Source organism: Oryzias latipes, chromosome 18 (assembly GCF_002234675.1).
Source record: "Oryzias latipes chromosome 18, ASM223467v1".
In the NCBI taxonomy this organism is placed as follows: domain Eukaryota; kingdom Metazoa; phylum Chordata; class Actinopteri; order Beloniformes; family Adrianichthyidae; genus Oryzias; species Oryzias latipes.
In genome coordinates, this window is record NC_019876.2 from 7,853,331 (window position 1) to 7,925,419 (window position 72,089).

Consider the following 72,089-nt stretch of genomic DNA (forward strand, 5'->3'; position numbering starts at 1 on the left):
TACTGTATGAGGCATTCCAACGTCCTGAACTTCAGTTGTGACACCATGAACTTCATTGAATTATTCAGTTGTGACAATTCTGGCATGATGCAGTGGAGCATTATGATCCATGAACAGACTGTTGGATGTGTGCCGTGGGGGATGTCTGAATGCATACCGAGTGAACTGAGAGTACTGGTCATCGTTGCGGTCTGTCACTGGCGAGGCTCCTCTCCTGGGTTCGTCACAAACTATGTCAGTAGTTCTGTGTCTTGACGCAAGTCTGCTGGTTGTGTAGGACCCATAAATACAGGAGACTGGGCTTGGTGGTGTCGAAGTAGCGTTGCAGGTTGCAGGGACAACGCCTGAACACCTGTTTGTTTGTGTCTTTTCTCCCAGCCCAGTAGCAGTTTATAACTGCCGGAATTCTTCACATTCTTTTCCTTTTTTTTTTAACTTGTTCTGTCCAACAACTATACTACTACAACAACTACAGATGAGAGCTGAAGGCCTTTTGTGTCAGACAGGTTTTACTATCACAAAAAGAGGTTATGAATCTTCTGACAACCAGAGTGTAAATTTGTACGATCCCCCTTTTTTTAATTATTATTATTTTTAATTTATTTGATACATTTTGTGTTTTAATTATGTATACTTATTCTTTTTCTTAAAGGGGAGGGAGAGGGGAAAAGTGTGTGTGTGTGTGGGAGGGAGGGGGGTAGAAGAAAAAGAAATAAAGAGGGAGGGGGAGTAAGTAGGGACACAAGTGCTGAGTTGCTAATTTGAATAGGTTATTATTTTAAACTGTGAAACAAGATCTGCACAAAGACAAATATTACATCCAAACGTGAAATTCTGACACTAAGATGAGCAGAAGACATCTGTCCATCAACACACTGTGGGTTAGGAGGAGGGATGAAGCAGAAAGGGAGCAGTGTGGCACGTGCCAGCCAGAAGGATGGAGATGCATGCACTCTGCCAAAGTGAACCGTGTGATCATAAGGGGAACCAGATCCTCCCTAGCCCGACCAGCCAGACCAGGAGAGACAGGGAGACCCCTGAACCAGGAGCACCCCCCGCAACGGGACCCATGCAGCCCAAGCAGGGGGCGGTGGGGTTCACATTCTAACATACGTGTCCAACCTGCACTACTTCTACTTCTGCCATCCACTCTGTGTGCCAAGGACCACTGTCGCTCCCTAGTGAGAAGCAGACACAAATATTAAAACACTATTTTGGTATGTTGGCTACCTGGTTTCCCTGCTGCACTAGCTGATCGAAAGGATTGGAAGGTTTAGGCTCCTTTAAACCTTTTTTGGTATCATAAATAAATCTTTTCTCATATTTCTAAAATATGTAATTGACTAGTTCCCTGACGCATGGCACTTATTTCTTAGTAGTGACACACATGGCATCTGTGTTCCATTGTTTATGTTATTTACTGTCAATTGAAATTCTTTTAGTTTTTTTCATCCAACAACAAACTAACAATATTACCAAAATAAAAGTTTAACTTTTTACCTTATCTATCTAACATCATTGTATCTTTCACTGGTTTTATACATCAACATTTAAAGATATAGCTCTTCATGTTTAAAAGACCCACTCATATCATATGATAATAGCACATCTATAATAGCACATTTGTTATTTGTTCATTTTCAAATTATCAAATGTACTTGTTTTGAGAATTCATCTTTGTGCTTACGGAACATAAGATCTCTGTAGGGTAGCTTTCGTCTGCTCTCTAGTGCTGATGACAGGACACTTGCCGTCAACATTTTGCGGCAGCGGTTTAGGAGGTTGAGCAGGTCGTCCAATGATCAAAGTGTCGGTGGTTCGATCCCCGCTCCCCCCAGTAAACTGTTTTTGTGACCTTGGGCAAGACACTTCACCCTCTTTGGCTCCAGTGCGGCTCCACTGGTGTGTGAATGTCCCGGTGATGGTCAGAGGGGCTGTAGGTGCAAACTAGCTGCCACGCCTCTACCATCACCAAGTATACATGAGGAGTGAATGAATAATAGACACATTTTAAGCGCTTTGAGCGTCTGGAAAAGCGCAGATAAATCTAATCCATTATTGTTATGATCATTATTCGCAAATTACATAAAACACATCAATGAATTTGAGATCATAAGTGAGTTTGATATTTACAACAATCTAAAATTCCTCATCCATGCTTTAACTTTAACAAAATTAGTTGATCGCAACTTACTGCTTAGTTGTTGAGGTAATTTTCAGGTTTGTTGAAGTCCCTGTAGTTGATTGATGACCATGACAAATCAATATTTGTCATGGTCAGAGGTTGGAAAATGACACGATGGTGAGAACAAAATACGGTATTTTGTAATAGGGATTACCCTGCGACAGACTGGCGACCCGTCCAGGGCATCCCCTGCCTTTGCCCACAAGTGGTCGGGATAGGCTCCGACAGCCCTGTGACCCTGAAAGGGACAAACAGTATAGAAAATGAATGAATGAATGTAATAGGGAACATTGTGAATGAGCAGGTAGTGGGTTTTCCAGCAGAGCAGGTAGGAGAGTCCAGGGCAGACTGAAGATTAGGGGACAAAAATAGGAAATTAGACATGGGAAAACAGAACAGAGCTCAGCAAAATTCAGAGATAGGTTCAGGTGGAGAAGGTGGAGGAACCGATCTTTAATAATGGAGGAATGATGAGTGGCAGGGGTGTCTAATTCATTGACTGTATATGAGAACTGGACCGAGTGAGTGTGACGTCACCCATAGGAAGTGGCATGAACAAATTAAAGCCAATTGAGATGAAACATTTTTTATGACACCGTCACATTGGAGCCAGACAACGCCAGAAAGCAGTGATTGGTCTGAGTCTGCATGGCAATATTGTGTCATGTAGTAAAAATTGCTTTAATCAATCTCTTTTTCACAGCATTGGTAAACTTCTGTGTTTCTTTTTTCCCCACAATCCTCTTTGCATGTTCACTCCAGATTACTGTCAAATTATAATTTAATCCAAATAATCTTAAACTTTCACTTCTTGTTTGAAACATTTCCGTTTAAATTCAAACTAAACTGATCTCTCTGTATTTTACTGTTGAAAACCTGTATTTGCCCCTCTAATGTTGCATTCGTGGTTTTCTGAAATGTTATTTCCTTTTTAGAATAATAATAATTGAAACTACTTTACAAAAATCACTATCAAGGTGTAGTTCAGTTCAAGTAAGCAACATGTCAAATTAAACTTGCTTTCAGTGCTAATTCAAAATCTAATTAATTAAAATGAACTCAAACAACATTATTTAAATTAATCTTTATTTATATAGGACTTTTCATACATAACGCAATCCAACGCTTTGATCTTATAGTTTACAAGCATAGGGACGTATTTATAAAAGAAAATTGTAATTTATTTAGAGCATAAAGAAATGTAACTAATAATGCACAATCTTCAGAAAAGCATGACATTCCCATTCATAAACAGACCCTTCAAAAACAGCCCTTCTGTTGTTCATGAAACGCCTCATTCCGTCATGCCATCATCTCCTTTGGAGGGCATTTAATTCACTCTTCCAACATAAATGATATTAATATTAAATTAAGTGCATGAATCCGCATTTAAAGGGATTTCATTTTGTTTATTTAAAGAAAGGAACCACCTTAACAAAGGAAAACTGGCGTATTCGAGGAACACGTGAAAGTAGCCTTTTCACGCGAGCACCTGAACGCAGCGCGGGAGCATCACAGCGGGAAAGGAGGAGGAGGAGGAAGAGGAGGAGGAAGAAGCTCGCCGTGGAGAGGCATGAAGAGCATCCGCGGAATCTAAGCCATCAGACGGGGACTGCAGCTCGTCTTCCCGCCTTTGTGACAGCATGGAGGAGAAGCAGCGGTTCCTCTGCGGGGTGGTGGAAGGTGAGAGCGGCCGACTCCATCATTTCATCATTGTTCTATTAAAGAAAACACCTCACCGTTGGCTTTAAAGGCGTCACTCATATTTGAAACCGTAGCAGCTGTTATTAATATATTAATGAAGGAAGGGGAGGCTGCGTTAAAGCGCTGCTTAGCTGGAATTCAACCATAAGGAGGAGATGAAATAACTGACATCTAATAACTATCTGCTTGTTTCATGGAACAATTATACTAGCGACGCAAATGACGGATTGTTGGGGCTTTACAGTAACAATGATAATGCAAAAAAAAAAAAAAAAACTCGAGGCTTTAAATATGATCCATTCTTGGACATGAACAATAGAACATTTTATTAATGACCGACAAAACGTTTTACAAACCGGTATGTTTTTCTGGGTCCTTTGAAGCCACCAATGGGTTAAAATCTTTCCCAAATTCATGAATGGGCATTCAAGAACTAAAAGGAAAATAACATATTTTAGGACTTTAGCATCAGCTTTAATGCTTTATAGTGCATCTGCCAGATTTTGTTTTTCTCTAATTCATTATAACTACTCTGCTGAAAAAAATAAACAAATTGTTGGATAAAAACTTGGTTTGAATGAGAAAAAAAGAGTTACCAAGTCTTCATTTAACAACATCTTGCACAGTCAAACGGTAAACCCCATTTTGAACATATTTAAAAGTCATTAGGTATTTTATTTACCCAAGGCAATAAGCAATAATGTATTTTATTTATTCTTGGTTGCTAAATATTATGGTATATTATATATCGTGGTTTGTACAAAATTTCTCCATAAAGGATGTTGACAGCATAGAATGGTTGATCATTTACCAAACGGAGAGCATGTGTAGCTGTCACTGTCTGCCATATTATTGGCAGATTAAAGAGTATACCGAATGAAAACACGCCACACAAATGGTGCCAAAGAAAGCAGTGTGGCTTGTTGGCCGTCTGCTGCTCTTGTTTGTCAAGATGAGTCGAGAGCTAAAAACCCATTTTGTGCAAATAGCTTCCATTTCTACTTTGTGTAAAAATAGTGCTTCTCTGTTTGGCCAAAGATTAGAATCCTCACATATCCCACAAAAATGTGCATAATTTCCTTTTCCTGGTCTCCTATGTCTCCCTTAAACCCAAGAGTTTTATAACGTCATGGGGTTGGCATCCAGCTTGGGCAGTAATTGCGTTTGTCTCAGCGGGGGGGGGGGGCTCTCCATAGGAGCAGCAGGCAGGTCAAACACCTTCATATGTGCCAAAATATTCAAAGAGGATCGGCGAGAAAACGCAATCGGTGTTGAATATGGTCCTCACTGACCCACTTAGAGCACACGCTCGGTGCAGACTTATTCACAGACACAAAGGACCGAAGAGGGACATCAGAGTTGCTCCCGTTTCTAAGAATAGAAATTGGGATGAAGAGTGTGCTGTAGTCGCAGCTGAATTATGCTTCTGCCAAGTGCAGCAGGGATGTGGCCAAAGATGTTGCATCGTTTTGTGTGAGCAAAAGCACTGACGGTTAATAAAGCTGATATGTGCAGCTTAATCAGTCCATATATTTCAAACTTTCTTGTCAATTTTAAGCATTTATTTACAATTATAATTTTTTTAAGCAAAAGGCTTATATCGCATGTTTGAATTGACCTCATCTCTAGTGTGGATGCACACCTTTAAGCCTTTGTCGCAACTGAGCTTCTGGGCAAAAAATAGGCAAACCTGTACGGGGCACAGAGGTGACTAAGACGTAACGTGTAGGTCTTAGATAGGGTATACTTGTTCATGTACATTTTTTCTCTATGAACACTGTGAGCGACAGGTCGTAGCGAACACTTCAACACCAAGCAAGGGTAAGTAGGACGGAAGTAGAGGAGACGCAGACGTATCGTACAGATTTTTGATTCCCTCCCCAATCCTGCGTTCTATTCAAGGAGTCTGTTGATGCCTTTCATGTGATACTGTAAGTGTGCACTCCTTGCGTGGAGTCTGACTGTTAGAAATGAAGACATTAGACAATCAGAGCGTGCTTTATGTGGGAATGCTAGGGGCACTTACATATCACCTGCACACTCCATGTGTGCACATTCACGCATAGTCAGTATTGGTAACTTACTAACAACTGGAGTGTGTGCACAATATGACAGCATCACGTGTGTGTCAGAAGTGTGTGCAGCTTACCATAGCTTTACAATACAGTTACCACATGCATGGCATCTGTACACTCCATTTTCATGATATTCCTTAAGGTGGCCATATGAGCCTTAAGGGCTCCTTCCCCTTAAGGTGCAGCTGCTCCTCTCTACCACCCTCCAGGGTGGTAACCAACAGAACCTATATGGGTCAACTTCCAGTACAGGAGCATGCTACTGAGGCTTTAAATTCTGCATTTGTACTAAGAACAACGTTTTTCTGCAGGATTTTATGGAAGGCCATGGTCCATTGATCAGAGGAAGGTTCTTTTTCAATGGTAAGTCCGCCTATATTTCCTACAAACCAAAGACTCCTAACATGTAAGCTTTTGTTGTTGTTGGGTTCATATTCTCACCTGTGAGTATATGTTGGGCTGAGGCCAGGTCTGTAAACAAAGTCAGTTCAGGATGTACTGACAATAAGCCCTGTGGGCTAAACCCACATACAAGTTTTTTATCTGAGTGACAAAGAAAACAAAATCCTGGATGCAGACTTACTTCTTAAGCAGGGAGGCCTCAATCTCGGAGCGAAAACTCAGCCATGGATGACCACTTGAAGGGAGGCAAACTTTATTTTTGGCAGGTCAAAGGATAAATAGTGGGGGGACTCAAGTGGAATTTGATTTAGGGTCTAAGAAAATATGGACATTCCAAAAGCAGTGTACGTACATTATCATATTACAGTTATGTTTAAAGAAAATGTGTATTCCTCTTTTGACTTTTAGTTACAAGTTTCCTGTAGACTGTAGGCTGCTAGTTTAAAGACCACTTTTGGTTATTCATCCAAACTTTTGAAACAATGATAAATCGGCACCAACTTCTTCTCTGAAGGACCTAACGGCATTATTTAGACTTCTAAACTGTAGCAGCATGTAAATGTGTGGGCTCCTGCTAAACAAGTTTTTATGAGACTTCAGTGTGGGTTGTGAGTAGAATTCATATGCTAAGTGTTGCATAAGTTTGGCAGCTGTGATTTTGTTTTTTAAGGTGGGTTGAAGCTTTGTGGAGGCAACTGACACTCCTTCTGTCCAGGAAATGAAACAATGACAGAAAAGGTTGCTTTCTGCAGAAGACAAGAAGAAACCCGATCAGAATCCAAAGGCGGAAGCCCGTTCATGGTTGTAGACTTGTTCATGAATGGCCTCCGATGCAGATCCGGTTTCTCTCTGACTACTATGCTGTATTTATAATTCAGGAGTGCATTTCCTGTAACTGAGGGGGCTTTGGATTCTTAGAATCAATACTGTGGATTTATTTTCTTTCAGCTTGTTGTGCTTCTGATCCCTCGTTTCATCCGTTCTGGTTCGTCTTTTCACTCTTCTAGCCTTAATTTGACGAGTACTAAAGTCTGGTCTTCAACACACATTTAAGAATAATGAGCTTATGTTTAATTCAGGCCTAAAAGCACCAATTGTCTCATTAGTAGGTTAATCATGTTCCATCGAGTAATGCCTGGGCCTTTTTTAACCATTTGCATTTGGCAGCTTCACATCTTTAGCTTTGGGCAAAAATTGACTTGGACCTTGACTCTTGTAAGTTGTCTTGTATTTGACCAACTGCCATCATGTTTCATTTCTGTTAGGATGCAGCTCTGGGGACTAAACACCTACCTGTATGGGCCAAAAGATGACCTGAAACATCGACTGCTGTGGAGAGAAGTCTATTCTCCAGAAGAGGAAGGTTGTCATTTTTTTTTAACCCTTCAAACCATTATTGTATGTACACACATGTTAACTTGTTGAAGCACAAAATGCAAACTAGTGCATGTTAAATCCATTGGAAAACTTTCCAACAGTTTCAGTGCAGCAACCTATCACCTACTGTATAACCTATAATACCTATGTCAGTTTAAAGGCTGCCTTTGCTTAGAAATAGCTGAAATGCCAGTCTGTCAGGACGATGGATGGATGGATGGATGGATGGATGGATGGATGGATGGATGGATGGATGGATGGATGGATGGATGGATGGATGGATGGATGGATGGATGGATGGATGGATGGATGGAGTGTTTAAAGATACGTAGACAAAGTTAAAGAACTATTGATTTGGCTCTTTAATAAGTTTATAACTGATATTGTTTTTAACTTCAACAGCAATTTAACCCTCATAATGTGTTTGGGTTTTCACATTTTAACCCTTCAAAAGAAGGGTTAAACACATAATTGAGTTTGGGCAGAGCCGGTTAGGTTGATATTTCAGAAAAATTGTGCATTTTGTGGCACAAGCACCATATTTGGCATGGATTTACCTTAGGATGCCCTGTTACATAAAAGCATTTTTTCTGTGAGAATAATCCAAAAGGGCCACCATTTTTAAAGATGGTAGCCATACACTACATTTTTTACAATTTTTTAACTTTTACAATAATATTTAGTGTCTATTTACCCCAGTCTCAACAATATTGGCTGTTCATGCACAAACTGCAGTCTTTAACCTTGAGGGGTACCTACAGACTACTATTATATGTATATTACCATATATAATATTAAAACATTTTTTTTAAATCTTGGATTTTCGTGTTGATAATGTGCTTTTCCTAAGGGATCCTAAGGTATTGTACATCCATGGCAAATTTGGTGCTTGTACCACAAAATGCACAATTATTTTAATAACTGGCTCCACTATTGTTCAATTCCTATACTGGTCACTGTTTTTTAAACTACACCACTAGTAAACTAAAAAATAATGACAAGCTGATATGTAGAAGTAAGTTAACATGAACATTTAGTCAAAAAGAAAAGACATATTAATTCTAAGGTTTTAGAAAAACTCAACAGTATTCACCAATATTCTCCATCTGGCCTTTTCTCCTTTTCCTGCAGGTCAGTTGCGTACTCTCATCGTTGAGGCCCAGTCCAGAGGCCTGCAGTTTGTTTATGCACTCTCCCCCGGTCAGGACATTGTCTTTTCCTCGTCCTGTGACTTAGCTTTACTCAAACGCAAGCTAAGACAGGTGTGGTATTGTCTATATACTTATCACTCACCACTTTGTTCAGCCCCACTTAAGGGAATCTCTTCCTTATCTTAGGTAGCAGACCTGGGCTGCCAGGCGTTTGCAATCCTCTTTGACGACATTGATGCCTCCATGTGTCAGGCTGACAGCGAGGCCTTTGCCTCTTCTGCCCATGCTCAGGTCACTGTTACCAACGAGGTTTATCGGTTCTTAGGGGAACCACCGGTCTTCCTTTTCTGTCCCACAGGTAAGCCTTGAGTCAAAGTGTTGCATGATTCAGTCAGGCTGGTTTTACTGCATGCAACAGTATTTTCTGCTTCTCTGTCTCTGTAGAGTACTGCAGTTCTCTGTGCTCCCCCAGCGTGTCTAAGTCCCCCTACCTACAAACAGTTGGAGAAGACCTGCTGCCGGATATTAGCGTAATATGGACTGGTAAATGTCAAAACACACGAAGAACATACATGTCCCTCTGACGACCTGGTGTCCACATGCATGGACATCCCATCTTGGGTTCTATGACCACAGTAGTTATTTCTGCTTAACGGTGACTATCTGGGTAGAGGGTTAACCCAAATATTAGCTCAGGTCTTAAGAGGTCAGGAAGTGATTTTCTTTTGGGTCATTTTTAGAGCAGCGATTTTGGGTTGGTCAGGACAGTCCCATGCACAATTACACACATGCTAAAATAAAATAAGCCTTCAGAGAAATTCTCACTAACACCTCCACAAACCCAAAATGACTTATGTGAACATCCACCCACGTGCCAATAGAGAAAAGCAGATCCCATTGCTCACGTCCTTTTAGTTAATGCCTACTAATGTGTGCCTTTTTTCTGTATTTCTGCATCAGAAGCTTCAGTTGTTTTGTGTTCTGCTTTCTGGGGCTCCATGATTTTTAGTGTTTCTAAGCTGAGAAATCCAAGTGTCTGATATGTGAAATGATAACTGAACCAAACTGAGATGCTAGATTTGTTTTAACTTTTTCTAACTATAACTATAAAACTATTTCTGTTGCAGATTTCAGTTTGGATTCTCCAACTGTGAGGCTTTCCCATTCTCATTCCACAGGTAGCAAGGTCATCTCCAGGAAACTGTCAGTTGACGGCCTCGCTGAGGTGAAGTCTGTCCTCCAGCGACCCCCACTCATCTGGGACAACCTGCACGCTAACGACTATGACTCCAGGCGCCTCTTCTTGGGCCCTTTTAAGGGCCGGGAGCCTGGACTTAGAAGCAACTTGAGAGGCCTGCTTCTCAATCCAAACTGCGAGTTTGAAGCCAATTACATCCCACTCCACACTCTGGGAAGCTGGCTCAGAGCAGGGAAGGAGGAAACGAAAGGTGAGGGGTTTGGATTGGACATCTCCTTTGTCTTATACTAATATAACAGGTCGCCAGAGCATGAGGACAGTCCAATGTGGCTATGAACAAACATCACGCTACATGACTTCTGCAAAACATCTCTATATATTTGGATTTTCTAAAAAATAAAAAGGATAAGCCAAGCATTAAAGCTCTGGTTAAGGTTTATGAAATAAATTCAAGAAAAATATTCCTTGAAGGCTATGTCCAACAACCCTTTGAATTGTTGTCTGTTGTTTAGACCAGTGTTTTTCAACCAGTTTGCCGCGGCACACTAGTGTTCCGTGGGAGATGGTCAAGTGTGCCGTGGGAAATTGCCCTCATTAACTGATCTAAAAACATTTTCCATCTCCAGGAAATCAGCTCTGTGTTCATCCAAACAGGTCCTGATAAAACACAGAGTAGTTAGGAATATGAAAGATCATAAAATACTTTTTTCTTTGTGTTTAGTTTATTTTATTAAAGACACGTTGGTAAGAATGAGGGTACCGCGATTTAGCCGCAGCTTCAGCTGTTTTTTGGAAAAGTCCCTTCCCTTTAACTGTCTCCACCAATCATTCTTGGAGGCTTAATCATACGTCATCAGTCTGACCAATCAGAAGTGGTTCAAGTCTTCACTTCCATGTTCCAATTTAGCTCATAAAGTCTCTTAGTTCCAACAAAAATACCAGCTAAAGCTCGTCTTTAGTGGTGTAACTTTCCACAGAATCCGGTATCAGACTGTGGTTCAAGTGAACAAAACAATGAAGCTCAGAGAAGCGATCTCCGGCCGTTTGCGCACCACATCTCCCATGATGCATTGGGTTAAAGTTATAGCGTCTCAGCGCACAATGAGGTCTGTTGTTAAACATCTTGAAACCACAACGAAAACACATCAAACAGTTTTTAAATCTTCTAAGTTAACTTTTATTACTACTTTTAGAAAAAACAGCAGCAGCTTCCAGCTTTTTCTGACACAATTATCACAAAAATGCATGTGAGATTGCGTATGGACTAGATCAGGGGTGGGCAATTCCAGGCCTCGAGGGCCGGTGTGTCTGCATGATTTCCAGATAGTCTTGCCCTACTCATGGCTGATTACCTGGTTCAGGTGTGTCCAGCCAATAATCTTGCCCTACTCATGGCTGATTACCCGGTTCAGGTGTGTCCAGCCAATTAGAACATGCCAGAGCAGGGTATGCTGGAAAACATGCAGGAATGCGGCCCTCAGTGCCCACCTCTGGACTAGATCAATACAGACTATGCGTTTCTCCTTTTTCTTTTTAATTTTTGGATGCTGGTGTGCTGCGGGATTTTTTTCAAGGTTAAAGTGTGCCATGGCTCAAAAAAGGTTGAAAAACACTGATTTAGACTTGTTACAGAACTGTTTTAGTCTTTTTTAAGATGCTCTGTCATTTTTCCTTGTGATGCAGACGAGGAGTTTGACTACTGTCCTGACAGAGCTCTAACCGCTGCTCTGCACGACTGGATGGAAGAACTTAACCAACCTCTACAAGCAGGTACTGCATGGAGACATCGTCAAATATGGGGACTTGTAACTTTTGCATATCAAGAAGCTCTCTAGCTTTTGTTAACACTAAGACATCTTGATTAAAGGTCGTCATACCATACGGACGGACCCACATGGTTATGTCCAAACATCACGCTGCAAAACTTCTGACTGGTCCGACCGTCCTTCCACCTTCAGGGGGACCTCTGCTCTGGCAAAACTTCCAGTCTTCCCTCTGAATTCCAGCTCTCCTCCCTCCTCACCCACTTTAGAGGACAGGGAAAAACAAATGGGGGAGAAGAAGGGATCGAGCTATTCAAGTCAAAAGTCTCCTGGATCTAGACCGGGACCAGTCCCAAGTGGAGGCCAGGGGGAGAAGGTTCAGGGCCGGGGAATGTGTGGTGGGAAGGGTTTGCTCAGTGAATCACAGGTGCGGCTGATGGTTGGTCTTCACTACCTTCCCCATGAGCATGGCCCATCGGCTCAGAAACTTCTGCAGGATCTGACTTGGCTGAAGACAAACTGCCACCTGGTCAGCACCAACGGCAAGAAGGCGCAGCCTCAGAAGGTCAGGGAAACATTTGCATTCAGCTAACGAAATGTAAACGACAAAGTTTGGACTCACAATGCTCTGTGACATTGTCAGGCTGAAGAGTGGCATGGACGAGCCTCGAGGTTCCTGTCTCTGTGTGAAGACATAGCACAGCTCCACTGCAGCGTGGTGGGCGGGGCAAACAGGGCTGTGCTCTATGATCTTTATCCTTACGTGTGGGACCTCAGAAACACTGCTCTGGTGGCAAAGGCCTTTGTATGCTGGCTGGGTAAGAACACAGTAAGCTCATTACACAAAACTGCATACTTTTTTTTGTGTGGACTAATTGTAATTTACTAAGCTGAAAAAGAGCCAGTGACAGCATCATCGATCACACAGTTAAATGGTGGCCATTTCTTACAAAATAACAGCTGTTGGATGCAACGTGATGCCCAAACTGGCTTTCTGTATTCTTAATGCAGTGTATGTAAAAAGTGATTAGCGAAAATTCCGACCCACCTATCATTCTAGAAATACTTTCAACAACAGACATTGTCTTGAAGTTGAGTCATGGTTACTGGACTTAAAATCTTTTTCCTTGAAATATTTTGCCACTCATCCAAGTGTCTTGTAAACTGATGAATGGATTAAGTATGACACATTATTTCAATGATTCTTTTTTACCATGTTAGATATGTTTTCTGTGGTTTTGTTCTTGGAATTGATTTGATTAGCTTATAGCCACTCTTGTGTAACATTCTGATCCAAGTTATGAGCAGTAAGTTGGGCAATGATAAGCCCTTGATGACTGAAGTGAAATAGCCTTGATCCAAACTAAAGTAGACAGTGCCTAATAAAAGAAATGTATTCAGTTCTACATGTCTTTGACAAAGGCTTTTATTGACCTTCCTCAGATGGACGAGTGCAGAGTGACAGCTCTGCTCTTGGCTCCTGGAGGAACTGCTTTCACTGTGAGTGAGCATCAACTTTACTCTCAAATAACTGTATCTAAGACTTGCAGCCATTATATAACAGATTCCCAAAACTGTGTTGAAGGCTTTTGCCAGCAGTGCTTGGAATATTTAGGACATTTGCATGAAATGTGAAAGCACTGGTAAAAATGTTTCGCTACCTCCTTTGTTTGGTTTTCTGCAATCTTAGGTTGTTGCTAAATTTTGACTGTGCAGTATTCTTGTCTTGTAGGGTGTGGGAAAACCACAGGAGCAGACATGATGGGCGTAGACTCTGAGCCATGGGTGTTTAAAGGGGGCTTGTCCGGGGATGTGCAGGTATTAAACATGCTCATTTTCAATTTTCAAATCTGTTTTTCTGCAGTCGAATGTCTCCTTGTTGGTGACATTTGATTTATTTTTTTACAAAAATCAAAAGCTCTGTATTTCGTCTGTGTTTTACAGATGCTTCTCCCAATTGGCAGTTGCAGCGAACTCTTTACTCACCCTCCGCCTCTCTTCCCTACCTCTCGTCTTTACAATGTCAGGCCATACCACAACAAAGACAAGGTAAAACAAAAAACCTATCCCTGAACACTAGCAAAGTATTTGTAAAGATAGTCATGTGGTAAAAATTTGCACTGGGCAGCTTAACCATTAAATGCATACATGCATAAAACATAATTATGTATCAAAGTTTGTTGTTCTGCTATTCACCGTATGGGGAACTGATCTTCTTCTAGCAAAAAAGAGCTCAAATCACAAACAGCAATTGATGGTTCAACTCCCAAGTCTTTGCTTTTGACTGAAGTCCAAAGACTTTGGTCAAATGTTCATGCCAATCCCAAGTTTTTGGTTCCAAGTGTGACTATCATATAAATGTCCAGCCACAGAAATGTGCTTCTTAGTCAGATTCAATATTTTAATCCAAGTTTCATTGTTCACTTGTCAACTTTCTTCTCATCATTTTGCAATATTTTAGAAGGTCTTCATCTAAAGTTTTGTTAATAAGTACCGGTGGTTTCTAGTAACCTGATTGATACAACTTACCTTTTTGGTTTGTAATTCTGCAATGAGAAGACAAAAAGCTAAATGTTTGAATCCACAGGTGGAGTTATACCGTATGGTCCGTCAGTTACATTTAAGAACTCAGGGGGGCCAAGAGTCCAACATAGCTCACCCAGATGTCATAGGAGACAGGTTTGTCAGCGTGTTCATTTGTGGGGGAAAAAAGATCTCTGTATACTGCTCTTCATTTGAAAAGGATTAAAGACACGTATTCGTTTCTTCTCCTAGATGTCTTGGCCCATGCTTGGCGTTAAGCCCAGAGTACAGCTTCATCCTTGAAGACGAGTTAGGTGTTTGCGGCTGTGTTTTGGGCATTTTAGATGTCCCAAGCTTTGCCAAGAGGTGCCAGGCCAGTTGGATACCCGCAATGAGGGACAAATATCCTCCCAAAGGGAACAGCACACACCCAAACACACAGGTGAGTAAAATGGTAAATTGGAATCAAACCCTCAACCAAATCTCTTTGAAATGACTACTTTGGTATTATCCAGAGCAGAAGCAGAAACACATTCAAGATGGCTTAAATCTGACAATCATTGACATGCCACCACCTGCTCTTGGACCATCAAGGGTTTTCTGTAGAAGATTCCCAATAAGACGGTCCAAATAAAAGCACAGTGCTCAAACATGGATGGAAACACTCTTGAAGTAAATGTTGCTCAGAATTTATACATATGCAGTGCATCAAAAACATATTTAAATGTCATATTCATGCTTGTGCTGAGCAGCAACTAACTGCTCTTTAAGGTACAGAGAAGCCTATTCCTGGTCCTCAAGATCCTCTACCCACCTGTAAGACGTCAGAACTAACAAGAAAGACATTCAAACTCTCTCAAGTTGAAAGCATGTAGAGCCAATGCACTTCACTATGTAACGATTACATGGCGTTTTACAAAATCAAACGTGTCATTTTCAATTAAAAATTTGGAACTTGACAACAAAAATTACACATTTACCATTTGACTCTAACTGGGGTTTTTCTTGGCGCTTTGAAGATAATTTTACTGGGATAATTTCTCCTCAGGGACCAGTGGGCAGCATTTGAGCAGATATTTACCACTTGACTAGAAACGAGAGTTAATCAACCAACATCTAAGCCCGTCTGTAGAAATCTAGAGGTTCCATTGTAACACCCACTGCTGATGAAGTGTTTATAACTCATTGTGACAAACTCTTCAGCTGCAAGAGACAGAAAGCTATGAGTAAGCAATGGGTACAGTCAGATGCTAACAGTCATTCTTTGGATGACTACCAGTCCTTGTCAAGCCACAAATGGTAAACAAGTTTCCATGCTGTTACAAATTAATATTGAAAAGCCACTTGTTCTGCTTTATCGCACTCCATCAAATTTTAGTGGAAATTTTAAACTATGCTTTTGCTTTACTGATTTAGTAAGATGATAACTTGACAATGAGGTTGGACAAGTAGCCAGTACCAGTTTACACTATACAGGTACAATCCAGGAGGAAATGCTGCCATCTTTTCAACTATTAGTCAAGCAAACCATTAATGGAGATTGGTTTTACATTCATATGCATTATTGGCAATTTACAGTTCTTTATTTTGCCTTTATCAGTGGAATTTAGTTGCTGTGGACACTGTATTTACATGTACCCCAGGTAGAGAAATAACCTGTAGTTCAGAGGTAGAGCAGTCAACCTATCATTGGAAGGTCGCAGGTTTGGTTCCCGCCTTGCCTTCCCATGTTCAAGTGTCCTCGGACAAAAAACTGAACCCCACATTACTCCTGGTGGTTATAGGTTGGCGCTGTGGTTTCGCAGGTGTTTCTGGTCCCTGTAACTAAGGGGGGAATACTTTATCCCATTTACCATTCATAAAGGGCTTTGGAGAATCATCACAAATGCTGATATTTTTTTCTATGGTAACCCCCCCTGCCCAAAAGGTCATCAAGAACCTGTTTTTTAAATGTTTTTCATGCATTAAAATGCACTATTTTTTTATATTAATCTAAGTCAAAGTAAGAAAAAATGCATCAAATTAGAAAATGGAATGTCTATTTATAGCATCTGGAAATCTTTTTTCCTTGCTCCTTTTAAAAGGACTTAATCCGGTTAATTGAAGAGGACCAGGGTGAGTACCCAGACTCGCTCCTCCATCACTTCCCCTCGCAGGTGCGTTTGGATGCTCTTCCAGAGCTGGTGGACATCAGTGTCAGCCGAACCCTGCTCACCGCCCTCCTCGCTGCATTGAAAGCTAACGGTAAGGGTGTTTTACTGTGTTCAGGTTAGGAAAGGCTGGGCTGTTGTTACCTTCAATGAAAATGCTGGTATGGTCTGTGATAAGTGGTTTGGGAAAGTGATAAGGCCTACTAAAATAAAGGAAAAAAACGTAATCAATACTTGAGATAAACTTGGGCAAAACATATTTTCCAACCCACTATGAGGGCTACAGAGTTAATCACTCAGCCACCAGTTTAAAAAAAAATTACATGGCTGGATGTTGACACAAAAACCATGTGAAATCCTGCGGATTTTCAAAATAAAAGACTACAGCTGGATTTTCTCTTTGTGCTGAAAAAGTACAAAATTGAGTTAAGAAACAAAAATTGTCAACAAGTCACTAAAGTAATTGTATTATTACTATTATCTTGTAAAATTACCCTTATCACAGAATGTAAGACCAAGGATTCCATATAGTTTAATCCAGACCAATGTTTACACAAATATTACACTTAAAATATGAAAGCTTGTGTGACTTTTAAATATGTCTCAGGTGAAGTATAATTCTTCAGTCTTAAACTTGCACATTACTGACCCACTGCGTTGGAGAGGAAAATGCTGGTATATTTCAGTTTGTGCTCTCCACGTTTGTCTTTGTGCAGGTTCTCAGGGTGTCTTCTGCGAGGTGCAGCCCACAGACCGTCAGAGGCTGGAGTTCCTGACAAAACTGGGCTTCCTGGAGATCCTCAGAGGAGAGGCCAGGAGCAGAGAGGGGGTGGTGCTAGGGAGGCTGCTATGAAAACCACAGAGACATTAGAGCACTCGCACAAATACACACTTACGCCCTTTTCACACAAGATATGTAATGCTTTCATCAGTCTGTTACCGGGACAACATTCGGTCATTCAGATCATCGTCAGGTCATTTCAGCAATGTTGATCATGTGATTGTTGCCACACATCCTTCTTTTACAGTCATGTTAAATGAAATTTTAATTTAAAACCAGGTAAATTCTACCTCAGACATTTTAGTTGTTAAACCATGTCACATTTACAGCTCCAAAGCAAGCTCCAAACAGGTACAACTTTTAGCGCTATTACCAGATTATCTTAACAGAAATCCTTAGAAATAGTGAACATGTCTGATAAAACAGATTCACCAATAATCATTTGGTAATAATGTTCTAGTTATTTTCTCCAAAGGTTAAATATGGTAGAAAAACAGGAATCCAGGTAAAAAACAAGGCATGCATCACAAATTCTTCTGTTAACAAAAAGTATGCTATTAAGGTTATGTTTAAGTAAAACATACTTGAAACATACCTTAATTGTGGCAGCAAACAAATCAAATGTAGGTGTGGGACTAAAATGTTGATGTAATTGAGACAATAAACCATTCGTCGCTAATTTACAAGGTACCATTAAATTAATTAAGCATCACGTTGAGAGAAAAAACCCACTGAATAATATTTTCATATAATTGGAAATAAATTCAGGTATGAAGGGGTTTAACAAGTGATTTTATTTTTTTGCCACGCCTGTTATATGCTGTTGGACAACTGTTTAGCACGGTGGTGGAGGCTTTACAATATGGGCTTTGTTATACTTTTGTTTGACTTGTGCAAACAAAGAATTTTTATTGTTTAGCCATAAGTGTGTTGCATAAAAGTCTACATCCTAAAAGAGATTTGTCCAATACATATCAGTGGCTTTTGTAAGACGCCAACAAAGTAAGAAGCTTTGTGAAGATTAAGGTTGCAATGAAAAAAGGTTATCATGTCTTCAATGCAATAATAGTTATTGACAGTTGTTTGGTAGAAAGGGTATTGTAATTTTTGTGGTGGACAATGATTTTTTTTAATTTAAAAATGGTACATTTGGATCCAACTGAGGTGAAATGTAGCTACTATTAGCACCTAACATAGAGCTGATCTTTAACATGACTGAATGAGAGGCACCATCAAACCCCATGCCCCATCATCCCATTATTTCATGTTTAAGGACCTGTAATCATAATTCTTCAGTGATTTTCACCCAATGTCAATTTACGATACAACTTTTACCTTTTTATTTAAAAAAGCAAGCAGTTTAAGTCAGCCCACAGGTTTGAGTCCTGCTAAAGCTGACTTAACAAAATGGCAATAAAGTGTGTGGTAACGTGAGTTAGCTTAGTCAAACTGGAGTCTAAATAACAAAAAGTCCAATTACATGTCTGAAGGGGCTTTTAAAAACGAATAAGAGACAAAGACAATTCAACAGAGTTGGCAAAAAAAGGCTCTTGCACTCACCATTCAGACGTTAAAAACATATCATTCAGAGTAGGGGAGTGACACATCTTAACTTTGCAAAGAAGTAAAATTCTCATTTTCTTTCATTAGGAGGGGAAATGTTGAGGCATTGATTTCGATTTCTGAATCTGTATGGCAGCAATCAGGAAAAACCCAGAGATTTCCAAGGGCAATGATAGTTTTCAAGATTTTTTTATATGACAATAGCAAAGGGGGTACTCCCACACTGGGTTTGATTTGCACTGAAGTTTTTGTTTTCTTCTAATTTATTTTCTAGAGAATATTCTTAATTTTAGGGATGTAGAGATAGGTAGCTTTTTTTTAACTTTGTGGACAACTTTTATGTGGACAAAACAAGTTAAGCTAAAAAAAAGGGGGTGTATGTTGGCTTGCAAGTGAACCCTAGTGTGGTTCACTACAGTGGGATTGTTCACCAACTGTGCAGCAAAACAAGAAGCACAAGTAAATGAAATAGACCAAGTAATGTTATTGTGTAAAGTTAAAAAAAGCATATCCAAAGTAGCAGAAATCAGAAAAAACGTAAAAAATGTCCCATGTGTAAACTTGTAGTCAGGGGGGCGTTTATCCGTATGATAGAAAGATATATGTGGGGTTAGTGGGAGTAGCAGTTTTAAAAAAAAAATTATGGTGCTTGTCTCAGTGATCCCCCAAATGGTCAGCTGTTGTATCTGTATGAGTGCAGTGTGAAACTAGAGGAAGGTGTGATTTTTTCCAGCATCACACACCTAATCTGTTGCAGCTCCTCTTTTCTAGTCTGAAACCTCCCAAAACAAAGAAGAAGAAAAACCAAACACTTATTTTATGACTTCTACTGCTTCTGGAGACCAAAACCACCCCACAGACTCACCTGAATGCGAGGTGAAAAATGAGAGTTTGGCTCTGAAACTAAAGAATTAGAGCGTACCCTGTTAAATATGGACCACATCCTCAATTACTGATGTTCTTTTCAGCACCAACACTGTGCTTTTTTGTAAGAAAGAAATGACTCGGATTCAAAACATACCAAAAAAGAAAGTAACTTCCAAATTGGTTTTCTGTAAATGCCCATAAAAGTGCATATGAATCGTTTTTGCCTTATCTACAATCTAACTATCTGACAGACTTTTTTTTACTTTGAGTTCTTATTTTAAGTTTTTTATTTTATTTTATTTTTTTCATTTCTAATGCAAAATCTTTGTGGTTTTCTAGCCTCTTCTTTGTTCATAATTTACCTTTTCGTTTAAAAATATTTTTTAATTTATAATTTATAATAATTTAACTTTTTATTCTTTAAATGTAGTTCAGTAATGTGCAGATGCCAGAGCCGAGTTTGTTTAGATGCATGAAGAAAAATAAACATATTCATTCGGAGTAGATGTGACAATTATACAGATGTGACCACAAGCACATCTCTATTTTAACTGCATGCATTTTAGAAAAAAAATAATAATATTGGCCTTTTCTTATCAGTGATAGATGTAAAGACTTTAAAACCATTAAAAGATTGCAAGATTATGCATGTGTCATCGACAAAGAAAATGTTTGTCTTTAAGAAAAATAATTTTCACATGAGCAGATTTTCTGCTGTTGACACACCTGGTAAAAATGTACGTCCTTCCACAGCTTCCTGACTGAACATTTGTTGTTGGTGTCGGTTGTGTTCCTTTTTTGCGTGAGTGGATGTGTGCTCATCTAAGCCTTAGTCACTGTCCTGTGGGTGAATAACGGGCAAACTTGCACGGGACACACAGGTGGCCTGAATGAAATTTTGAAATTGGAGACGGCGATTTCAGAGGGAGAAAATGTTCATGCACCTTTACTTTTCTAGTTGGATGCTACAATCAAACACTTATACCTAAAGTGATAGGTGAGACGCAGACGTGTAGTGCAGATTTTTACTTTTTTCAACCGCCTCAAATCCTGCGAACTGCACAAGGACTCCTGTTAGTGCTGTTAAAGTGATAAATGTGTGCTCCTTGTGTGCAGACTGGCTGCAGTTTGTGTGGGCATCCTACGGGCAAACCTACAAACACTTACGCACCACCAGTACGACCTGTTCATGAAACAACTAGAGTGTTGTATAAGGACATCAGCCTTACAAATACTTCACAATACACATACCATATGTACAACAATGGTCAATTGGTCTCACGAGCCTCAAGGGGAGCTGCACTAACATTACCTTTAAGATCCAGCCACGCCCCTCTACGACCCTCCACCGACCCAGACGGCCCAAAAACAAGTGACTAAGGCTTTACATGTGAAAACAGATGTCATTTTCCCTTCGATCAGAACACTGATGAAGCATAGGGTGGATCACAACCTCACACAAACAAAGCACAACACTCACAATCCAACATCCAACTCCACGCATGTAGGACTCTGAATGTTTCTTCCTTTATAATTAAACTTAAAAAGGTCACTTTTTAAAGCAGGTATTAGTTTTTACAGTTTTCTTTAAACGTGCTTGATCAATCACTGTTTTAAAGGCACTTTTTTATGCTTGATAGCAAATATCTGTGAGGTGCTTATTGATAAAACTGTGGGGATAAACTAGAGAAAAATAACAGAAAAAAGAAATGCATGATGGGAATAAAATTCTTAGAAGAAATGTATTGCAAATAGGTTTCACTACACCTGACTGATGTTTTTGTTTGTTTTGAGGCATTTTTAAAAGTATTTCTTTCATGTTAAAAACTTTTGCGAGTTTTGGTGAAGAGTTCGGAAACAGGGTTGGTCAGTGTTCCTAAAATCCTGAAAAAGAAGCACTGAGTGGAAAAAATTGTGACTCATCAATTCTTCTTTTATTGTTTTATACACAATAAAAAGCATTAACATCTCTATCACCCAACTTAGCAATAGTGTTTCAAAGCCCACCATACTGTTTTAATGCATCCGATCCCTGTACATTTATATAAAAAACTGTCACTTCTGTTTACATTGAGGAAAGTACAGCCTAAGCTCTGCACTATGGCTTCAGTTCAAATTAATGATAAAAGCCACAATTGTTTTATATGATAAAACTGTAATTTTAAAATATTTTATTTGACATTGTATCAACTTTGCTTTTGTCAAAACATTTTTTTGATTAAAAATGCTTTTTTTTTAATGCATTTTGTTTCATGATGAGCGATGGCAGATAATTAAAGTGGCATTTTGTTGAAACAAAAATGTTGATGTTTAATAATAAAAATATGAGTTAACTTTGTTTTCTTTTTTTACACAAACATTTACAACCATTGACTGTATATGAGAACTGGACTGAGTGAGTATGATGTCACCCATAGAAAATGACTTTTCTGGCTCCAACAAAATTAAGTCAATTCAGTCGCCATTTGTTTTGCAATAGACACTGTCATTTTGGAGCCAGGTGACGTCAGTAAGCAGCGATGGTCTGAGTCATTGTTTCCATGACAACCACTCTCACCATTCAGGAGTGAGCTTGATGGAAGTCCACGCCCCTGAAAGCGTGCTCGGGACAACCTGTCAATCGAATGTTTTGATTGTTCGACGTGAGACCCTACTTTAATTGAGGCATCTGATTGGTAGATTTATAGAACCTAATAATAAAGAGAATAACAAGAACGTGCTGAACAAAGGGAGCAGAGAAAAAAATTGTTATTCTGACAATATTTTGGTGTCTTGGAGCCAGCAGGTACTTCCTAAGGGTCATTTAGTCCAGTTCTCATATGTTTACGACACATTGCTGAAGAAGTGCTTCCAGTCTCTAACCTGATGGATGACTGACTCTGAAAAAGAGCAGAAAAAATATGAATGCGCTCCAATTCTCCTCACTCAAAGCTCTCCTTCATGATGCGTGCTCACATTACACATCTGTGCTCTCTCCATCCACTGTGTTGCCGGCTTCCCATTGGCTGCGGGAGCGCAGGTTGTGTTCAGGGGCTTTCACTTGACCAATGGGGATGCGGTATGTTGCTAAGTTTCCAGACAGCAGCAGCATGAGTGTGGCTGTTAGAGTTGCTGCCCAACTGCATGCTGGAAGACCCAACTAGGCAGAAGAAGAAAGAGATTCATAAATGATAAAGATCCAATCCCAAATCATACTTTAATGCTTTTTGCCTGAAATTATTATATAAAAATGTGTTCATAGCAATGTTTTTAAATAATAAAGATAAAATGAATTGAACCTTTTAGTATATTTAGGTTTTTAGTGGGAGGTACCTCACCTTTCACCTCTTCTAGGGCTGCACGATATGAGGAAAACTTGCAATTTGCGATATTAGTTATCAATATTGCGATTACGATATAACTTGCTATGCATGAACAAAAAACAATCAAAAACATTGTTTCCATTTTACTGCAAGACTTTAATTTAAATAAGAGTTAAGATAACTTAAATTACACTCCAAATGACGCTGGTCTAGATAGGAGGTGAACATCTAACATAAGAGGACTCGATCCACTGAGTCAACAACGTGAAAGGATCCATCCGATTGGTCAAATGCATAAAGGGATTAATTTAATTCGTTAATTACTTGTTTTGGCACATTTTAGGTAATCATTTGTAGCAAAATTTGTCATCTTTTGCGATATTGCACAGCTTGATATTGCGATAAAGATAAATTTGTGATTTACTGTGCAGTCCTAATCTTTCCTTTCTTGTTATGGTTAAATAAAGGATGATCTTGCCTTATGTTTAAAATTGCATATGCTGTTTCAATTAGATTGTAATACTTGACAAAATCCAGTAGGTGGCAGTAGTTACATAAAATCCGCACTGAAGTACCAGCCAAGAAGAAGAGGGAGGCGCCTTTTTTCAAGATTTTTTTTCTTTCTTTTTTTTTTTTTTTTAAATTGCCGAACAATTTGCTTTTAGTCTTCAGTTTTTAAGGTAGGTCCAATTTTATCATAGTCTGTGCAGTTTGGGTTTTTTGTTAAAGGACAAAAATGTAAAAAGTAGGCAAATTGTGTTTAGTTTTTGTATGAATATAATGCTAATATTACCCAGCCATCCCACAAAGGTGTTGACCCACAGACGGTGGGTACTTACCGCTCCCAACATGTTGCTCAGAGCAATATCAGCATATGCAGACAGGAAGGCTGCGAGAAAAACCAAACAAAAACACATTTTTTAGGTAATATCCCTCAAGTAAACACCATTTACTTGAACTTGCAAATACAGTTGTGGTCTTGCAGCTAAACAGTATGGAAATGTTTGAAATGTTTATAGCACTAAAAATAAAAGATTTGTGCCTGCTGGACTGAACCATTGAAAGACTGGAGGACAGGACGTGTTTGTGTGTTATAATAATGTTTTTTGCTTTCTGAACCACCTACCAGTCTTTTTAGAATAGACTTTAATTATGTTATTGAGCCAGATTTTGTCTTTAACAGACGAGCCACCAAACCAGCAGACAAAGGAAAAAATTTAAACGCAATCAAAAGGCTCTCTAACAGACTGATATAAGATTTTGTTATAAAGTTTCATAGAGGCCAGCCGTCTTAGCAGGTGGGTTCTTTAATAGCATGTATGGATTCTGTGTTTGTGTCAATATTAACCAGAATAAAATGTGTCAAATATTTCATTTGGATATCCCCATCATGTGGGTTTTGGTATCATCAGTGGATTCTGAAACATACTTTTTGAGCCCCATAAGACATTTCAGCCCTGTTCTGTGTTTGGATGTTGTGATGTCATCATTTTTTGGGGAGTGCCGTTCATTATGTTGAAGATGGCGGAGGCGCAATGAGAAAGACGAATTGCAAAATAACAGTCTGGCCCCCCAGGATTGCTGCAGGACGGAATAAAAACATGCAGAATTTTTAAAGGAGGCAACTGATTTCAACCGGTGAATTTCTAGTTACAGTTTAAACTACAGAGTCTATAACAGCTCAGTGGACATCAATATCTATGAAATCTTTTTTATTTTTTCCGTTAAAGGGTTTGCATGATTCAGTGCTCCAACTGGCTTAGCAGAAAGACTTGGTGACGTGTGAACGATGGCCTTTTGATTACTCAAGACTCAGAAAAACAACGGGCCTTTCATCCAAGAGCTGACTGTCAATCAGCTGTGAGTTTTTCCACAGAAAAACAGCCGTGTTTGGCTCCATTTATGACAAAAAGCAGCTTTGTATTACATACTGTGATGTTTCCGTCCTCTTTTTTGATCCATTAAAACTTGACCCATAAAGTCAAACTTAAGCATGTGTGTGACGAAGTGGCGTCACAGGTTGCAGGACAGCGCCTGAACACCAGCCTAAATCGTTTGTTTTTGTCTCTTTTCTTCCGGGCCCAGTAGGAGTTTAGTCTCACCGAGCACATGAACAGTCAAATCAAATCACTAGCATTTCATATTTTGTTTAATTCTAAAGGTGCACACTTGGTTTTTAACAGAATCAACAGCAAAATCAGAGCATTGTACACATCAGCGTTCATATCCACAGGAAACAGGAAGTGACTTCACATGTCGGAATTGTTTTTCTTTTTTTTGCTTTGTTCCCCTTTCTGTCTAATTTTTGTTTCAAATCTATTTCTGTATTTCAATTGTTCGGATTATTTTCTGTTAAATATCTGTAATTTTGGAGTTATGTTAAAGAATCTTCCAGGAATTGGTTTTAAGGAATGGTTTGGTTAATTGGCCTGTGGGAGGGGCTAAGGCTTTCTAAGGGGTGAACTTTCCCAGTTGAGGAAGAGCAGTCTTGGTTGCAGTGATGGCAACAGGCTCTCCCAGAATCAGCTGAGTTAATTATTTGATTATTGTTTTGGGATCAATAAAATCCCATTTTGAAATTTGGAGTCTTGGTCATTTTATTTGGGAGTGATTTAGTTATTCGCTGCTGAGAAGAACCCCGACACAATGTGGTTATGAATTTGTGTCACCGCTAGTGATGGCAAAGAGGTGAGTCCTCCAGTTGAAGGTGAAGAAGAGCCCGCCAACAGCCATGCAGCCCAGAGCGCCATTGAACCCAGACAAACCCGAGTACAGGGACTGGTGACGCACCGACACCGATAAACCTGGGAAAAAAACAAAAACAAAACAAGCCTGAGTTTGATGAAAATGAGTCACAGGTACTTATGGCAGATCAGGAAAAAAAAAGTCTGCAGAGCTGTGGTGCACCACAAGAGGGCACTGCACCATCACAGTTACCAGCTGCTATCATGACAGCAAATCCTGCTTTTGACCAAATATGGAAAATGTTTTGTTTGGCAGAAAAAGATTGATTTTTTCAGCGCTTGCTTAACACATTAATACATTAACGGTTCTTTCCTGGCTTTCCTTGGTAACAGCACTGAGAGAATGTGATTGATCGGTGTGGCAACCAATTTTCCTCTCCCTCAAAATTTGTGTTTGGCCTAACAAAGATGTCAGAAATAATAACTCCTTTTAAAATCATGTCTATAATGAAGGCCAATGCAACAGGAATGGATTTATTTTCTCTTAAAGGATTTTCCTAAAGTGGAGTTACATTTATGTTCATTTTTGGCCTTTTTAAAAAACATTTTTTTTTAATTGCAATTCTAAAGTCACGCATTCTGTACAGGAGACATGTACATGGAGGAGGGCTGGTACTCTGTTTCATGACCAGGATGGAACCGTACTGTTGTTCCTCTATATATGTTGTAAAGTATGTCGTATGCTGTAATATATTGTATGTGTTTAATATGACCTGCCATCCGCAGCATACCCATAGAATAAAATGAGACAATGTAAACATTTTTGTTCTATGGGCTAACCAAGCAGCCTATGACCTTGATATTTTAAATGGGCCACCTGCTTGCTCCATAGAGATTTGGCGATATTATTATTATTATTTTTTGCCGGCAAATGGCTTTTGCCCACCTGAAAGGGCTATTGTTTGTGACTTAGGCATTAACCCCATAAATTTGACAGAAAGACTCCTTCGTAACGATCAGGGGTCTTTAAGACAAGATAAGATTTTATTTATCTCACGATGGGAAGTTCTTTAAATTCTTTAGTGAACAACATTAGATTACAATCTACTCATACCATGGTCCGGGTGAATACTCGATTCTGATTGGCTGCTGGGTGTGCATTAAAACCTGATAACCGCACAGTGAAAAAAGAAGTTTCGTCAGCTAGCTTAAATCTTCTGGCTTCTTTAAAACAACCTTTTGCTTCATCATCTGGACAAAAACAAGCGGTAAGAGATGATCTTTCTCTCTGAACTGATGCTTTATTCAACCCATCGGAAAGATCAGCATAGATATATCGCTTTAAATCTCCGAATCTTGACTGCTGCGGTGGTGCGGCGCGACGCGGACTAAGAATTAAGGACTAAAAACTGGTTATTAAAATGTATTGCTTTTCTAAGTGACCATGGTATAAGGGGGTTAGTGGCCGACAAAGTGTGCATTATTATTTTTTAACGCACTTCACGGAAGCAACCGTCCTCCACGGTTCAGGTTTCCACGGCGTACGTTAAAAAGTAATAACGCACACTTCCTCGCCCACTAACCCTTTCATATAAGAATTGCCACAGGAGTTTTTTCTCCTTTTTTACAGCCTGTTTCGTTGATTTAATTAGGGAAGGTGCACTTTAATTCCTTATCATATCATCCCTTTCATGGAAATCAGGACAATTTTTAATTCGTGATGCTCTGTTACACTATTTTTTTCTCTTTTCCTGTCTAAACATATTTCCCCTTTGTTTGCTTTTCAAGCACAAACAGAAGTAAACAAGAAAACAAAGCCGTTTCTTTATGCCATCTCTCTTGTTTGTGATCCCACCATGAAACCTTTCTGAATAATCTTCTACAAAAAGGCTGCAGCAGGAGGTAGAAAGGCTTTTGGCCTACATACAGCCCCTGATCTTCTCTTCTGGAAACCCCTCATGGGAATAATACACACTGCTATGAGTGAAGGCTCTAAATATGGCTTGTGCTGTGCCAGTCCCAGGCAGACTTCATGTCTCTCTCTGCTCTCAGAGTGTGAGCCTTACCACCATGTTTCATATTAATCACTGGCAGACACATCTTACTGTCATTAAGTAAAAAGTATTTATTTTCCAATCACCAAGTCCTGTCCAGTGGTTTTTGTAGTTTTTGTTTTTTTTATCCTAACAAAAGAAAATAAACTGATCTAAGGATATCGACTTTTTGCTAAAACAAAATAGTTTCTTCTTAAAGCTAACTCTAAGTTTGGTACAGCCATGCACCCTGGATCCCATCAGCACCTTCCAATCTCATCTGGTCATAGAAACTAAGCAGGGTTGGGACCTTTTAGTCCCTTTATTCTATGGTAGGGAGACTGTTTGGGACCACCAGGTGCTGTAAGTTACTGCCACCACATGGGGGCAACTTCCAGTGTTTCCATGTGGTGGTTTCAAGTCCGGGTAAATGCAGAGGGTTGGGTCAGGAGGGGTATTGGTCGTAGACTGAAACCAAGTCGTATGTGCAAAGTGTCGTGTGATTGGCTGTAGCGACTTCTGAAGGGAGAAGCCAAAAGTAAAAACACAAAAAAAAAAAAACTTGTTAAGAACTTTCTATCCTATATAGTGTATTTTCTTTATTATCACTAAGATCCTTTATGGAATGACTTTCAGTTTGGAAAACTATTTATTTGAGGAGGAATCCACATTGAAGGCCCACTACAAAAGGGTATTAATGAGAAAATGCCATAAATGGGGTCTTTTCTCTTTCAGTAATTTATTCTCACGTGTTACATTTTTTCACATCTAGAGGATACAAGTTCATCCTAAGTTCTTTAATAAATCACCTTCTTTATTAATAATCTATCTTAAAATAAAAGGGCATGAAGCCTCTATTAAATTCCAAGTGTAGCCAAAAATCTTTGGTGTCCAATAATTGCAGTATGTTATGGATAAAAACTTTTTTTACCCTCCTTTGCCCAAACATTTATTTTTGCTTTGATGCAACTTTAACCCTCCAGTGTCAAAAATCCTTTCTTCAACCTTTCCCCTTATTCTTCATCCTTTTACACAATTAAGGTAATTCCAGCGGATTCTTAAAGCAGTTTTAACACTTAACGTTGGTAATTTGTTGCGCTTCAGTGTAAAGCCCAAATGAAAAGCTGTTTTCCTCCTCATCAGAATCAGCTGATGAACGTTGATCATGTAAAGCGTGTGTTATTCTGGTGTTGGAGGGTTATGGTTTTTGGTAGAAATTTCCAAAAGTATTCATGATAAAAATATTTCATGGTCTCTTTATCTAATATATCTTGGCTTGTCCTGTTTTGTTTGCCTCTTTACGATTTGTTCAGTGTAAGGTAACATTTGTCAAAGAATTTTCAAACTTCAACCTTTGGTATGAACTTGTAGAATAGCTACAAATGGATTTGAATTGGTAAAGATAAATTTGCATCATATCTTTCCTGCAAATCTAGAAAAATCCCTTCAGTGTCTGAGACTTGTTGAGTTATTTCTTCACCTCTGATGTATAAATGTTTAAATTAGAAAGCTCTGGGTTTCTTTTTGTTGTTTTTTTTGATAATTTTCTACCTTTTTCTACAACATATTTTCTATGTTCTATAAACTGACCACTAATAGATCTGGACTAAACATCAACTTCCTATTAAGGGTAAGAGTTAGGAAAGCTAACTGCTAATTATGGCCAAAAAAGGGAGTAACAAGCCTTAGAAGGACAACAGACAAGATCAATGGAGGCAACTCCCAACAATAAAATGTCGCTCAATTTCTAGGTAGAAGAAACATGTGTTGTCAGGCTGCCAAAGAAAATTTGTTGGCCTGGTGATTGAGAATACCGAAGGACAACAGCAGCAACAGAGCTGTATACAAGGATGGATGAGGTAATGGAGACATAAAACTTCCTGGTTTTATGTGCTGCTGGGTCACTGCGCTGTCACAGCAACTTGGATGAGGTTTAGTGGAGGACAAAAAAATATCCCATCAAAACTCAATCAGCGAAACAGCACGGCCGCTAAAGTTGAATCGCAATGTAGCGAGAGACATTCTAAAGGACGTTTTACACTAAAAGAGTAGAAATTTTAAACCCATAAAAACGTCATTATTTTTTTGTGAAACATATCAGCAACTCTGGCGGCGCCCTAAATTGGCTTAAACTAAAGGATTAAAATAACAATAAAAGTAGGTATTAAAAAGGAAATAGGGCAAAAAGTATTAGCAGTTAGTATTCGGCTCACACTAATGCAAGAGCAAATCTCCCGCTGACTACTTCTTCCTGCTTTCAATCAGGTCTGACCATCTTCTTTCCAAACTGTTGCTTTTGTTGCATCACTGTCTGCCATAATTAGCAGCATTGTGTCTACCATTTTCAGCAGGAGAGGATTTTTTTCCCCACTGGATGACTCATAGCCACATTTGCGCACATAGTATAGTATTTTAGGACTTCATACGTGTTGAAATTGAAGCAGATAAACTGGACTTTTCTCTCATTATTTCTCTGAATAGTCGAGCAGAGCATGTAAAAGTCTTTTTAAGTCTGTTTCTGCATTTAACCGATAATTGCTGTGCATCTCTGCTTGTGCTGTGGGTTTCCACAGTATAACATTTCTATAGCTGTTGGTGACATTCAGCCCTGTAGCCAGAGGGAATCATAAACCTCGTGTGGCTGTGTCTCCTTAAAAATGGTGTGTAATTTGAAATTTACCCCGCAGCAGACGATCTAACCATTTTAACCGATGGTTTGAGAAATTATAGATATTTTCTGTCAAACAGGATACAAATTTATGATACTGAGTTATGCTACAGGCACTCACAGGAAGACTACAGTTACATTATTCAGTTGTTTTTTTGCTGACACTCTAACAAGCTTCATTATTTTGTTTAGTCTCATGGGTAAATGCATAAAACTGACAGCTGTGATTTTGTAGGGGTGCAACAGTTACTAAATATTTAATGGGCTGTAACACTGTTTGGCTGAAGTTTTACGTCTGTGAAAAACTCCATTTCTACTTTGTGGAAACAATGGCTGTGTACAAAATTAGCCTCTATTCCTTAAGCAGGTTGTTCAACGTTTTCTTAAGTGTCCGAATGTTTAGCCCTTCAATACTAGATCTTTAGCTCCAACGTTGACGCTCTTTGAACTACCGTAACTCTTCAACCGTTTACATAACTAACGTAATTCTAACAAATTCTGAAGCAGAGAAAAGCAACTTTGGATCGATATCAACAGCAAGCTTTTCTTCTTTCCTTCTTTTTAAGGACATTGCGTAAACAGTCAAAGAGTTACAATAGTGTGAAGAATGTGTTTTGTCATGTTTCTGCCAAAAGCTTTGGTTGTAAAGAGGTAAAAGTAACAGCTGAAAAACAGGGCAACAAGCAACCAATGTAATCAATGTTGACCAGATGATCTAGAGAAAATCCGCTTTGTGCCGGTATTGGCGCTTCGGAAGCCATTGATTTTTGTTGTCACCGGTGAACGCTTTGGTGTTAAAGGGTTAAAGAACAACATTGAGTGCACTTAATCTATCCCACAATACAACAGGAAAAGCAGTGTGTGAAATGTGGACAATATCAGCCATTAGACCATAATTCATTACATGCGGAGGAACACACTTACATCTTGCAAACAGAAAACAGTTAACAGACCGATGTGAGTATTTCTTTACTTAAAAGTGTTTTTAGAAATTCTGTAAAATACTTAATAAATTGAAAAGCCATAAAGCCAAAAACTTTCACTGCCTTTTATATATCATTAATTTGTTAGCCATAAATGTATTTGTGCCGGCCTAAATTTTTAGGTCACTGATTTTTCAATAAACAAATAAACAGTCATGGGATTAGCCAGAAGACGAAGAATGCTGCTTGTTTACATGGAAGCTCAAGCTTCATGGAAATGATCTCATGCCTGGTATTTCAATTTATTAAAAGGCAAAGACCAGTAGTGATTTGTTATTTAACCCGTAACTGTAATAATTGTAATCATTTTTGTATCAGTTGTTTTCATCGGTCATTACATTTAAAAAAAAAAAAGGGTGGGTCTGCTGAAATCTCATTGTATTTAGTCAAATTATATGTACCGGTAAACAATTACATGTTCAGTAATAACAACACTTGATCTTAATTCACATGGTTTGCACAGAAATTAAAATTGTGGAATTATGTACAGAAAAAACCTGTAAATACCAGATGGTACTTTACTCTCTTTTAGGGAACTTATATCTTCTCAAAACATTTTTTTAATCTCAAGTAACAGAGTCCCTTTATTGAGCTTTACACGTGCTTCGTTTCAGACTGACCAGCCAGGATTCCAACAGCTGATCCGAGTAGAGCATGGACCGCCAGTAGAGGAGAATAAAGCACTACAGCGCCAAGGATGAGAAATGAAGGCTTAAGGGCCCCACAGGCAAAAATCTGACCCACGCCAAGAGGGATTCCGCCAAGAACCTGGAGAAAGAGACACAGTTTTTGAAGATTTCAGCTATCTGTAAGTCAAAAGTTGTCAATTAAGTTCAAGGCCAATTCCAATATAAAAAAAAAATGATATATAAAATGTACGTTTGGTGAGGGGCACATCTGCTGTCCTACAGTCAGTCTATTGGAAAAATACTTTTTCCGTCACCAAGGAAGAGTTTCTATGGCAACATGATGGGTACACAACTGATGCTAATATTTACAAATCATAAACGGGTTATAATTACATCGTCGCCTCACAATTTGGTAGGTGTAACTGTGTTTGTTCAAGGATTATTGTGCCACCACAGCTGTGGGAGCAAAGTGGTAGAAGTTCAAGACACTGAAAATGGAAAGAAACACCAAGGGACACCAAGACAACAAGACTGTAGACCTGAGGGGAGCACGTGATGCTGTAGTATCGCGAGAGCCGACGAGAGGAGTGTGGTGAGTTTACTTGGCGGCGCGTAAGTTGTGAACAAACATTTTTGATTTATTTAATTACACCGCCATATTTAAATAATCCAGAAAGTTTAAAAAATAAAAATCTGAAAAAGTTTGTCAAGCATTTGCCAGCCTGGATGACCTGGAGGACCTGGAGGATCTGGAGAATTACATCGACGAGTGTTTCAATACCTGCCTCATGAAGAAATCCAACACCGCCACTCCGTCCACCAAACGCAACCGTCCCGAAGACTCCCCGGGGGCTGCCTCCTCCCCAGGCAGCAACATGAGTGATATCCTGGATTCAATTGATAAAAGGCTCTCCAGCCTTGATTGCCGTTTAAATCTGCTGGAGATCCTCCATAAGGAATTCCAAGGTCTGCGAGAGTCTCTGGAGTTCAGCCAACAGCAGGTGCAGGAGCTCGCAGCGGAGAACCAGGCCCTCAGAGAGACCGTGAAGATCTTGGGCCACGACACCGCCCGTCTCTCTGAGGAAAACCGATCCATCAAGGAAACCCTCCTGGATCTTCAGGCGAGGAGCATGAGGGACAATCTAGTGTTCGCAGGGATTCCAGAAGAGGCAGGGGAAGTCCCGGAGAACATTGTTAAGTCCTTTATAGAGGTCCACCTGAAACTCCCCAAGGAAGAAGTCCAGAAGATCTCCTTCCACAGGGTTCACCGGCTCGGAGGAAAAAGGCCGGACAATCAGCGTCCCCGTCCTATTGTTGCTAAATTTGAACATTATAAACAAAAGATGCAGGTAAAAAGCAGAGGGCGCGAGCTGAAAGACACACATTACAGCGTGAATGATCAGTTTCCAGGCGAGATCCTCCGCCGTCGGAAAATCCTCTTCCCGCTGAGGAGGAAGCACCTGTCTGCTGGAGCACGCGCGGTGGTTGCTGTTGATAAACTTTTTGTGAATGGCAAGCTGTTCCGGGACCCAGAGGTAACACCCTGGCTGTGCTGAAGGCTTTCAGAGGCGCACTGACATCTGCGCTGCCCAGAAGAAACCCGCAAACTTATTTAACTAGGAAATAATCGGATCATCAATAATCCACACCTCTCAGGAAAAGTGTTTTTTCTTTCTCTCACATTCATGTTTCTGTTGTTGTTTCGTTGTTTTTGTTTTTTGTTCTTTCTCTTTCCCTCTCTCTTTTCTCTTGTCCCCCCCCCTTCCCATGTCCTCATATGTGAATCAGGTAAAGTCAACGCAACCATGGTGAGTATTTATTTATGCACGGAACGGGCGCGCGCGCATACTAGCGTGCATAAGAGCATGCACACGCGATCCCGCACACACACGTTGATAAACTGCAAAAACCTCACTTAGGCTCACACAGGACGCACATAACATGCAGCTCATAGCCAAGATACGTTCACCCACAACGCATAGCGCTTGTCAGTGTAGCAGGTACGCACAGCGGGCACGCGCACACGGACGGGCACACGCACTATTTAGCCTTGCACTCTCCCGGTTAGAACAGCTATGAGCAGTCTTAACATCGTTAGCTGGAATGTGCGTGGACTTGGTTCTGGGCCAAAGAGATTGAAAGTGTTAAATCACCTGAATGATCTTAAAGCAGATATAGCTCTGCTGCAGGAGACCCATTTATCATTATCAGCTGGTCATCTCCTGTGCTGTTCCCAGTATCCAGCTATGTATTCTGCCAGTTTCAACTCCAAACAAAGAGGGGTTGCAGTTTTGATTAATAAAAATGTTACATTTACTCATAAGGATACAGTTACTGACCCAGAAGGCAGATTTGTAATCATTAATATATCCATTCAGAATAAAGACTTTTGCATCGCCAGCATCTATGGCCCGAATGTTGACGACTCTTCCTTCTTTCACAGATTCTTCACCTCACTCTCAGTTCACTCTGACTCCACAATCATTATAGGAGGAGACGTCAACCTTGTTTTGGACCCTGAACTTGACAGACTCAGCACAGCAGCAAACCAGCGTACATGGCAGTCTGCAAGTATTCTAAAGCAGTACATGAATGATCTGGGTCTCTGCGACGCTTGGCGCTCATGTCATCCAAGCACTAAGGGGTTCACCTTTTTTTCTCCAGTTCACCATTCACAATCTCGTTTAGATTATTTATTAGTCAGTAACTCCCTTTTGAAAGAAATTAAAAGTTCCAACATTCATCCAATTATTATCAGTGACCATGCACCAGTTTCTGTTACTATTTCAAGGGAAGTACCCAGACCCTCGGGTTCAACCTGGAGGTTTAATACGTCTCTGTTAAAAGACCAGGAATTTATTGAATTCTTTAAAAAAGAGTGGGCAACCTTCTTAGAATTCAACGATACTTCTGAAATATCACCAAGTATTCTTTGGGAAGCAGCAAAAGCAGTCATGAGAGGGAAAATCATCTCTTATTCAACGCATAAAAAACGCAAGGAGAAAGCAGATTTATTAGAATTAGGAAATAAAATAAAAACTCTGGAGACTGCTTATGCTGCTTCTGCACAGGAACACATACTGGGCGACCTGAAAAATTTAAAACTGCAGTTAAATGACATCATCAATAAACAAACACAATTCCAGATACAAAGGCTTCGACTGGAAAGATATGAAAACTCAAATAAATCTGGCAAATTTCTAGCTAATCAGCTTAAAATTAATAAAGAAAAATCAACAATCACTTCGATTATGGACCAAACAGGGAATGTCACCCATGACCCGGTAAAAATGAATAATGCGTTTAAAGACTTTTATCAAAACTTATACACTCCACAGATCAATCCATCAGAACAAAGCATCAACTCATTTCTCAACAATATAAACCTGCCCAAGTTAAACGAAGATCAAATCACAAATTTAGACTCTCCGCTCTCGTTGTCTGAGCTTCATGAAGCTCTGTTACTTATGCCTAATGGTAAAGCACCAGGGCCTGACGGCTTTCCTGCAGAGTTTTATAAGGAATTCTGGGAACAACTGGCACCAACGTTTTATAAAACGGTAAAATTTATCAATGAAAGCCAATCTCTACCACCTAACATGAACTCTGCCAACATTATCCTTCTTCTAAAACCAGACAAAGACCCCACGAGTCCTTCAAGCTATCGCCCCATTTCTTTAATTAATGCAGATGTAAAAATTATCTGCAAAGCACTAGCACAGAGAATAGAAAAAGTCACTCCTCACATAATTGACTTTGATCAAACTGGATTCATCAAAGGCAGACACTCGGATGACAATGTCCGCAGACTCGTTAACATAATAGACTTTGCCACCATCAAAAACCAGGAAATGACTATACTATCACTGGATGCTGAAAAAGCCTTTGATAGAGTAAATTGGAAGTTCCTCATTGCTGCCCTCCATAAGTTTGGGTTTGGAGAATCATTCATCAATTGGATCAAAATATTATATCACAACCCCAATGCATCAGTTAGAACTAATAAACAGACTTCCAACAGGTTTTTTCTTGGAAGAGGAACTAGACAGGGTTGCCCACTCTCCCCCTCGCTTTTTGCAATATTTATCGAGCCTCTAGCTGCAGCAATAAGACAGAATGAGAGTATTAAAGGAATTAAAACCAAACACAGCCATCATAAAATTAGTCTCTATGCAGATGACATATTACTGTTTTTAAGTAATATACATTCTGTAAATGAAACGGCAACAATCATTAATGAATTCTCTTCTATATCAGACTATTCCATTAATTGGAATAAATCTGTTTTATTACCACTGAACAGTAATGCGGAGCAAGGACTCACAATACCAGTTAAATCAGGCAATATAAAATATCTAGGTATTTATTTTTCCCCCAAAATATCAGAACTGGTGCTGCTAAACTACACCCCATTACTGAAAAACATACAGGACGACCTAACACGCTGGACCAACCTGCCTTTGTCCCTTATGGGCAAGGTAGCCACGGTTAAAATGAAAATCTTACCCAAAGTTAATTATCTCTTCTCAATGATTCCCACACAACCGCCATTAAAATGGTTCAAAACATTAGACTCATCCATATCAAGCTTTCTATGGAACAATAAACCTGCAAGAATTAGTCTAAAAACTTTAAAATCTGCAAAAAGCTGTGGAGGATTAGAATTACCTAACTTCCACAATTACTTTCTTGCAAATAGATTACAATACATCTTAAAATGGTTAAAAAATAATCCAGAAACCAACTCATGGTTAGACTTGGAACAGGCGTTATGTGGAAAGATCAACCTGTCAGATCTTCCATTTATTAGTCAAATAGTTAAAAAACAGGATTGTTTCAAAAGTATTAATATAAATGCCACTTTAACAGCCTGGTGGGAATTTCTCAAAATATCAAAATCATCAATTCAACCGTGCAAAATGACACCCATCTGGAACAACCCAGACATCCTCATAAACAAAAAAATTATCCACTTCCCAGCTTGGCAAGCAGGGGGCATAAAACAACTAGAGCACATAATTATTGATAGAAGATTCATAACTCCCCAGGAACTTCAAGACAAACATGGAATATATAACTTCTTGGAATATCAGCAACTTAAATCAATTATTACTAAAAAGTTTAAATACAGAGACAACGATTTAAAGCTACCAGATGTAGTTACCACTCTGATCAATTTCTCAATGAATAAAACTCTCTCCAAAATATACAAACTTTTATGTAATTTAGATAACAATATTTCACTTCCGACAACAAAATGGGATGCGGATTTGAGCATCAGCACAGATGAAAGTTTTTGGTCAGAACTTTGTCTAAACACCTTTAAAATGACAAAAAATCCAAATCTGCAGCTAATCCATTTCAAAACTCTTCACAGAATTTACTACACTGGACAGAGGATGTTCAAGATGGGTCTCAGTAACTCAGACATTTGTCAGCACTGTGACAGTAATCTACCCGACAATTACATGCATGCACTATGGTTCTGCACGCCTGTCCAGGCTCTCTGGCAGCAGGTATGTGCCGATCTATCAGTCTGGCTTAAGGTTTCAATCACAGCTTCACCGTCACTTTGTGTGCTTGGTGACATGAGTGCCATCGATGTAGAAGGAGGATTAGGCTCTATCATTTTCATAACTCTTTGCATTGCTAAAAAAACTATTTTAATAAATTGGAAAAGCAAAAAAAATATAAATATAAGTCAACACAGAAATCTGCTGCTTGATCATATCAGCTTGGAAAAAATGTCAGCCCAAAGTTCAAGTAACTTTGAAAGAATTCGGTCTCTCTGGTCTCCCATAGCTAACTCCGTGACTTAGGGGGTGGGGGGGGCATGGTCGTCGCTGCTCCTTGCCCTTCTGCCGTGGGCCGGGGTGGGGGTCGGGGCCTCCGGTGCCTGGCCGGGGGTGGTGGGGGCTCCGTTGGTCGGGGGGTCGGGTCCGGCGCCTGGGTGGGGCGGCCTGGGGCGCTGCGTGGTCCTCTGGGCTTGGGTGTGGGGGTGCGTGGTGGGGGGGGTGGGGTGGTGGTCTGGCTTGGCTTGGGGGGGTGGTCCCTTTGCCTGTGCTGGGGGGGGTTGGCGGGGGGCGCTGCTCGGGGGGGGGGCCCAGCGGCGCTGGATGGGCTTCCCGTCTACACCTGGGGCTGGGATCGGCCCTTCCCTGGCTCTGGGGCGGGACGGGACAACCCTCTTGGGGCCCCCGGTCGCTCTGGGTGTCATCCGCTTCGGCTGCGGGGTCTGGGGGTGGGGTGGGGTGGGGGTCTTGTCGGCCCTGTCCTGTGGGGGGGCATTCTGGGGGAGGGGGGGGGCCCTATTGGTACGGGGCAGGGGGGGTTGACGGGTCGGGGTCTCCGCTGAGGCCATCGGCGGTTTCCCCGGCCGGTTGGCTGCCTCGGTCCCGTCGAGGCCTGACCAGAGCTCTTCTAGGGCCGGCGTTTGGGGGTGGGGGCCTGGGCTTGCTCCGGGGGGGGCCGGCGCTTTCTGGCTCCCCTCTCTCTGTGTGGGGGTGGTGGTGCTGGGCCTGGGGTGTCTGCGCCTCCGGGGGTGGGGCCCCGGGGCTGGGTGGGCCTGGCCCCCTTGCTGGGGGGGGGGGGCGGGGGACGGCTGTTTGACCACCGGGGGACAGTCTATCATCTGTCCCCAACTTACCCCCTTCCTCATATAACCTCATAATAGGGTGAGGGGGTGGGGGGCTTAGCCTGCGATGAGCCTTGGGGGGGGGGGGTCACTAGGCAGTGACCCCCCTCCTGTGGTTGCCGTATGGAGTGGGCCCCCCCTCTTTCGGTTTTATTTGCACCTTAGACATGTAGGGCCCTTGGTAGGGGGGGTGCTTGGACATCACTGCCAGCAAGCAGCGGATGTCCTCCTAGCACCCTACCCGCCAATTTTAACCGCACCTTAGACATTTAGGGCCCCTTGGTGGGGAGGGTGAGGGGACGTCACTGTGAGTAATCAGGAGACGTCCCCTTAGTGCCCTACCCGCCAATTTTAACCGCACCCCCCTTAGTACACACACCCCTCCCCCCTCAATATATACATCCCAACATAAACACACACACATGCACACACACACTCTCTCAAACACACATACACGCACACACATTTTGCAAGGAAGGTGGGACCTAGGACCATCTGTCCCCTGCCTCTTCCCTGGTGGGGGGTACGGGCCCCTTTGCAACGGCGGCTGTGTCCCCGGGGTGCTGGCTTCCTGGGCCCGGCGGTGCTCTCTCCGCGCGGTGGGGGGGTTCACATTACATCTGAGCCGGGGGTGTTCGTGTCCCTGGGGGGTGGGTTCTGGTCCTTGCTCCTGAGTGCTGGGCCCCGCCAAATTTCCAACTGTGGCCGAGCCTGGTCGGGCCATATTTACAACACCCCTTGTGGGCCCTCTTTTTTCCCCGGGGTTCCCCCCTCCTGGGCGGGGGCGGCGGGCCCCTGCCTCGCTCCTCCCTGGACCAACCGTTGGCCGGGCGGATGGCTGCCTGGAGTGCGGAGTGGGTCTCCCTTGGGGGGTCCTGGCCCGTACCTGGGGTTGGGGCGGGGGGATGCCCGGAACTCCTGGGTGGTGGTGGGGTGCTCGTCTGGGGCTGTGGGCGTCCTTCTCCGGTGGGGCCCTGCGTTGGGTTCTCCCGGCGCGGCGGGGGGGCTGCTCTCCTGGTTGGGCTGGGGCGGCGCCCTCTTTCCCTCCGTGCCTCCCTGCTCTCTGGCTCTGGGGGCCTTGCGGCGGCCCTGCTGGCCCTGGCCTGGGTGGCGGGCTTGGTCGCCCGGGCGGCGGTTGTTCCCTGCCGGTTCCCGTGTGGTGTTGGGGGGAGTCCGGCTGCCGCTGCTGGTGCGGTGGGGGTCTTGGGGTGGGGATGGCTGGGCACTCTCCCTCCTTCTTTTCACGTTCCACCATCCATTTTAGAAGAACATAAACACTCACCTGAGCACAGGTGTCAGCTCAACAGACTGAATGACTGAAATATTTCACACTAGTTGGTTTTAAGGCATAAGTATGCGTGTGAACACTATCTGTTTTGTGTACATGTCGACAGGTGGACATTTTTGCAACTAACAAGTGTGTTTATAACATTTGAGTGTGTGTGTGGACAGGCTCCGCCCTTTTTTTTTGTTTTTTTTTTACATTTGAACCTTACCATAATGATTAACAACCAGTAAACTTGTTGCTTTATGCTGCTTCATGGTCTTATCCCCCTTCCCCTCCTATTATCACCCCCTACCCCCCCTCTCTCTAACGTCCCTCTTTCTTCTTCCCCTCTTTCCTTTTCCGTCCGGTCCAACACCAAAGATTTTCAGACATGTTTGAAATTAATAAAGTTTGGCCTCAATTACAAAAGGGGTTTATTCAGACATACCTTTGGTTTGTCTGAAGATTAATAACCCCTCTTGTTAAAGTAAAATATGTCCAACCCAAGAGGCCCTCAGCTCTCATCTGTCTGCCTAGCTGTTGGACAGGACAAGTTAAAAAAAAAAAAAAAAAAAAAAAAAAAAAAAAAAAGAAAATGGAAAGAAAACGTCTCAGTCTCTTGAGAGAACTTTACAAAGTGTATGAGAATAAAAGAGGGGAAAAAATGAAAAAGAAGCATACAAAATAAAGGGTGAAAAAAAAGATTGATAGTGGATTATTTTGTTTCAAACTGTAAGTTTTGACAAAACACCAATATTTCAATGTACCATTTGAGTTATAAAGTGTGAAGACGAAGAAATGTTAGGTTAAAAAAAGGTAAATTATGAAACATTAGAGAATAAAGTGACAGATTTACTGATAAGTGGGAACAAGATGATTGAACAGAGAGAAAGACAGACATATAGAGAATAATCCCATTCTGGTGGAGGGGAAACTTGTGAAAAGTAATTTCATGCAGGGAAACACATCATGCCGTGCGCTGTGATGTTTCATAATGAGATTTTGTGCAAATCTTGATATTCAACACGCCTGGCAGCATTGAGAGTTCAGTCTGAGTCTAATCTCACTTTTCTGTGAGTGTAGTGATTATCCGGTTCAGAAAACTACACAATCCAAAAACACGAGTCTAAGTCGTGCAGCCAGCTCAAAGGTCAATGAAGGTCAACTCTGTGTTTAGCATTTTAGTTTTTGAATTCAATTACATCATCTGAACAGAATCACTATAGTTTTAGTTTACCTAAAAATCTGCCCGACATGAGTGGTAAGCAATGTATATTATTATGACGCTTTTCTGCCTTAAGGCCTAAAGTAACAGCATGTTTGAAAAAATGCCACATTAACAGGGGATGAAACACTAGAATGTTTATTGGTTGACATTTGGTGCACTTTTTAGATAAAAATGCAAGAGTCTGACTAGTCAAAGAAAATGGGGGAGACGAATCAGCTGGGTAATTACCATGGCATGTCAGCATCCTGTCCACATAAATGTCAGATCATCGGTCATAGAAACATCTTAAAAAGGTCATTTAACAAAGAGGAATTGAAGATTTTTTATCTTGTGCTGATGATATGTAGGTCCAATAATTCCATTGTTCTTAAAAAAAAAAGTTAAATATCTGCCAAAAAAAAGATCCAGAGGTGAATGAGGCAATAGTTGTGTGTTTCTTTAAAAAAACACTTATTTTAGAGACAATAACCACAAAATAATATTTGCTGTAAATAAAAACAATAACTAAATAATAATAAAACCTCAATGTTCTTGGACATGAAAATACTAGAACTAAATAAAAATGCAAAAAATGGGTTTAGAGCGTAAAGAAATATGGGTTCATAATTTCACTTTACTGAGCATTCTAACACCTTCCACATGACACTTCCTGTTTCTCTCTGGTCCATTTCCTCACTGAAAGCATGGCAATGAAAATGCATCCCTTCAGCACTTAGATACCAGCTGGTTTGTTGGACCAGAAGCTGAGTGCAGCAGCTGGTCGGTTTGGACCGTTGTCTCCGGAGAAGCGGCTCATTTCCTTTGAATGAGTTGCTGGAAAAAATAATTTGTGCAGTTTCTGAGGCACATTGCAAGCATTTGATTAATTCTTCCTCCCAGAAAATAAACAAAACAGCATAAAAGTCCTTAACTTGTACATACATCTTCCCAGTAAGAATTAATTACAGAGAAATCTTAATGTAATTTAAACTGTCTTGCTGAGTATGAATTTAAATAAATGGTCCGGCAGGAATTGTTGCCTAGTAACCAGTGAGTCAGACGTGGATGATGATGTGAGTTGTGCTCTTTATCTGTTTCTTCTGTGTTTTTTGAGGCTACTGTGCCTCTACTTATCAGGGACAGCTTAATCTTGTGGATTAAGCATTTTTGGAACTACTAAACTGCCATTTGTTAATGAAATGTTATCTTCATCCATTTTAATGGTGAAGCAGAATGTTACTGCAGTAATCCAGTGATTAAATTGTGATGCATGTGTTAGTCTTACATTTTAAAACTTGATATTGTGAAATAATTTACCATGGTACCAGTTTATTTTAAACTTTACAAACATTTACCGTAAATCAGCTAAATTTTGAGGTTAAATGTAAAAATGTTGTGTAACTTTTGTAAGAACTACTATCTACTTTCAAGCGCTCACTATCCACTACCCTGGCATTTGTAATATCTAGGTATACGTTTTCTTCTTAAGATGAGGCTGACATGACATCACAGTGGCATTAAGCTGTTCAGCAAATACTCAGGAAGACAGACGTGCTTGGTTTGAGCCGTCTTTGATGTTCTCTGGAAGCATGAATGGAATACTGATGGAGTTCTCCCGCTGATTTGCTCTAAGCTCCACAAACATTTGAAGCTTAACCAGAACCTCTTTCAAGTCTCAATTCAATGCTCAGGTAGAGACCTGTATATGAAACCACACATTCATCAATTCTATGATTGGTTTGATTATGGTATAATTAAGTAGATTCTTTTTGTGCTACAAAAATTGTTAGACCCGCACTTTTCTTGAAAAAGATGTAGAGAATGAATGTAAAACAACTGGTTTGGAATGAAGGTCATAAAAAAGTCCTGGTGAACTTCAAGCCTTTGTCACACCTGCCCTTAGGGCTAGACGTGAATTAAATAGGCAGACCGCTATGGGGAACGCAGGTGTCCTGCACAAAATATTAAGATCATAGACCGCTCAGTGAGCCTGTGGAGTGAACATTTTTCTATTGGCATGCTGTGAGTGTCAGGTCATAGCAAAAACTTACACACAAGGCTAAAGTAAGGGTGAAGTAGGTTAGCTGCAGGCATGTTGTGCAAATTTTTCTGACTGCACAAGAAGCCTGTGAGTGCTGTTCTTGTGATAAGAGCCTTCTTCTTGCGTGGCGGCCTGTTAGAATTTAGGAAATTTGTGTGATGAGTGTTCTGGTGTCCTACAAAAAAGGTACGCATAATGTGCACGCCCCTCCGTGCAGCATCAGTGCACAGTATGGAGCCAGTGATCACACCTTACTAACGACTAGCCCTTGTGCTATCTTAGATGACCCCACCCTTACTTTGACGTGTTCTCCCTACCATGACAAAGGTGGATAAAGGTGGAAAGATTTCATGTAATCCATGGACACCAGTGAAGATCACAAATCATTGAAGAAAAAAGGTTCAGGGCACTGGTGGGTCTAGATGACCCATCTCCCAATGTTAAAGTGCCTAGGATAGCCCAAGGGTTACAGTGCATGAAACTTGCATTCTCTGTACGAATACTTCCACACCCACAGCAATCGTACATTCGATTTTCATGACCTGCTTTAGGGTGCCTGCATGAACCACCGCTGCAAGACACACCTGTGCTCTCCTTAAGATGCAGCCACATCTGTCCACGACCCTCCACGGACCCGGACAACCCAAGAACCCACAGCATCTTTATGGGTCCACCCCTGCATGGGTGAATGTAACTAAGGCTTCAGGGAGGTCTTAAATATATTACAGTCACACTACACTTTGTAAGATGTGAGATCTTCTCATTTTCCAGTGCAACTTTGCAGGCGTTTGAACACATCTCAAAGCGAATCACAGGACTAAAGGGATATATACTACAGAAATCTGCAGGCAGCAAGATCTCTTTCCTCTCCTGCAGAGGTTTCTGCAGGAAACAGCCAAAAATATATATGTTATATGTATTACACATGATGGTCTTTTACTTTCAAACATTCCTTTGTTTTACTACTATGTGTATGTTTTTGGCTTACCAAAAAACACGTCTGAACCATAAAAAAAGGCAAAGGTGTTACATTTATACAAACCAATGTCTTGAGAACCTGAATATAACTTTCCTTTCATGATCAAAGCCCTCACCGTTAGTGCTGCAAGCTCTGTGCCGTTGTGCTCCCGTTCTCCAGGGGGTATGGTGGGATAATGAGGAAAATAAGGATTGTTTGGGCCCGTACAAAGCAGATAAAGTACAATGACTGTGTTGAAGGGAAACACAGCGGCAGGCAAGTCCCAGTGTTGCAAAAATGTGGCGAGTCCGCTGTATAAAAAGATGCTGCAAGAAAAAAGAAAAAAAAGCCGCACATGATCATGAAGACTAAGAAAAATGGAAGCCTTTTTGCCCTACATTAACTCTGGACACAACCAAAATATTGTTGGAAGCAAACTTGGTGGCAACTTAAAAGCAAAATACTTTGTTAAACTTCATTTTGATTTTTTTATTTACATTTAATGTAGCCTCAAGAATGCCACCGTAAAGAAAGTTGACACAGGAAGAAACATTTTTACAGATTACAGAGAAAAACTGCAAAATGTTTAATAAATGAGTGGACAGTCATATATAGCGTGAGAGAGGAGTCTGGGCTCTATGCATGTCTTTCTGGGTGTAAGGCTCTCACCACGTGGCTGATCCAAGGCAGGCGGGGAGCAGCAGCGACCAGTACCAATCTCCAGCCGAGCTAAACACTCCCATCAGCAGGGACACCAACATGCCGTTGAAGCCATGCAGACCTCCAGCTACTTCACCACTAATCACAAGCAGCACAACAGACACCTCATCATTTTGGTTCTATTTTCAACACAGTAAAAGATCATTTTAAGTTTATCATAAAACCAAAGATAAAGAAGGTTTTTATTGACTTTTTTTTCAAACCACAACAGCTGTAGTTCTCCAAGAATATGGAATAAATGTCCAAATGAAGCATGTGCTTATAGGCAAAGTTGTGCACACTTTAAAAAAGAAAAATATATCTATACAGCATTTGGTTTGACGTGTGACAAATCTGTTTTGAATCCGACTTTTCTTTGTTTCCCTTGTTAGATTACTGTGAAAACATGTCCTGAGGTTACAGGCACATACAGTATATAAATATTAAAGATCGATTCAGCAACGTGAGCATGATACCGTCTACCAGTACGCAGAAAATCTTTTCTTTGTGTGTCATAGTGACGTTTTCATTTTTTGAACCGTTGCCACATTAGTTATTTGAGCTGAGAGTCAGCTTTCTTGCTGCGGCTGGATGGCTCGTTGGCTGTGTGTAAGACTGGTGCATGGGAAACCCAGTGTGTGTCCTCGGGTGAATCCCATCACTCTACTGTCTAACCATGAAGCCACAAGTGGGCCCAAGTCTGGGCCTCCCTGTGATATCTATAACCCAGTGACGTATTTCTGACATTAATATAACAGGGGAAATTTTGTAGTTAAGACAAAGACAAATCCTTCTCACAACGGACATGCTAAACTCAAAACTAAGAGTTGTATTCACATTTTTTTGCTACTTTGTCTATAAGCATACATTTCAGGTAGATGGTTATCTTACCACATATAAGAAAATCTCCAAAGTCTCTATAATGTCTTTAAAATGTCAAAAATAAAAATGCCTGGGCTCCGTTAAAAACTGCTGCTGCAATATTTCGCTACCTTTCACATGTAAAAACATTTACTGAATACATTTTAGCAATGACCTCCTTTCTTTTTAGTGCTGTCTGTTAAAGCTTAATCCAATTCTAACTAGTGGTTACCGTTAACTACAGTTTTTCCATCATAAATATGTATGTTAGATTTATTTTATTTTTGGGGGGGAGGGGGGGGGGTAAAATCTTTCCACCTGTCCTGTCCTGTGATGACAGCTGTGAGCGTAGAGGCCAGTACCCCCACAGTTCCCAGCAGGCCCTGCCAGGGGGAGTCCCAGTACAAGGCAGCCAGAATGAGGGCCCCACTCAGTGGGTTGTTGGCTAGAATCACCCGGCTCACCCCCCGCAGCCCCCACACAGCCAGCTGCAGCACAAACCACTTATCTGGGGGGGACGCAGAAAGAAAACAAAATGCTTTAATCCAAGTTTTTTCTCTCCTCCAGTCATGATCAAGACGGGCGTTGGATTAATTACTACATTGAATTAAATATTCAGCAAAGCATTTTTGAGCCATGGACTCATAATTATTTAAATAACACACTTTCAGATGTTTTCAGTTAAAAAAAATAACAAAAAAAACAACAACTTGCTCATTAATAACATTAAACGAAGATAAAGACTTAATCTTTCTGCCTTTATGAGCCCAGTAGCTGTTAAAAGCCAAAGAATCAGGCTGTTAAAATGGATAATGTGTGTATTTACCCTGCATGAACTTATCCAAATACTCCATATCTCCAGTGCACAACAGCAGAGCATTTGACACCCGCCGGCTGAAGCTGGCACGAGTCCTGCTGGCCCACTCCATCTCTGCTTTAGAGTCCATCCACATGCCGGCAGCTGCAGGGCCTCCGTACTCCAAACACAACGACAAGTTATCAAAAAACAGCTGTTTATCCGGGAAATCTTCAAGTGCTTGACTCTGTTGTTGGCTTTGCTCTTCAGCTCAGTCTTTTCTCATCCGTTCTCCTCCTCTTCCCTCTGAGGTTCGATGGGGTGACTTATAAACTGCTGGGTGATGTATTCACTCGCTGCCTCCTTTGCTGGAGAACAAAGTTCAGCACCGTGAGCTGTTGTCAAGGACGGGGCGATTGGGCTCCCACTTCCCGTCACTTCATTTCCTCCCCGCTCTTGTCCCATTTAGGTTGCCTGCTTGCTTTTTATTGCGCCCTTCAGATTCACCTTAAAGTCCCACTCCATTCGTTTTTGGATCTATTTTTTCAAGCATTCCCAGTGGTGTTTTAATCATGATTGTGCCATTTTTAGCCCAAATAAAAAAAAAGGACTTAGTTTCTGCAGAGCAGCAGGAGTTCATTAGAAATTGGCCTCTGAGTTGTTGGCGCAGAGAAACCCCGCCCCCACTTCCCCTCTCCGTTGCTGACACCTCTCTGCTTTTAGCTCTTAGCAGTTTTGACCCAGATGTCAGCTGGCGCCACAAAACAAAGACATGCATGCATCCATTTGTCTACGAGTGGATGCATCAGAATGGAGCGGAGAAGGAAGCTTGTGGCGCACCCAGCGTATTTTCTGCGTCACAAATACGATCTTTTTCAGACTATATTTTTTTTCGCCTGCTCCTGATTCACAGTGATTGGAATAAAGAAATACCGGTACTCAGAAATGCAATATCGAGCTGGATTTTCTTAATATGTGTCCTCCATCATCAGAAAAATGCCACAAGAACAGGTTAAAAACACTCCTAAAATGTGTGGCGTTGCATTTGAAATGCACACAAAACACCTGTTAATTGTGTAATTTCTGAAGTCATTGGATTTTTCTAGTGACCGTGTAAGCCTGATAACCCTGTATTCCGTAAGGGTAATGGTAACAGCAGTTATCTGATAATGATAAATCAGAGTAGCACATGTACATTTCCTCCTGAAATGCTGATATTTTTCATGGCATGTATCTGATTTTTTTTCCCACTCTTTCTTTTAGTTTCACATCTGCTCATCTATAAACATAATGCAAAATACTGAAGACCAAGGTTAGCGTTGCATACTTAAGGCAACCACTGTTTTTTCCAAGCTGAGTACCAACCAGTGACGTGCAGTCAGGAGAGGCAGGTGAGGCTGTGCCTCATTCGGCATTAAGGGAAGAAAAGAGAAAAACTAAATTCAATTATTATATTTAATCAGTAATTTGTGCTTTGCGGTCATTTTCCATTTAAATGTACCATTTTTGGGTGTTTTTTCTTTTCAAAATCGCTGAATTTCCGCATTTGCCGTTCAGATACAAAGTGACGTGCGATGAGGCTCCAGCCCGCTGAGCCTCACCTTGGATTGCGCACTACCTATGCAGTGAGACGGTACTGCTGTCTCTCTGTATGTCGGTTCAATCACTTGTACTATATGAGCTGAGTTTACATAATTTAGCAGATGTAAATGATGTACAGTGTTTGTTTTTATAAATAACTGTATGTGAGGGACGTGTTTCTTGTGCTGAGCGCTAAACGCCGGCGAAAAAGCCGCTGGGTGAGGCCAGACATTCTCGTGCCTCATGTTAGGGGGCGCCGGTGAGCCCTGAGATTATGACGCTAAAAAATACTAGAAGAAGTGATAGCAAGCGGCAAGTCATTTTCTTCAGAAGGAGCGGCGTATGGACTTTATTTACAAGTAAAGGTAAGACGATAATAGCATTTGTGGTTTTTTCTGTGCTGCAGTTTGTATATGAAAAAAAACATGTTGAAATTATATTTTAAACAAAACGTTAACTGTTGTCAATCAAATGGTGAATAAGTTACTCAGTATGGTTCATATGTTTGTAAATCTGACTGATGACGTCAGTGCCTCACCAGCCATTAACCTCACCGCACATCACCGGTACCAACTATAAAAAAGTACAACCTTTAATGCAACATTTCCCAAGTACAAGCTTTAAAAAGTTTTAAAGGGAACAGGAAATGGCAGACTTTACTTCCTGAGGAGACTCAGGTCCTTCAATGTCTGCAGCAGGATGCTCCACATGTTCCACCAGTCTGTCATGGCGAGCACCATCTTCTTTGCTGCAGTGTGCTGGGGTGCTGGCATCAAAGCAAAGGACGCCAACAGACTGAATAAAATCATAAAAAAGCAGGGTCTGTCATTGGCTCCAAGCTCTCCATTCTGGAGGAGGTGGTGGGGGACAGACTGCTGGCTAAACTGGGGGCCATCATGGACAATCCCTCCCATCCTCTCTTCAAAGAGGTGGACAAACTGAGAAGCAGCTTTAGCGGCAGACTTATACACGCCCGCTGTGCTAGAGAACGATACAGGAAGTCATTCCTGCCATCAGCCATTAAACTTCACAATTCATCTGGCAGACTTGAATGGACATAAGATTTTTTAGAGTTCTAGAGTTTTCGACTGCACATTTTCTGCCTGTTCATTGTTTTCTTTTCTTCCCTGTATATTTTGTGTCTTGTGTTTATTTTTTATCTCTTATCTTATTTCCGTGGTGCTGCTACTACAACCAAATTTCCCTTTGGGGATTAATAAAGTTGATCTTGAATCTTGAAATTTGTATGTGCATTTTCAAAATAAAACAAATCAATGTGCAAAAACAAGCAGATCAGGATTCTCTGTAGATCACTTTTACAAAATCTTTTTTTAACCCTTGTGCTATCTTAGATGACCCCACCCTTGCATTGACGTGTTCTCCCTACCATGACAAAGGTGGATAAAGGTGGAAAGATTTCATGTAATCCATGGACACCAGTGAAGATCACAAATCATTGAAGAAAAAAGGTTCAGAGCACTGTCTAGTGGGTCTAGATGACCCAACTCCCAATGGTAAAGTGCCTAGGATAGCACAAGGGTTACATGCCCGATTTATTCTATGCTTAGATGTACTGGATCAAACACTAAAGCAAAAATATTGCTTGCATCTCTGTTTTGAAAAATCTGCATTTTGACAGGAGCCAATCAAAAGTCTCACTCCTCCTTTTTGCATCTTTTTGTTTTTCCATTTGCTAACAGTGAAGTCCAAAAGATTCTTTTTGCGTAGGTGTTTGCTTATCGAATAATGATTTTCTACTGGCGTACAACTTAATTAGTTTTATGGAAATCAGGAAAACTTTGCTTTGAAACATCTAAACAAAGTAAGATAACAACAGCCTGTCACACAGCAAAGAAAAATGTGGAGTGCCGTTTGAGACGCATTAACTCCTTTTATCCGCCGACATTTTTTCTGTTCTCATTTTCTATCATTTATTTGCTTCAATAAAAACAGCTGCTTAATCCTGTCTGCCTGCTCCACGACTTGTTCCATCAATCACAATAAAAAAGGAGGTACTTTTGAAGGCAAACGTACAAAAGTGGGAAAATAAATTGTCAAATATTCAACTTCAGTAGACAAAAGCACCCACTGGCTTCATAGGCACACCTGTCCAACTCCTCATTAACGCTAATGTCAGCCAATCACGTGGCAGCAACTCAATGCATTTAGGCATGTAGACATGGTCAAGGCGATCTGCTGCAGTTTAAACCGAGCATCAGAACGGGAAAGAAAGATGATTTAATTGACTTTGAACACGGTTCAACATGAACATCTCATTAGAACCAGAGTCAATAAATATATAGATATACACATGTTTGTACAAATTAACAATATCAGTATTGTCTAGTGCACCACTTTAACCAGGTTCAGAGCTACAAATAGACTTGTGCAAAGAAATGGAACATTCATCAACAATTCTTTGAGGTAGTTTATCACAGATTCAGGTAAGTACAGGTTATAGGTCACCGTCTGCATGAAGCAGTTAGCAGCACTGAAGTAAACGTGTACATGAATGCATTGTGGATATATACTTGCCAATCGACAAAGAGACAAAAAATCTTCAGTCTAAAAGCGAATCAGCTTCAGTGGAGTTGTAAGTTTTTAAAGGCCTGAGTCACAACTGCCCTTATGGGTGGATTTGGGCAAATCTGTACGGCGCACGAAGGGTGTCCACGCAAAATATTAAGATTGTAGACCTCTCAGTGAGCCTGTAGAGCGAAAATGTTCATGAACGTTTTGTTCTGCAGTCATGCTGCAAGCGACAAGTCTTAAGTAGTGAATGCTTAAGAAAACACTCAAGGGTACGTAAGGGTGAACCAGGCGTGTCATACAGATTTGTCTTTTTTTTTCAAACCCCCCAAATCCTGTGTACTGTGCAAGGAGCCCGTTAGTGCTGTTCAAGTGATAGATAAGTGCTTCTTGCACGTAATCTTAGAGTTTAGGAAAATAGACAGTCCTGTGTATCATCTGCACACCCCATGCATGCAGCATTTGCGCGAAATCAGTCAGGAGCAAGTACTCTCACCTTACTAACCACTAGAGTGTGGTGTAAGAGCATCGGATGACAGCATCACATGTAACTTAAATTATTTTCACAAGTGCTTTAAAAATAAACACATCAAATTTACAGCTTGATCTGTGTCCAAAAATGTGTTAATGAACTTGGCACTTGCTGACTTGCTGCCCCGCATTACTTTGTGGAGGGAAAAATAAAAAACAAAAATAAACGTTGAACTTTTTTTGTCATGTCCGTGAAATAAAGGCAATACTGCAAAGTTCAGCGGGAGAACGATCAGATTCTCATTCATGTTGGTTTGGACTCCACCTGCTTATCTCGTCATTGAACACATCATGGGCCAAAGCTGAGTCCCTGATTGGTTGATGAAATGCATCTTTTTTGGTCAGAGTTCAGATTTTTTAACTCTCGATCCACCACCCAAATTGGGTCGCACCACCACAAAACGTGCTGCTGCCAGACCGGCGTGCCACGTCAGACGCTCAAATCGCATCGCAGGACCTCTGATTGTGTCTGTACATTGACTTAACATTGAAACCAGACACCCCCAACACCCGAATCGCATTCAGTGTGAATATAGTGTGATATCACCTTATCTCCCTTCTAAAGATGAAGAAATAGAAAAAAATTCCTGTGACTCTGATAAGTGGATGAAAATGAATGGATGGACATTTTTTCAATCATTAATCAGGAGAACGGAGAACTGATTGTAACTGTAATTTCAAAGGCTGTTGCTCTAAAATCATGTAAAAAAAAAAATACTGTCCAGTTCACAGTATGTTTTTATTGGTGTTGGAACAGAATAATAGGTTTTAGTAGGTTAAATTACTGCAACATTGATTGAGGTAGTTGCCGCATTGTGGGCTAAGACAAAGAATAGGTTTGGGGTTTAAATTCTGGGACTGACAGACATTGTGTTTTCAGCCAAGACAACTCTGTATTCCCATTAGTAAGTCGCTTTGGACTAATAATGTATTCAAAGAAGAATAAAAAAAAAAAAGATTTTCAGTAACTTAAAAAAAAAGGAAAAATGAATGGTGAGTCATTTTCACTGAAACAGGGCTGTTTTATAATACAGCCACTGCCAGCTAATGAAAGCGTTACGGAGGAAACTGTAGATTACTTGCCATTTGATAACCTTTTATTTGTCCACAATAATCTTTCGAAACAGGAGAAACTCAACAATTATTGCACCCAAAAGTTTAAGAGTTTAAGCATTCTGCTTTTAATGTTTAGATAAGCTGGTAAACGTATCTTTAGGGAAATGAAGCATGAAACTCAGATAACATCAAAGCAGAGCTAAAAGCCCCTCCAGTTCTTCAGGAGCTTTTTTCACACTTTACATCTTGGTAATCTTCAGACTCCAGCACTGAAACTGTAAAGATGCTCTGCCTTTTACAGGTTAACCCTCGAGAACCCACAGGGTCAAATTTGGCCCATATTATTTTGTTTTATTAGATTTCTATTACCCATTTTTGTTAAAATTTGTCAAATTAGCTGTGAAACCCCAGAACAAAACTAATCTTGGGTTCTGCAGGATGAGAAAAAAATCCATCTAAAAGGCCTTCTCCTTTGAACTGGTACGTTTTTGTGTGATGACTTACTGTCGACTGGAATTCTCCCCAGAGGGTCATCGGAGCAGCAGTGAAGATCATCGATTCATCCCCTGATTTCTTCAGGGGTCATCTGTGTGTCTTTCTATGTCTTTCAGCAGTAAAGAAAATGACTGAGGGCTGGTTCTATCCTCCCAATTCACCTTTTCAGTGCTTTTTAAAGTTGTTTACGAGATTCCCAAACCTCTAATACATTTTCTATTTTTATGTTTATGTATCCAAAAGCAAAACTTCAGATTGAAAATTTCCTTTTCAAGAGTGACCTGACGTAATTGCAGAGCATCAACGACAATAGTTGATGTAAGAAGACACATGTAACTTTGCAAAAGTCCAGGGCTGACTCATTCTGTTTTGGTTTTCCGCCCTAGTGAATAAAACCCAGTTTGGTCAGAACGAAACTGGGGATCTGTTTACACCCCCCCCCCCCCCCCTCCATAATTCGTCATTCGTCACACCTACCATGTTTGGTTGGGACAGAAATGAGCACATTCAAAAGGAAATCCAATGAAAACGAGAAGCAACACGAGTGGAAAGGAGGACAGGCAGCGTGGAGGCGGTGAGTGATCGTGACTCACCACTCAGGCTGTGAGCTCCTCTGCAGGGGGGCACACAGCTGTGTGGACAAATGCTACAGGCACTTTCATTTACAAACAACCTGTACGTGACAACATTTATTTTCCAGCTAAATGCTCGTTTCATTTAATGTAATTATTTATTTGTAAGGTACAATGCATGTTAATGATGTAAATGTCTAGAATTGTTGCCTTTGGCTAAATTGCCTTTTCTGTGTTCAATAGCGTGGGGCAGGGTTGGAAACGCCTGGGTGTGAATACTGGCCTCTTACTGAGTGCACTAAAAGGCTGCATGTGCAATGTCCATAGGATGCCCATACAGATTACCATTGTCTAATTTCTGACAGTCAGGCTGCATGTAAGAGCGCACGCCTATGTGACGGCACCAGTGGGCTCTTTGTCCAGTCCTACTTCACCCTTTCTTGCCCTTGTGTGTTGTACCAGTGTTTGCTATGACCTGTAGCTTTCAACATGCCTGTTTGTGGGGGCCACTTGGGTGTCCCGTACAGGTTTGCCCATTTTCCCCCACACAGACAGTGTATCCACCCGTAAGGGCAGTTGTGATTAAGGTTTAAGATGTTTATTCTCTCCCCTTTTATATTTTCTTGTTTTCTAATTTTTCCTCCCTATTCTTACCGGTATGTTTCCTTGGCTTTCTTGAGTCATTGGCTCATTATAAGTGACCTTATCTTGCTCCTCTATGCTTCCATTTTGGTAGCGGTGGATAGATCTTTCTTTTTCCTGTTTTTTTTCTCTGCCTTTCGTTTTCCTTCTCCTCTACTTTCTCTCTGTTGTTGGTCTTCTTTCCCTCCTTTCAATCTTGCTTCCCTGTTTTCTTAATTTCCTCAGTCTTGATTTCAACATCTGGTCTCAGGAAAAGAACCTTGATTTTAAAACTGCTGTCATGGAAATGACAGCACAAAAAAAAACCATTATAAATCTAAGATTTTCTTTACCCCCACTTGTCTTCTCAAGTCCATAACTGGTTGAACATGGAAACATGGCGGATATTGTGCAATTTATTGATTGCTTTTATTTGGAAACATGCAAAAAGGATTTTTATTTTAATTTAGGTGACATTCTTTGTCAGCTCAATTTTATCTTACAGTTAGTTTCTCAGACAATCAGCTGTTTATACATGTCTCGAATTTTTTTGATTTTGTTGGGTTTTTCTCCTTCATTAGTCGTTTGTCATGGCCATTTGTTTTATTGTGACACAAAAAATAGTACGTTGAAAGAACTGTGCTTATTTTTACATTCTTTGTGTGCCAAACATTCAAATGATCCCTTTCTGGTTTCCTAAAGTCACTTTAAAACTCCAGACAGGATTTTGTTGTTTTCTGACTTTTGCACAAATAACATTATCTTTTTCCCCTTGAGCCTTACATGAATTATGTATCAGGCAGTGCTGCTTCCTTGCTTCGGCCCCCGAGAAACGAACCAGTGATGTGTCTTAGTGCTTTTTACACGAGAGCATTATTTTGGATTCAGTTACCGACTCTAATAACGTGCCCTTGAACGTAACACCAGTGGAGTGCTTTCTGTTGTCCCTTGTGAAAACCACGAGTGTTTTAGGTCCTGCAGGATGCTCTGTGTAATTTGATTTACTGCTTGCAGCATTCTGTGTTCAGCAAAACCCCAGGATTTATTAGTTATTTCAAGAATTTGTCTCACTTACTCTCAGTTATCTCACTTTATTTGGAAGCTATCCCAACAAAACAAATGAGCCCATCTCTGATTTTACTGTGTCATGTTTGGCCTTTTCGTTTTGTTTAGAAAAATGTTTAGGATTTCAATTTCTGACACGCTAAGAAAAATTTAAAGGCACATGATTCCTTCATTCTGTCACATTTAACTGAAGAAGGCCAGAGTGCCAAAACTTTTTTGTTTTTTAACTTTTTTATTTATGGTAATCCTCCCCTTTTACTAGTCATTGTGTGTCGAAACTACCGATTAACAATGTTAATAAAGTCATCTTTAGTTTGTTTTGTTTGATTACATTTTATTTTGGTGAGGTCACATGACAGGATGTGGTTTTATAGTCTGTAACCAGTGTCTGTATATGAGAACTGGGTTGAATGATCCTCCACTCCAAACAGGAAGTGCCCGCTGGTCCCAAAAAGCCCAAATCCCATAGACTTCTATTGTGAAATAAACAGCTATTTCTCAGTCATTCTATTTGTAGGAATAACTGTTCTTGCTTTGATACCTTACCTTCTTGTTCAAATACAATATCCAAAAACAATTCTGGGAAAACAAAGGAGGCTACTTTGTGTTGGTGTGTGGCACCAAACTCTGCAGTGTGTAACGATAATTACTGGGTTAATGTGATAATGTGTTCTAATGATAATCGATGATTATTACATAACAGTTAGTGAAAGTGTTAATCATTAATGTTTACCGAAAATATGAAAGAATTTTTTGAGAAGATATGAAATAAGCAATCGATTTTGTTACTTGATAACTTGTTCTGATGTGTAGGGATGATATCTGGATTAACATGAAATTTGATTCTGACTATAATCAATACTAGATATCTGTTACATGGTGTGTGATTCACATTACTGTTTACTGAAATCATGAAGGAATGTATTCTGAAGGTAATAATCAATAAGCACTTGATTTTGTTACTTGAAAAGAATCTGTACTTGATTTGATCACAATTGGATCATGAAAACTATAAAATGAAATAACTCAGTAGGGGTGGCATTATGTAAGTTCGATTCTTGATGGTTTTTTTATTTTTATAGTCTAGAAATTAATGCTTGAAATAAACCAAATCAATCAATTAATTTATTTGGAGCCGCAAGTAAACCGTTTTTCTGGGGTGATGTCACACTCACGCGGTCCAGGTCTCATATAGTCAGTTGGTGTAACTGTATAAAATGTTTTTTTTTTTTTTTTTGTTTAACTTGTCCTGTCCAACAGCTAGGCAGACAGATGAGAGCTGAGGGCCTCTTGGGTTGGACATATTTTACTTTAACAAGAGGGGTTATTAATCTTCAGACAAACCAAAGGTATGTCTGAATAAACCCCTTTTGTAATTGAGGCCAAACTTTATTAATTTCAAACATGTCTGAAAATCTTTGGTGTTGGACCGGACGGAAAAGGAAAGAGGGGAAGAAGAAAGAGGGACGTTAGAGAGAGGGGGGGTAGGGGGTGATAATAGGAGGGGAAGGGGGATAAGACCATGAAGCAGCATAAAGCAACAAGTTTACTGGTTGTTAATCATTATGGTAAGGTTCAAATGTAAAAAAAAAACAAAAAAAAAAAAAGGGCGGAGCCTGTCCCCACACACACTCAAATGTTATAAACACACCTGTTAGTTGCAAAAATGTCCACCTGTCAACATGTACACAAAACAGATAGTGTTCACACGCATACTTATGCCTTAAAACCAACTAGTGTGAAATATTTCAGTCATTCAGTCTGTTGAGCTGACACCTGTGCTCAGGTGAGTGTTTATGTTCTTCTAAAATGGATGGTGGAACGTGAAAAGAAGGAGGGAGAGTGCCCAGCCATCCCCACCCCAAGACCCCCACCGCACCAGCAGCGGCAGCCGGATTCCCCCCAACACCACACGGGAACCGGCAGGGAACAACCGCCGCCCGGGCGACCAAGCCCGCCACCCAGGCCAGGGCCAGCAGGGCCGCCGCAAGGCCCCCAGAGCCAGAGAGCAGGGAGGCACGGAGGGAAAGAGGGCGCCGCCCCAGCCCAACCAGGAGAGCAGCCCCCCCGCCGCGCCGGGAGAACCCAACGCAGGGCCCCACCGGAGAAGGACGCCCACAGCCCCAGACGAGCACCCCACCACCACCCAGGAGTTCCGGGCATCCCCCCGCCCCAACCCTAGGTACGGGCCAGGACCCCCCAAGGGAGACCCACTCCGCACTCCAGGCAGCCATCCGCCCGGCCAACGGTTGGTCCAGGGAGGAGCGAGGCAGGGGCCCGCCGCCCCCGCCCAGGAGGGGGGAACCCCGGGGAAAAAAGAGGGCCCACAAGGGGTGTTGTAAATATGGCCCGACCAGGCTCGGCCACAGTTGGAAATTTGGCGGGGCCCAGCACTCAGGAGCAAGGACCAGAACCCACCCCCCAGGGACACGAACACCCCCGGCTCAGATGTAATGTGAACCCCCCCACCGCGCGGAGAGAGCACCGCCGGGCCCAGGAAGCCAGCACCCCGGGGACACAGCCGCCGTTGCAAAGGGGCCCGTACCCCCCACCAGGGAAGAGGCAGGGGACAGATGGTCCTAGGTCCCACCTTCCTTGCAAAATGTGTGTGCGTGTATGTGTGTTTGAGAGAGTGTGTGTGTGCATGTGTGTGTGTTTATGTTGGGATGTATATATTGAGGGGGGAGGGGTGTGTGTACTAAGGGGGGTGCGGTTAAAATTGGCGGGTAGGGCACTAAGGGGACGTCTCCTGATTACTCACAGTGACGTCCCCTCACCCTCCCCACCAAGGGGCCCTAAATGTCTAAGGTGCGGTTAAAATTGGCGGGTAGGGTGCTAGGAGGACATCCGCTGCTTGCTGGCAGTGATGTCCAAGCACCCCCCCTACCAAGGGCCCTACATGTCTAAGGTGCAAATAAAACCGAAAGAGGGGGGGCCCACTCCATACGGCAACCACAGGAGGGGGGTCACTGCCTAGTAAACCCCCCCCCCAAGGCTCATCGCAGGCTAAGCCCCCCACCCCCTCACCCTATTATGAGGTTATATGAGGAAGGGGGTAAGTTGGGGACAGATGATAGACTGTCCCCCGGTGGTCAAACAGCCGTCCCCCGCCCCCCCCCCCAGCAAGGGGGCCAGGCCCACCCAGCCCCGGGGCCCCACCCCCGGAGGCGCAGACACCCCAGGCCCAGCACCACCACCCCCACACAGAGAGAGGGGAGCCAGAAAGCGCCGGCCCCCCCCGGAGCAAGCCCAGGCCCCCACCCCCAAACGCCGGCCCTAGAAGAGCTCTGGTCAGGCCTCGACGGGACCGAGGCAGCCAACCGGCCGGGGAAACCGCCGATGGTATAAAATGTTTTTAATCTCCAATGTCTGTGTTGTTCACAGATGGACTTTTTTGACTGGAAGTCACTCAAGTGTTAAAGGAAAAGATCACAAATCCATAAACCCAAGCAAAGTGAAAAATCAGTAGTTGAACCTTTTCAAAGTCAAGACAGATTGTGCTGTGTCAAAATACCTGCTGATTTACTCAGGAGATCAAAACTCTGCTTTGATCCAAATGTAGTTTTCTTGGCTTTGTTTTCGGTGTCTGATCTTTTGGGGAGGACAACAGTGGTGTCATGATGTGAGGAACTTACATCACCACTTTTATCTTAATTTCTTTGAACTGCAGTTTAAAGATGAAGCCTTGTGGAAATGAATAAATACAGCAGAAACCTGGTTGCTCAAACAAACCAAATGTGTCATTGTGACTTATCTGACATTAACCTTTATTTGTCTACATTTCAAATGAAATTTTTTTTTGGCTTGTTTTTGGGGAACAAATGAATTGTGTGTTTTGTGAATAAAAAACAAACAAACAAGTAACCTTAAAAAAAGTCAGTGAATCATTGTTTGTAATTGAATTAGGGATGTGAAAGAGAAATAAATGGATTGGAGTATATTTAAAAATTATAATTTTGCCTTATGGTCGCCTTATGGTCGTGAAACTATGCATATTTTGTCCATTTAAATTCAAATTGAATCAGGAGCAGATGAAAAAATGCCATTTAAAAAATAACTTCGCTCAAGTATGTATGTGATGAGTAGAGTAGAGATGACGGAGAATCAATATCTATGTGCTGTAGCGGGTTGCAGTTTCAAGAAGAGATATATAGGTCTTAGCTTTCATTTGTTTAACCACAAAGTTGCATTGGAAGACAAATGGGTTGACCGTTTTAGTCACAGCAACTTAAAAAAAAGTTTTTCTCATCCAAGCTGGTCTGTGGCTCAAAACTGTACGGCTGGATAGCCCCAATATTGCTCAGCATTTTGTTACACCGCTAATGTTAGGTTGGGGTTGTGAGGGGCTGTTGGCTAGCAGGAGAGCATTTAAACAGAGAGCTTTCAGCAATGGAGAGGGAAAGGGGGCGGGGTTGCTCTGTGCCAACAGTACAGCCCACAACTAAGAGGTGAGTTTTGATTGAATTACTGCCACTGTTGGCTTAAAACGGCATGATCATAATTAATGGATAACTGGGAACCCTTTTACAGTAGATCAAAAAATGATCAGAGTTTGTCTTTAAGGGGATAAAACCCGAATAAATCTTTCAAAGGAAAGAAACAAATTCCCTCCGTGACCATGAAATAGGTTTTCTGGTTAAAGGTAGATTTGCAAGAGAGGCATCCTGAGGAAGTGAGAAGTTAGTCACATTAACCCTATCTTTTAAAGCAGCTTTTTATGTTGCCCCCTTTCCATTTTTCTTGCTCGACAGAGTGAGACATCAAGTTCTCCTCCTCCTCAGTCACTCCTCAGCACCCCCACTTTACAGCTCTAGCAGTCTCATGCCTCCCTCTCCTCCTCCTCCTTATCCAGTGAGGCTTCCTCTCTGTTTTTCATTACCCTACTATTGTACACCCTCCTCCCCTCCGTTTCCAGAGGGGAGGAGGCAAATTTAAGATAATAGATTAGGCTATTAACCTTCTGTTTGTTTGTATAAATCAGACATAACGTGATCTTTCTGTCTGTTTGATTTCTCCTTGCATTGTCAAGGATGGGCACCTGTGGCCTCCATCCTGTTGCTATGGCAACACACATTGATGCGCTTCTTCATCGTGTCTTGGTTATGACGCCCCGGGATGTGTCTCGATTGGTGGAAGTAGAGGGAGGCTACAGTTCATAAACTGTGCTCTGTAACATACTGGGCAGGCATTTCCACAGACTGGAACCAAACCTGCAGGTCATGTCAACAGTGTTGCTACACCGGAGTCATTTCAGAGTCATTTTCTGAAGTCTGTGCACATTGAGTTCTCTTGTCTAAAAAAAATGTGACTCAACAATGTGAGTTTTTTAAAATGATATACGATGAGAGACTATTTAAACTTTTAAAAGACTACATTTTCAAACCTTAGGCTAATGAAAAACAAAAATTATTTTAAAAGAATTTGTCATTTAGTGAACATCAACCCCGTAACGGGATCTGTGTGATCATAATTGTAAAACAGATTGAAACACATTTTTCCAGTTCCTTGCTGATTCCCTGTGCCATGTTTAATAATACTTCTGGTAAGTACATTGTATTTGCTTCTATGTTATTCTGATTCCAATCTTCAAGTCACAAGTAACAAGGATTGGACCCAGTAAATAATGTCTTTTTTTGTTATGGGGCTGAAGATTTTAGCTAGAAGGCTTGAGCAACAAATAAATCTGTATATTTTTCCAAGACAACTGTTTGCTTTTCTCCAACCATTAGAAAATGTATTTTCTGCATGAAACAGACTTCAAAGGTTGAGCATGACGATGTCCGTCTGACAATAGAAACTATGACAACACTTAAATCTACTTACAGTATGAGGGGGAAAATATTTAGTGATGTCAGTTTATGGAGTGTTAATATTGACTGTATGTGAGAACTGGACTGAGTAATCCCCCTCCCCCTCCCCCCCTGGTCTTCCAAACAGGAAGTACCCCTTGGTTCCAAGATATCAAGACTACCAAACATTTAATTTGTCAGAATAACCATTCTAGTCCTGCTACCGTTTTTTAACATGTTCTTGATAATCTTATTCTATTAAGAAAGGGAGGATTGGGCCCTGCAACGAGACTGGCAACCTGTCAGGGGACAGGCTTCAGCAACCACATGACCTCAAAAGTGGTATAGTGGGTTAAGAAAATGGATGGATGGGTGAGAGGATTGGGAAGATGTTACAGAGTTGAACAAAAGTGAGGGGCGTGATAAAACCAGGTTTTTTTATAAATGTTTTTGTTTTTTATTGCAGTATTTTCTGCACTATAAGGCAGCCTTTAAAAAAATAAATAAATACGACAGTGCACCTTGTAATCTGAAACGTCTTAGATGAGTTCATTCTGGCTGTGCTTCCCGATGTCAAAGCGATTTTGAGTTACCAAAGTCTCAGTAACGTTAGCTTTAGTGGTATCAGTCTGTTCTTTTTACGAGTTGCAAACAAGGTTGGGAGTTTAAAACTTTTTTTTATAAGTTTTTAAATGTGCTTTACTTTTATACAAAATTCTTTGAGGCAATTCTTTCGGGGTATTTAGAGAATCCTTCTTAAAGTGCTGGAAACTGTTCAGTGAAAGGCAAAAGTAACTCTTGGATTAAATGGACATGGAGTCTGTAAATGAAGTAATCAAATGCTTTGCATGATTAATGATGGCTGCCTGTTCGGGTGAATAAATGATTCCACCGACCAGGATGTAAAGATTTTCATCCCGACAGAGGAGCGAAGCGGCTGATTACTTCTCTGTGCAGGGCTGTTAATCAGTGAGACTGTTTGCTGCTGGGAATAAACATAAAAAGAAACCACAGGCTCCCAGGCTTCCTTAGCATTTGACTGGTGGTTTGATGGCAACACAAACTTCAATCATACGCCGCAGCGCTGACTCATCAAATGTCTCAAAATGACGAGTTAGAAAATCAAACCGTAAATCTAATAATGGGAAACATTTGTAACTTTGGCCTTGTTAACTGAAGTTTGACTTTTTCTGTCTAATGGCCTCAACTCCTCACTAATGCATTTTCCTGTGCCCCCACAAAGTGGCTAATAGCCCATCCTCAGTCCCCGGCAATGAGGTAATTAGGGATGCTGGTGAGAGCGGCAGCCTCTTTATTTAAACTGTGGACGTGAAATTTGGTCTGATGGGAGGTTTTGCCCAGAAAGACTCTGGATTAACATTTGTTTGGGCTGAGCACATGCAGAGACTTTTGTAAACCTTCCATTTGCTGCTTTGATGAAGGTCTTCAGCGCGATGAGTCATCCCATCCATCGCTCAGTGTGCAGCGGACAGATTCCTCCTCACAGACCGCTTGCTTTCAAAGAGGGGCTCACTGGAAAATTACCACAGCGTCAGAGGGGAGGATAATAACAGTCGTGACTAAGACGGGGCTGCATCCTGTAAAGGATTCAATTGAGCATGGAAATGTATCTAACCTTATGTAAATAGAAAATCTGTTATTCGTAATTACCATCATTCATTTGCATTTAGAAACCATTACAGTATAGAATGCTAACAAGTCTTGAGCAAACAGAACACAAGTCAAACATTCAGGGTGACTGCGACTAAAAATACTGATGAGTTTTGTGTTGCTGCAGAAGGCTATGCAAGGTTTGAATTGATGTGTGGGAGGCGGTGCTATGCCCGAGAATGAGCAAACCCTACAAAAATGGGTAAACGTGCCTAATTTTTGCACAGTCCAGATATTGTTTTCATTGTCTTGTTGCTTTCTACAGCCCGCCTACCGTCCCTTTGCAGGTGTGTGGCGTAATTCCTTTCAGTAATATACCTATTAATAAAAACAGCAAAGAAAAAACTCATGAGGCGGGGAAGACCGTAACCAGGACAGGCCACAATTTAAACTCCCCCTCCAATCGTCTTTTGATCTACTTTAAAAGTGTTCCCAGTGGTTTTTTAACTGTGATTATGCCGTTTTTTTGGTAAGATTTCAAAAACATCTGCAGTTTCCTAGGACATAGTTTCTGTAACGCCACAGAGGTTCATCAGATATTCGCCCCTGAGTTATGGGCGGGACTGTTTGCCTGGAGTGAACCTGCACTGAAATCCCATCAACCCTTTGTTTACACTCTCTCCCGATAGCTTACAGCTCTTCACAACCCCAAGCTAACATTAGTAATTCTACAAAAATGGCGAGGAATACGCACCGGAGTGGAGCAGAGCAGGGAGCTTGTGGCCTGCCGATTGTAGCTTATACATACCAGCTACATGCTTTTTCACATTTATATTTGTTCTTCATTTACCACGACTTGAATAAAGAAATACTCTGAAACGTTGTTTTAATCTAACTTTGCGTTTCCATTTTCTCCATCATAAAAAAACAAAGAACAAACTTGCTGCTAGAACATGTTAAAAACAGCAGAAACACTGTTTTTGTTAGAGAGGGTTTTTTTAAGTTAGCGCAGGCGTTACTCGTGAGGCAACCTCAAGGGAATTCATGAAAACGGAGCGGACCTTTGTTGTGCATGTAAGTTTATGGTGAGGTATTTTTAAGGATAATGTAAAGTTCCACACACTCATAGTACAGGTGATGCATTCGAACGGAGCCCTCACAATTTCCTAATTTCTCACAGTCAAGGCCCGTACACACCGGGACGAATTTCGCCGGCGATTTTCGCCGACGTTTAACGCCTCGTGACTAAACAAAGGGCACCAATGAGAGTGTGCACACCAACGCGAAAAAACGCCACGCGTCAAAGCGTCAAAAAAAAAAAACGCCTCGGGTTCGTTTTTTTTTTTCGACGCAACGCGTCGAAATCTATTCGACCAATGAGAACGGCGCTTTTGCACACGTGTCTGGAGCTTCTGAAGTTACAGTAAAACACAACTTGGGGGCGCTCAAACACAAAACTGTCTTGCTGAGCACACATACCAGCGAAGAAGATAGACGCCGAGTAGCGTCTACACTGCCACGAAGAAATAATGACGGACATTCTAAAATATCCCCGAACCAAGCACCAGTTGGAGCTACTGGTGCTTGAAATATTCATGTTTTCTTTGTTTGATTCTGACAATCGCGTAAATACTTGCTCTCTTCTTCTGAGTGAAAAGCGACTTTAAGAAGCGTAAAGTTGCGCAGCGCCACCTTGTGTACAGGAGTATTTCTGTTTACATTAAGCGCCATCTAACATCAGGGAATGAAATTGCATGTTCGCTCGGCTCATCGTCAGCAAAAATCGCCTGGGTGTGAACACAAAAAACGTGGCGAAAAACGCTGGCGAATAACGCCTGGCGAATATTCGTCCCGGTGTGTACGGGCCATCAGGCTGCATCATAAGGAGCACAAATCTACCATTTGAACACGGGCAAAAGCGGGTTCCTTGCAGGATTTGGGACACGACACATCTCAACTACTTCACCCCTACTTACCCTCGTGTGCTACAACCTTTCGCTAGCAACATGCCCGTAGAAAAATTGCATGAACGTTTTCCCTCTACGGGCTCACTGAGACAGCCCATATTTAGCTGTAAGGACAGTTGTGATTAAGGCTCAACTAACGAAGGATGCATTTTCTGGGCATCACTATCCACAAAGTCAAGTATCTTAAGAAAATAATTGGCTTCATCTTGAATGCCCATCCCAGGTTTCATTTCTCTATTGCATCCATCCGCATGTCCCCATCAATAGTTTAGTTTGTTGACATAGTCTAGCCAGAGCCTTGCATCCACCCAGGAGCAGTTTCTTCTTCTTCTGTTTTCCTGGAAATATGCAGCTTTGATCAAAACTAACCTTTCTCAGCAGACGTTGGCAGAGGTTGATTAGACCTGTAACCATAGCAAACTGCTGGTTGTTGGAAAATGTTTGCTATTCAACAGCTGTGTGGGTAAACCTGCTCTGCATCTGTGCGTAAACAGACAGATAAAAATCCAACAAAATAAAACCATCTGGGTTAAAATTCATCTTTTCTTGGAAGTGCGGAGCAGGCAATGGAGTAGGCAGCACGAAAGACAGGCTCCGTTGAAAATAGGTTTAAACTAATGTTTTAAGGCATTTTATTTTTATAAAAACTGTAAAACTCCATCAGGAACTGTGTAATTATTGTGCCATCTTTCATATTTGTTAGCTAAAACTATTTTAATGGCCAATAATTTGCGAAAGTTCAAGTTCACCGGATCCGCTCCGTCGGCCGGCCCCAGAGAGCCCGGCTCTAGCAGCCCACCATCCGCGGCCCAAGCTGACTCCTCGGCTATGAAAGCCGAAATTCTTTCCTCTCTGAAGGCGGACATAGCTGCAATGTTCCGACAGGAGCTGAAGACTGCGCTCTCGGACGACTTCGAGGCCATTAAAACCGAGTTACATATGCTAAAGACGGAGCTAGCTAACAACACGGCTACAATGCGGTCCGAGGTGGAGGCGATGAAGATTACAATGGCGGACATGGGGCAAGCTCTCTCCTCTCAGTCTGACGAGGTGACCTCTCTCCAAAACAGAGTGGATAAATTGGAATCAGAAGTGAACGGCCTGCGGGAGAAATGCCTCGACATGGAGGGGCGGATGAGACGCTCAAACATCCGCATCATTAACATCCCCGAATCCGCGGGCTCCAGCTCACCCACAGCAGTTTCCAAGCTCCTACGGGATGTCCTGCAGATGGATAAAGACATCCTCATCGACCGCTCTCACCGAGGAGGACCGGCGAGGAACCGGACCGGCAGACCGCGGGTCATCATAGCCCAGCTCCACTACCATCAAGATTGCATGGAAATCCTCCGGCGCGCCCGGGAGTCCGGCCCGCTGCGCTGGAAGGGCGCCGACATCTCCATCTTCCCCGATTACCCTCCAAGTGTGGCGCAGGCGAGAGCTGCCTTCGGCGAGGTGCGACGGCTCCTCCGGGGCCGGGAGGGAGTGAAATACGGGCTCATGTACCCGGCGCGACTCCGGATTACGCACAATGGGACTGAAAAATGGTTCCAAAACGCGGAGGAGGCGACGGCTTACGTGAAATCCACGATCGCGGGGAGCGCGTCCACAAAATGATTTGAACTGAGAGCGGATCTGAACGAGGTCAGTTAAAATACAGACATCCGTTTTCTCTTATTTTATGGTCGCACTGACTCGCGGACTCCCAAGAGTTGCTGCTGCAGTCCTTCTGTTATGTTTACTTGTTTTAAGTTGGAGTTTTACTTATCCTATATGTGACACATGTGCCTGTTCTGGAACGGAGCCTGATCTCCTGAGAGCTAGTGTTCTTCCCAAAGCACTTAAATGTGCAGTTATCTTTCTATGGGTTTGGGTAATCACCGTGTTCTGGTTGGTGATGGGGTGGGTTTCATTGTACCACACTTTGAGTTCTGGTTTGACCTTGTAGTATTTTATCTCAGTCTGCATTTGCTTATCTCTTTTTGTAAAGACCTCCACAACGTTGTTACAAGCCCTATTATGAGCAACATAGAAATTATTTTCTCTACTGATGACCAGGACACCAACTGATTCAAACTTTTCATTTGGGCCAGCTGGCCACGATGTTCATTTTATTACTTGGAATGTAAAATCCTTAAACACCCCTGTAAAGCGAAAAAAAGTATTGAACCACTTAAACAAGTTAAAAGCAGGAATAGTTTTTCTCCAGGAAACTCACCTTCGGACCTTTGATCACTTTCGACTCAGGGGAGGGTGGATCGGGCAATCATACCACTCTAATTTCCACTCTAAGTCTCGAGGTGTAGCCATTCTCATTAATAAGAACGTCCCCTTCGACATGTCCTCAGTGGAAACAGACTCTTCAGGACGTTATGTAATTGTCACCGGCAGGTTGCTCAACACACCCGTAGTATTGGTTAATGTTTATGCACCTCATTGGGAAGATAGCTCATTTTTCCCTAATTTTTTTCCCAAGATACCAAATATGAACACTCACCATTTAATATTTGGAGGAGACATGAACTGTGTCTTGTCACCGAGTTTGGATCGCAGCTCGTCTCGACCAGCACCCTTGACCAGTTCGGCTCTACAATTACAGTGCTTTCTTAGCACAAACGGTGTTATTGATATTTGGAGGTTTTTGAATCCCACGTCCAAACATTACTCCTTTTTCTCTCCTGTCCACAGAACATATTCTCGTATTGATAATATTTTCATAGATAAACGACTCCTCTCTCTTGTTCGCAAATGTGAATACCAAGCCATAGTTATTTCAGATCACGCCCCTTTACTTATGACTTTACGTATACCAACTTCCTGTAACAGTTATCGACCCTGGCGATTTAACAACACATTACTCTCTGACGAAAAGTTTACTAAATTCATCTCATCCGAAATAACATTCTTCTTTAAATGTAATTTGACCCCTGGAATATCCCTTTCTACTGTTTGGGAATCATTGAAGGCGTACCTGAGAGGACAGATCATCTCCTATTGTGCCCAACAAAAGAAAAGTAATAATCAAAAACTCGATAATCTGACTAAAGATATCTTTAAATTAGACACAATGCTTTCAGTCACTCCATCCGAAGATTTGTTTAAATTACGTCTTAATCTTCAAACAGAGTTCAATTTGTTATCTACTGGATATATAGAAAACCTAATAAACAAAGCACAATGCCGGAAATATGAACATGGTGAGAAGGCTGGAAAAATCTTAGCCCACCAGCTTCATCAAAAAGCTGCCAGCAGAGCTATAATTGAAATAAATGATCAGTCAGGTAATAAACACAGAGACCACTTAGAAATAAACTCCTGTTTTTATAAATACTACTCGACCCTGTATGATACAGAATCATGTGGTGATCCAACTCTATTTGATGCATTCTTTAAGAAAATAAATGTCCCCTTAATTGAAAATAACTTGTCTCGGGAACTGGACAAACCCTTCTCTGTCCAAGAAGTTATGAACACAATTAAATCCATGCAAAATGGAAAATGCCCAGGACCTGACGGATTTTCTGTTGATTTTTTTAAGAAATTTTCTAACCAACTCTCTCCATTTCTGCTCTCAGTTTTTGAAGAGTCTCTTGCCACAGGCACTCTTCCTCCAACAATGTGTCAGGCGGTCATCTCCCTTATCCCAAAACCAGATAAGAATCCTCATGAATGTGGGTCATATCGTCCTATCTCCCTTTTAAATGTAGATAACAAGATTCTTTCAAAGATGCTAGCCGGGCGTTTGGAGACTGTTTTGCCCTCAATTATTGCAGATGATCAGACCGGCTTCATCAAAGGTCGCCAATCATTTTATAATGTTAGACGCTTATTCAATATTCTTTATGGTCCCGCTTCACCTGATGTCCCAGAAGTTCTCCTGTCTCTGGATGCAGAGAAGGCTTTTGACCGAGTGGAGTGGGATTACATGCTCTACACTTTAAAACAATTCGGCTTTAGTGAATATTTCATTTCTTGGATAAAGATTCTGTATTCTTCCCCATTAGCGGCTGTTTGTACGAATAATAATCGCTCCCCCTATTTTTCCCTCAAGCGCGGGACCCGCCAGGGCTGCCCCCTATCCCCGCTGCTATTCGCCATCGTGATTGAACCATTGGCCATAGCAATACGCCAGGAAATTAACATTATTGGAATAAATAGATATAATTTTTCAAATAAGGTATCCCTTTACGCTGACGACATGCTTCTGTTCTTGTCCAACCCCCTACGAAGCTTACCAGTAACTTTGAATCTACTAGAGGAATTTGGTAGAGTATCAGGATACAAGGTTAACCTTCAGAAAAGCGAGATCATGCCAGTGAATGCAGAAGCTAGAAAAATTAATTTTGCCCAGTTCCCTTTTAAGGCCAGTCTACATAAAATAAAATATTTAGGAATTTCTGTGACACACTCCTTTAAAGATATCTTTAAATCCAACTTCTTGCCCCTGCTAGCCCAACTTAAAAAGGATCTAGAACACTGGAGTCTTTTACCGCTTTCATTGGGTGGGAAAATAAACACTATTAAAATGAATACTCTCCCAAAATTTTTATATATATTTCAATGTGTCCCCATATACATATCTAAATCATTTTTTACAGATGTTGACAAATTGATATCTGGATTCTTATGGAATAAAAAGAACCCCAGGATTAGGAAAAGCGTCCTTCAACAACACCAAAAACATGGTGGACTATCTCTCCCTAATTTTCAGCTCTACTATTGGGCTGCCAACATAAGAGCCATGTTACACTGGAAAGTCATACACTCCCCCACTTTAACACCTCCAGCATGGCTATGTATGGAAAACTCTTCTTGTCTTTGTACCTCCCCCTTTTCATTACTCTGTTCCAAACTTCCATATCCTGAGCCTCTCTCGAAGTACACCTCCAATCCTGTAGTGCAATATTCTCTTAAAATTTGGGCACAATTTAGAAGAGTGTTTTCCCTTAAAGATCTGTCAAAGTTGGCTCCTGTTTTTAGAAATCATCAGTTCATACCTTCAACCTCAGACGAAGCTTTTCATGAATGGAGCAGGAGAGGAGTTTGTTTAATTGATGACCTGTTTATTGACAACACGTTTGCATCTTTTGATCAACTTCTGGTTAAGTTCAACATCCCTCGCTCTCATTTTTTTAGATATCTGCAGCTTCGTAGCTTTGTTTTTAAGTCATATCCCTGTTTCCCATCCCATCCACCTGATTCACTATTAGAATCCACTTTGAAAATTAATGTTGGCTCCAGGGGAACAATTGGCAAAATCTACTCCTTGTTAAACACACATGATTTAGAGCCCTTGACAACACTCAAATCTCACTGGGAAGAAGAACTACACTTGAATATTCCTGACAGTATTTGGAGTGAAGCGTTAGATAATATACATTTCTCATCAATCTGTTTGCGTCATCAGGTTATCCAGTTTAAGATCGTACACCGACTCCACTGGTCCAAAGCTAAACTTTCCAAGTTCGTCCACAATATAGATCCCACATGTGACCGATGTAGCTGTTCCGTAGCCACCCTGTCCCATATGTTCTGGTCCTGTTCCAAGTTAGATCACTTCTGGGAATCTATATTCACTTTTTTCTCTGATGTGCTGCGTACGCCTTTACAACCCTCTGTTTTTTCTGTATTATTTGGTGTTTTACCTGTAAACCTGGACCATAGAGCACAAACCATCATATCCTTTGGGACACTGATTGCCAGGAGACTCATACTGCTCAAATGGAAAGAAAAATACCCTCCAACCTTCAACATGTGGCTGAAAGACCTTCTGCACTTTTTGGTGCTGGAGAAAATTCGATCCTCTATGAAGGGATCGGTGCAGAGGTTCTATCTAACATGGAATCCTATATTAGAGCATCTGAGAGACTTGCATGTCATGGTTGCCAAAAAATGTCTGTGACTGGTCTTGTAATGTGAACAGGTGTTTTTTTTTTTTTTTTTTTTTAAATTGTGTCCCGCCATGTGTCTAAGCTTCTGTAAGACTTGAGACTGAATGGTACAATGAGAGTGGGAGGGAGGGTGGGGGGGGTTGTTTCATGTTGTCTGTTTTGTACTGTTTCCAAAAAACAAAATCAATAAAAAGACTTGGTGCAAAAAAAAATTCTAAACCAATTGAACTTTAAAAAAAAAAAAAAAAAAAAAAAATTCATCTTTTCTTGCATTTATTGTAATAATCTACAAAGCCTGTTTTTTTCTGTTATGATTAAAAATCAAATATTACATTGAGAAACAAAATGTAAAATTCTCTATAGTGAGAGTTTTCTGCAAAAAAACCAAAATATTATAAAGTATTTGATTAAATTTGGTTAAGAGATGAATCTCCAAAGTGCACATCCTCAGACAACCATACGTAACCCGTTTTTATTGTTTGTGTACAGTTTCGCTGACATTTTGTCTCTAACTGTTTACAAACTGATGAACATGAGTCCTGGTCTGCTGGAGCGTGTCTGTGTGGATGTGTGCTGTAATCCCTGAGGACTGTTCTGGGGGCAGCTGAGGTTAAGCTCTGCTTTACTGAAGTTTCTCTCTGATTTGACAATGCGGGAGCAACAGTTGCAGTGGGAAAACCACCAATAGACACACTACCACAAAGTTGCTCCTCATCTCGCCACTGTAGTCAAAGCAATCATCACTTATTGGTCTATGGATTGTTGGTGAGCATTCACATTAAAGTCCCATCCATCTCCATCTTCCTCCGCTTATCCGGGACCGGGTCGCGGGGGCATCAGTCTAAGCAGAGATGCCCAGACTTCCCTCTCCCCAGCCACATTAAACATTAAAGACATTAAAGTCCCACTCCAACTATATTTTTTATTTATTTTCAAAGTGTTCCCAGGTGTCTAAAATTATGATTGTGCCGTTTTTAGCCAAAATCAAAAAGCCTGTGTCTTTTTGTAAGACTTATTTTCTGCAGAGCAGCAGGAGTTTGTCAGAAATTGGCCAATGAGCTGTGGGCGGGACTGTTGGCCTGGAAATAACCCCACGCTGATATCCTATCATTCCTTGATTTACACTCTTTCCCGCTGGCTTACAGACCCTCACACCATCAATAGCGGTGTAACAAATACGACAAGCGGTTACGGAGCTATCAGCCGCACAATTTTGAGTCCGGTTTCAGATCAGACGAAGAAACTGAAGACGTTAGTGTATCTATTTGTCTGCAAGTGGAAGTATGAGAATGCAGCAGAGTAGCGAGACTTTGGCCCGCCCATTTCTGCTGCTGCGTCACAAATATGAGCTTTTTCAAACGGCGGGTTTTAATTTGCTCCTGATCCATCACGATTTGAATGAATAAACGACTCAGAAACGCAGGTTTCATCTTAAATTGTTTTACATATCATCAGAAAGTGCTACAAGAACATGTTCAAAACACCCCAAAAAAATATAAAAATTTTCATTGGAGTGGATCTTTAAAGTTGAACTTGCTTCTTATATCCATTGTAGGGTTCTGCAATAAAAATCAGCTTTTCCATAGAAAAATATTAGGAATAAGGAAGCAGCTGACCCTCATCTGTTGATGAGGGATAAGGGATAGGGACGTGATGAGTTATTAGAGGTATAGAGACCATGAAAATGATGCAATGCATAGGATTAATTGCTAGGTTTCTGATAGAAACCAGCATGTATGTTTTTATGCTCCCAGTAACCAAAGTAGAAGAGGCCTTCACAAGACTGTTTAAAGCTGAATGCTTCAAAAAGTTAAAGCAAAAACCTTCCTGACAGAATGGATTTAGATATGGTAAATTATGTACTCAGTTGCTTGAAATTT

At 41.2% G+C, this 72,089-nt stretch overlaps 2 protein-coding genes across 2 annotated transcripts; one reads left to right on the plus strand and one right to left on the minus strand.

The window, feature by feature from the left end:
• Window positions 1-3,669: 3,669 nt before the first annotated feature.
• Window positions 3,670-19,670, plus strand: LOC101163611 (protein O-GlcNAcase). The gene is made up of 17 exons (XM_004079739.4): window positions 3,670-3,868; window positions 6,276-6,327; window positions 7,632-7,729; window positions 8,875-9,005; window positions 9,081-9,252; window positions 9,339-9,437; window positions 10,073-10,342; window positions 11,776-11,862; window positions 11,960-12,420; window positions 12,499-12,673; window positions 13,299-13,355; window positions 13,588-13,673; window positions 13,800-13,904; window positions 14,443-14,534; window positions 14,631-14,820; window positions 16,463-16,622; window positions 17,245-19,670. Exons 1-17 carry the CDS (start codon window positions 3,829-3,831, stop codon window positions 17,379-17,381), a joined length of 2,412 nt encoding a protein of 803 aa, XP_004079787.2. The 5' UTR covers window positions 3,670-3,828; the 3' UTR covers window positions 17,382-19,670.
• A 1,981-nt stretch (window positions 19,671-21,651) lies between these two features.
• On the minus strand, window positions 21,652-47,046 carry LOC101163850 (urea transporter 2). Its single transcript, XM_020711553.1, has 9 exons — window positions 46,532-47,046; window positions 46,024-46,213; window positions 44,815-44,943; window positions 44,282-44,471; window positions 32,030-32,177; window positions 25,711-25,845; window positions 23,881-23,930; window positions 22,695-22,878; window positions 21,652-22,618 (listed from the first exon to the last, which is right to left on the minus strand). The coding sequence occupies exons 1-8, from the start codon at window positions 46,656-46,658 to the stop codon at window positions 22,696-22,698; spliced, it is 1,152 nt and encodes a 383-aa protein (XP_020567212.1). The 5' UTR covers window positions 46,659-47,046; the 3' UTR covers window positions 21,652-22,618; window position 22,695.
• Between the last annotated feature and the right edge of the window lie 25,043 nt (window positions 47,047-72,089).

Excerpts from the sequence above, each read along its gene's own strand:
- LOC101163850 (XM_020711553.1), bottom strand. The coding sequence starts at position 46,658 with ATGTGGATGGACTCTAAAGCAGAGATGGAGTGGGCCAGCAGGACTCGT. Across the intron at positions 44,944-46,023 it reads GTCATCACAGGACAGGACAG|TGGTGAAGTAGCTGGAGGTC; the intron begins GTGGAAAGATTT and ends GCTTGTGATTAG. Across the intron at positions 23,931-25,710 it reads CCTCTTTGCCATCACTAGCG|CCTTCCTGTCTGCATATGCT; the intron begins GTGACACAAATT and ends TTTTTCTCGCAG.
- LOC101163611 (XM_004079739.4), top strand. The coding sequence starts at position 3,829 with ATGGAGGAGAAGCAGCGGTTCCTCTGCGGGGTGGTGGAAG. Across the intron at positions 9,253-9,338 it reads CTTCCTTTTCTGTCCCACAG|AGTACTGCAGTTCTCTGTGC; the intron begins GTAAGCCTTGAG and ends CTGTCTCTGTAG. Across the intron at positions 12,674-13,298 it reads GGCCTTTGTATGCTGGCTGG|ATGGACGAGTGCAGAGTGAC; the intron begins GTAAGAACACAG and ends GACCTTCCTCAG.